At 36.7% G+C, this 66,354-nt stretch overlaps 3 protein-coding genes across 6 annotated transcripts in view; all 3 read right to left on the bottom strand.

Annotated features, from left to right (window-relative positions):
* The window catches only part of fbxo7 (F-box protein 7), a 6,393-nt gene extending 3,453 nt beyond the window's left edge, over positions 1 to 2,940 (bottom strand). Inside the window, exons 1-4 of one of the 2 annotated variants that reach the window (XM_059510554.1) lie at positions 2,922 to 2,940; positions 2,542 to 2,664; positions 1,533 to 1,713; positions 501 to 737 (exon numbers count right to left, since the gene is read on the bottom strand). In XM_059510554.1, the coding sequence (XP_059366537.1) occupies positions 501 to 737; positions 1,533 to 1,713; positions 2,542 to 2,663 (540 nt within the window). In that variant the 5' untranslated portion in view covers position 2,664; positions 2,922 to 2,940. The other variant, XM_059510555.1, reaches the window with a different exon arrangement.
* Positions 2,941 to 6,298: 3,358 nt separating this feature from the next.
* Positions 6,299 to 23,518, bottom strand: LOC132105445 (exportin-T-like). Its single transcript, XM_059510553.1, has 25 exons — positions 23,384 to 23,518; positions 20,445 to 20,595; positions 20,206 to 20,288; positions 20,061 to 20,117; positions 19,457 to 19,526; positions 19,135 to 19,353; positions 18,867 to 19,051; positions 18,573 to 18,741; positions 17,215 to 17,451; positions 17,090 to 17,128; positions 16,942 to 17,004; positions 15,896 to 16,020; positions 15,543 to 15,687; positions 15,348 to 15,467; positions 15,138 to 15,232; positions 14,396 to 14,465; positions 14,071 to 14,309; positions 11,286 to 11,571; positions 9,555 to 9,744; positions 9,358 to 9,474; positions 8,414 to 8,529; positions 8,288 to 8,335; positions 8,120 to 8,188; positions 7,178 to 7,234; positions 6,299 to 7,086 (listed from the first exon to the last, which is right to left on the bottom strand). Exons 2-25 carry the CDS (start codon positions 20,532 to 20,534, stop codon positions 7,060 to 7,062), a joined length of 2,916 nt encoding a protein of 971 aa, XP_059366536.1. The 5' UTR covers positions 20,535 to 20,595; positions 23,384 to 23,518; the 3' UTR covers positions 6,299 to 7,059.
* Positions 23,519 to 29,807: 6,289 nt separating this feature from the next.
* Positions 29,808 to 38,247, bottom strand: pthlha (parathyroid hormone-like hormone a). 3 transcript variants are annotated; one of them, XM_059511847.1, is made up of 4 exons: positions 37,922 to 38,247; positions 36,766 to 36,889; positions 31,387 to 31,849; positions 29,808 to 30,161 (listed from the first exon to the last, which is right to left on the bottom strand). In XM_059511847.1, the coding sequence occupies exons 2-3, from the start codon at positions 36,876 to 36,878 to the stop codon at positions 31,393 to 31,395; spliced, it is 570 nt and encodes a 189-aa protein (XP_059367830.1). In that variant the 5' UTR covers positions 36,879 to 36,889; positions 37,922 to 38,247; the 3' UTR covers positions 29,808 to 30,161; positions 31,387 to 31,392. The 3 variants fall into 3 exon arrangements, with proteins under 3 accessions (XP_059367830.1, XP_059367828.1, XP_059367827.1); XM_059511845.1 differs by having other exon boundaries at positions 31,370 to 31,849; positions 37,926 to 38,245; XM_059511844.1 differs by having other exon boundaries at positions 31,370 to 31,849; positions 37,922 to 38,242.
* Positions 38,248 to 66,354: the final 28,107 nt, after the last annotated feature.

The following is a 66,354-nucleotide window of genomic DNA, read 5'->3' as shown; positions in this document are numbered from 1 at the left end:
TAATGTACAATATTTCTTTCACAGTTTTTTTTTTTCAATTTGGAATATATTTCTGTAAAATAAATAAAAAAATAAGGCCTTATCTGTTAAATTCTTAAAACTTTAACAAATAAATGAATTGTTCAAGTTTTATCAATAGCAGTGGCCAGATTTTTCTTGGAAACAATTAGTTATAGTATATAGTTACAGGAAACAACAAGATATAGTATTTTTTATATAAACTATAACACTGATAAAACCAAACATTGAATGCTTTTCTATTAATTTAACTCAATGTAACTACATTTACAGATGCTTAATAGATTAAACATTTCTGTAAAATTCATATTTACATTGCAGTCAAAAACATTTTTTAATTTTAAATATCTATATGTATTAAGTTGATGATTGATCATTTGGTTAATTTGAATGAAAATCCCTATATAAATGTAATCCCTAGTTGACCCTAACTGAAAGTGCAGGGGTTCAGAGAGCGTGTGAGGGTCAGCAGAGGTCATGACCTGCGGCAGGAAGCCGGTCTCCAGCAGCAGCAGATGCACTGTCAGCATCAGACAGTCGGACGTGTTTCTGCAGCTGGACGAGTCCAGCAGTCGCTCTAGAGCGTGAGGAATCACTCCATCCTCCGTCTCACAGCACAGCAGCGGAGGAGACACACCCTCCTCATCCTCCATCCAGTCCTCCATCCCAGAATCCCTCACACCGCTGCTGTCCGCTCCACCGCCACCGCTGGCTTCAGCCTGAAACAATACACGAACACACACTTACAAAAACGCACACTTACACACACACACACACACACACACGTGCACACAGACGCACACACACAAACACAAAGGCTGCTTTGAGGACACACGCACATCATATGTTGTGTGTCTGTCAGCCAAGAGTATACTGACATATATATATATATATATACACACACACACACACACACTTACAAACACGCGCACACACATGCACACACTTATACACACACACACGCGCACAGATGCACACACAAACAAACCCAAAAACACAAAGGCTACTTTGAGGACTTGCACAGACAAACACACACACACACACACACACCCACAAGCCACAACGGCTGGTTTGAGGACTCTCTTTCTCACACACACACACACAGACAGCAAAGGTTGCTTTGAGGAAACACACACACACACACACAAACATGCTGACTCACAGCATCAGGTTCTTTATCATTTCAGTTTCTTTTCTTGGTTCTTGCTGTTTATAAAATAATGCTTGCAGTACAGTTTTAAGGCCGTATGAAATCGGTTTAGTTTTTTCCCCAAATTCTGTGTTTACCGTTTTAATTTTTTTAATCACATTTAAATTATAAAAAAATCATGCATTCAGTTGAACCCATAAAACTTTAACAATTTATTAATATTATACATTTTAACAATAACAGTGAAATATAAAACGCATTTTTGTATTTTTCGGAATTTCTGTGTCACCTGTTTTAATTTTCCAGGGTTCAGTGTTTAGCAATCTATCATCAAAAAGTATGTCTAATGAATTAAACAGCTCACCTCCTCACTGGACGCGGCTGCGCCTCCTGCCCCGCTCGGGGCTTCTGGGGCAGTTTGTATCTGCTCAGGCAAAATCACAGTGATCATATCACCAGAAACAACCCCGCACGAGGAGAGCGTCTGTCCTGTGTCCAGCAGAACCTCCTTACCGTTCAGAGACAGACTGAACTCCACGTCAGACCTGTCCAGAGAGAGAGAGAGAGAGAGAGAGAGAGCTGCTTCAGACAGACCGAGGGAAAGACTGAACAGATAAAACCAGATATTATGGTAATGCGGGGGAAGTTACTTTCAAAATAATGCATTGCAATATTCTCAACATATACTCCCTAAAAAGGTAAGTTTCTGAGTTACATTTATGGAAAGTAATGCGATACGTCACATTTGAGTTACTTTTAAATATGGGCAAAGCTTGCTTGTTTGTTTTTCATATAAAAAGTTGTTATTTTATTACAAAAGCAAAAGCCCTTTCACACCTCAGGCTGAAGGAAATGTAAATTCAGGCATGAACAATACGACACAGGAGAAATCAAATGTCTGTAGCAAAGACACTGGGTAATAACATAGGATTAAACAAATTATTTTTGTTTTAATTATTGCCGATTTGTATAATATCTGGAGGTCGCATTTGATGGGTTTTTATTAATTTTGAGGAATATGTGGAAGTGAAATCAATGCATGTTGACCAATCTAGAACTACAGTGACATCATGTTCACACACGACGCTCTGCACTTGATCTCTGTCACCATGGCAACACCAGAACTGTCACTCAACACACGGAAACAAAGTAACAGGCGGTACTTATTTGAAAAAGTAACTGCGATAATTCCTTCTAAAGAAAAAAAGTAATGAGTTACTTTACTAGTGACTTGAAAAGAGTAATCTGACTTCCCTTACTTATTAATGCATTACCCCAAACGCTGTTCAAAACACAACAGGGGCTGCAAATCATCAGAACACAACTGATGTTAAACCATACCTGATTAGAAACACCAAACCTGTCAAACTCACCCCAGTCCGCACCGAGGCAGCAGTGCGTCTCTGACCCGGGCTCGGAGCTCGGACAGCGTCGGTTCTGCTCCGTCCAGCTCCAGTCTGCTGCTCTGTTTGTTGATTCTCACCCTGAGTTTCATTCTGCATTGAAGCAAAGCAGACGCGAGCTCACATTCACTTTCATTTCGCCGCCTGAGGATCACGTGACGTCACTGAGACTCCGTAAACATCATCTTTGATAATAATTTACCTTTACTTAACAGCGGGGCTATAAAGCAGTATTTCAGCGCCAGTTAGTGCATTTAGTCCAGTGTTATTAGGCCACTGCAAATTAACCAGGAAAAGCCTGTGCTTGAATGTGTATACATTAAATAGAACAGGAACAAAACTAAACGTACCTTTCACGCACGTCAAAGTAGCGCAGTGAAGCCAGAAATCAAGTAGGGCATCCGCGGTTGATCAAAACAGCTGATCGAGATTTTCAAAATAAAAGCCCCATATTATATTTATTATTATTATTATAACTATTGATGCTTTATTAATCCAGTGCCACAAGAACAAAATGTATTATACATACATATGATCAAATTAAGATTAGCTGGCAGATAAAAAAGAAAGGAAGAAAATCACATCAATTTCAATGCTTTCAGAGCATTATGTGTTTTCATTGTTTTTGTTGTTGTTCCGAAAGATTTACATATAATTTAAAGTAATTTATAAAATATGAAAGATTAAGTCTACATTGAGCCCCTTTCTTCTTATGTTTAAGGTATTTTCCCAATAAAATAAACACAAGTATACGTTTTTCTCTAAAGAGCACATCAAATATAGACATTTCTACCATATACTCCATTTTACTATTAATATAGAACGCCAAATCTCCAGGCATGAAGTTTCGTTTCTTATTATTTGTCAATAAAATAATACATATGCATTGTATTTTAGGATTGCTCATATATAAAGCAACTAGACGACTATCAGAAGAATGTCAGTAAAAAGGCGGCACATTATTTACAGAACATTTGTATACATTAATTTAGTTGATTAATTGAAAGTGTATATATTTTATTTTTGTCAGTTTAAATAATAATAACTATTATTTTATTATTAGACTCATTATTTTATAGGCACCTTCATATTTAAAACTCTTGGATATTTAATTTAACTCTTATTTTACTATACTAATTGTAATAACCTCGTGGAGCGTTAAAATAGTCTTGTTAGCCAGTCCAATAACATTAAAACGCTTGCAATTTTTTACAAATTAAATCATTTTATTACAGTGTGTATAATATATATATATATATATATATATATATATATATATGCAGCCTGTGTTTAGTTATCTTTAGTATACAATGTATAAAATACCACACAACATAACATATTTAAATAAATAAAAGTAGTGCTTTTAGACGATTAATCGCATCCAAAATAAGTTTTGTTTACATAATGTGTGTACTGTGCATATTATTATGCATAAATACACACACATACAGTATATATTTTGGAAATAGTAACATGCATATACACTTAAAATCATATTTTATATATAAATATTTAATATATAAGCAACATTTTTCTTAAATATATACATGCGTGTATTTACATAATATATAATAAATGTACACAGAACACACAAACATTATGCAAAAATGCATAATGGATGCAATAAATCGCAATTAATATTTTGACAACACTGCATAAAATGTCTGTTAATTAAACCAATCAAATAAACTGAATATATAAAAGCTAATTCAGAATATATAATATTAATACACTATAATAATAAATAAATAATATTTGTTGCCTTGGCTATTAACCGAAATAAGTTCAAGGTAAAAGCACTAGAACATAAATAAATATAGTAACAAAAACAATCAATCACATGTTAATTTCACATTAGAACGTGATTCGAATGAAAACTGAAAATGATGAAAAAAAAGCTAGTACAAAACTAATAATACTGAAATTAAGTCAATTTAACTGGAAAATATTAAATTGTAATACTAAACTGTGTACAAAAGGTAGTTTTACATGTGCAGAGTCTGAGAAGGTGATCAGATCTCCTGCAGTGATCTTCCTGATGCTAACCGGTCTGATGGGTGTTTGTGAACGCTGCAGGGTCGAGCTCTATCCAGAGCCAAATCCAGATGCAGATGGACTTCCAGGATGTTCTGGAGAAACTGGTAGACATGATCGTCGCCATCAGAGTGGCGTCACCAAAGCTGGTGATGGAGGAGGTGAGGTCTCTTCACTCCGTCACAACCAGAAGCTCCAGCTCTATGCAAACTCTTAAAGAACTAAATCCAATTTTGTATGCAAAAACACAATATTTTAACTTTTTAAAAAAACATTCTACAATAAAAAAAAATATTTTTATACTTTTAAATTATATTACTACTAAATATTATTTTATTAAATTATATTACTAAATGGTCACATTTTTTATATATTACTACTAAGTGGTCACAAATGAATTAACATTGTAGATTAAGCAATATTTTTATATTATACTTATATAACTGTTTTATAATCAAGTATGTTTTTTTTTTTTTTTGCATTTTAAACCAATTTCAATTTAACAATTTTTATATTTTGACAATTATTTAGTTTTTTAATAATCAGACTTCAGTTAAATGCATTAAAATACTTTATGCTATTATATTTAAGCAGCAAATTATTCTATATTTATACATTTATTTTATTTTAGATGATCATCATTGAATTAAATAATGCCTTGAAATATTTAAATTGCTTCGTGATGTAAACGGTCACAAATTAAATTCTTTAAGCCTCTTTAAACTTGAGCTGAATTCTATATATATATATATATATATATATATATATATATATAAAATCACAAAACACACTGAATAATTTTATGCTATTGCATTTAAGTTGTTTGTGACCGAAATTTTCTAATTAATTTAACAAGCTCAATATTGAAGAACTTATTGAGTAGATCAGCCATTAAAAAAAAAAAAAAGGCTCCTATCAATATGCATGTTTTTAACAGATTATCGTCTTGTCTCTCGCTTGTTCTCCTGAATGTGCACAAGTACAAGAGCACAGCCGCTTCAAATAAACCTCCAGCTGGAAATCAGACGGAGATTAGTAAATACTTTATTGGTCATGACAAAAGACCCACAAGAGGGAGTGAGAGGGCATATCAAAAATAAATCAAGTTTACACAGTCTAGCTTTCATGTCTTTCTCTCCTCATTTTTTTTTGGCATAAACACAATGGGTCTGACGAGCAGGACAAGAGCTTAACAGGTGTGAAGCAAAGTCTCATGGGTAATGACAGAGAAATAATCTTTAACAGTCAGTCTCATGTTAGAAGTTACATGACAGCTTAAGTGCTTCATCCAGTTTGTTTTGGGCTATTTTTCATACCATGATTAAAGCCAATGTGATGTTGAAACCCAAGAAACGTTTAGGCATAAACCTTTGATGGACGCTTCGGTCTGAAGTGGGATCCAGGGCTGAAAGGGTTAATACATGTGCAACCTCTCTAAAAATCCAACACAGATTTTCAACAATGTCAGCCGTAACGAGAAGCCAAAGCAGAGAGATATGAACCGACTGACTCTCTGATGTGAGTTTAAACTTTACACAAAGTAGATTTCCAAACAAAAGAACTTTAACTAAAACATTCCCACTGCAGATCCAAGGATCAAACCACCTCGTAGTATTTTCACAGTTCGTAACATTATATTGCATATTTCAAACAGGCTTCAAAAGGCATTAAACGAATGAATCGGAGACTGTGATGGAGCGGATAAACGTTTAGTGTTGGAAAACCATGCTTGTTACAGTACAGCTTTGATGGGAATGCCACATGATATGGAAAATCAGACGGGACTTCTGATGATTTAGCAGTTCATGAACAATTAAAGTAAAAAAAAAAAAAAAAAAGATATTTCCGATCCAGAAAGCAAACAATTTTGCCAGGTTGAGCCCACATCAAGAGCACTTCAGTTTGTTAACCTCATCACATCAAACTAAAACATATGCTTCATTTATGCAAGTTTTAAAAAAGGAAAAAAGAAAAATTAGCCATTAAATATTCTTAAACCGGCCCTTCTTACGCTGAAATTTGAGAAAAATCCAGATTTCTAGCACACACACAAAAAAAATAAACAATTCATTAAATTTCATTCTAGAATTTTCTGTAACATGTAAGTTATAATTCTAAACAATTGTTGCATTCCAAATGGAAACATTTTCCCTTGAAATTCTGTCCAGGACTGAAGCCCCGCCCACCCACACAAACCCCACCTACAGTATGGCGTCTCGTCCAATCGCAGACGTCGCCTCCAGTCTGGGGAGAGCACAACTCTGATTGGGCAAACCTCGGTGTGGGGGCGGGGTCACGTCATATGACAGCCAATCCCCACGTGACTCCTGCTGGGGGTCAGTGTCCTGCAGACAGGATGGGTGTGGTTACGCTTCTTTAAGTGCAAAAGTAGCTCCTATGCTAAGCTCTGTCGTAATGGTGGTCTGTAAGTGGCTCTGCTTGACAATTCCAGTTTTAAAGTTTGGCCTGCTGGAAGAACACCTGCACACACACAACAGAAGTGTGTTAAAACGGCCACATAAAACCTAACACTCAATGGTATATGTAGACAAAGCAAGGGCTCCTGATATACCTTCATGTAGTTTTTCAGAACCTTAACATCCGGCTGCTGAAGCACTTGACAGAGTTCCTGAGGAGAAAAACAGCTCAATACTGACTCATCATCTACGATACTGCAGTCTAGATCAGTCTGCACTTCCTTTTAGAAGATGCAGTGTGCTCAAATAGATACTGGGCCACAGATCAAGCAAGATGAAAAAAAAATTAATACACTGAAAATAGATACAACTATTGTTTAACATTTAAATCTGAGATGCCATTGTGTTGTAACCTTTTTAAGGATTACAGTAGGTGCAAAAAAGTCCTATATTTAAGGCGTTATGAAATTTCTGTTTTTCCTAAATTTAGCTTTTTCGCCCCGCTCATTTTATTTTTCCAATTTAATGCATAAATTAAACTTTCTTAGCCCAAAAAATTTAAACATTTAAAACTAACATTATTAGGCCTGCATGAAATCACGTTAAACTAATTATTTTTTTCCTTTTCCATTTTCCTTGATTACATTTTATTGGATAAATTAAATGTGTAATCAAAAATATTTTGTTAAAAATAAAGTTCACGATATTTCACGAAATATTATTAACCAAAAAGCATGTATAAGTCTTAAAACTTTAATAATTTATTCATATTTTTACACTAATACCCTATTAAATTTTTTTTAAATACCTTTTTGAACATTTATCAAAAAAGTGGTTATCAAATTAAGACATAATTAAATTCCTTTCATTTTAACCAAATTAAAATTGAATTCCTTTTTTTTAAACCAATTAAATTTTTTTTTTTTTTTAATGAAAAGTCTTCTACTTTACAATACTGATCCTTTTCAATTTCCTGAAGTTAAACTGAATGTCTATTTTGGCATGTTTTAGTGAAGAGCATTGTATGGTGTGTGTATCTGACCACAGTTTGGATGAAATGAAACTGCTCCTGATGGAAGCAGGTGTGTGTCAGTTACCCGTGTGATCTCAGGTGAGACCTGCAGTGACGGCAGATACTCCTGAAGAAACTGAATACACTCCTGCCCCTGTGTGAACAGCAGTAAAACAGCCCAAGTCAGATCCATTAACTCTTAACTCACGTCCCGTTTAACTAAGACGATCGGCTGAGGTGATTTCAGACTCACTCTTTTGAGATGAATCATGTGCAGAGTCAGCGTGCACTCGGACAGCGTCTGAAACAACAGCAAACCATTACAAATCACCCTCAGAGATTTCATGAAAGTGGTTTATGAAAGCCTTGACTGACGTACCAGAACAGTCTGCGCATCTGAAAGGTCAAAGGTCGGTTTCAGAGGGGCCATGAGGCATGCTGGGATGATATGCTTATAGATGAAATCTGGGAATCCCACCAAACCGTCTTTTCCACCTGAGAAACAGAGCAAGTTAAAAGCAGTGTTATTGAAGTATTATTAGATACCATTATTGTTATTAATTTTTTGAATTCAATTTTTTCATTTTAATTTGTATTAAAAATTTTATGTACTTTTATCAGTTCTGTAAGTTTTCTCTTTAAAAGATTTTTTTTAGGTTTAATTATTTTTATTAAAGCCTTACGCCAAATTTTATTTGACTTTACATTTTGCAACAATTATTTTAATAGTTTTATGGTTTTAAAAGTCTTGATGCTACCTGAAGAATAACAAGCTAAAAGCAGTGTAAATTTAGTGTTATATATTATCATTTTTATTAATACTTTCAATTCGCTTAACCATTTACTTTTTTTATGTATATATATAATTTTGTGCTTTTATTTTTGTATTATTATTTATTTACTTTTATTACATTTTGATGTCCAGTTAGTAATTTTACTAAATTTCCTTGCCAGTACATTTAAACTTTTAACCTAATATTTATATTATTTCAGTTAACAAATATTTTAATAGTTTAAATAATAACCACACTTATTAAAAGCCCAGAAGCATATCATGTAAAAAGTTATATTTTAGTATTACTTATGTACTACTTTAGTTTCATTACATTTTGAACCTTTTTTGTTTTTAGTCCATTTTAATGTTAATTTAATTCTTAAGTTTTAATTACCATTTCCAGTTAATAATAAATCATTTCAGGTAGTTGTTTTCTAGTTTGTAGCCTAATATTGTATTTTCTCCAATTAACAAAAATACTTTGAAGTTCTAGTTAATGATAATAACCCGTATTAAAGGTCTAGATGCGTCTGAAAGTGTTTTCGTACCCCACAGCTCCACCAGTCTGGACAGGATAATGAAGCAGGTTTTCTGGGCGACGGGATCTGGGAAATCCACCGCTCCCTGGATGATGGTGAACAGCACACGCTCGATATTCTCCGCTCCTGCCGAACAGCAACATACAGTCAAGTTCATATTTTCAGACAGAAAGGTGTGTTTTGTTCCTGGTCAGGACTGCGCTCACCCTGACTGGCCATGATCTCGTTCATGCCGCTGCTGGCCACGGTCTGAATGAAACTGAAGTAGCTTCTTCTCAACATCTGCTTCTCTAACGCAGCCGTCTGATCGTTCTCCTCCGCTGGACGAGACAACACCTCAAATATGGCCATCACGAGCGGCATGAAGACCTCCTGGAGGAAAGGAGACACCTGGTTCTGGGAGAGACGGAGAGTCCGCAGGAATTAATTACACAAATTTACCCAAACCTCTTAGTGGATTTTCAGACCCTATTTTACATAAATGGTTCATAGAGCATTATTTCAGCTTTATATTTGGTATACAGCACAGTCATCCATAAACATTTTTATTTTCTCAGGGTTTTTTTCATTGATTTTTCTCATAGTGACAACCTGCAAGTCCCTAAAAAAACAGACTTTTACATGCACACAAAAGACTTTTTTTTTTTTGCATGCTCATGCATTACAATTTCTAGTTTTATAGAACTTATTTCCTTTGTGCATCACTATGCCTCAAATGAGAGCATGAATGCAGATTAATTAACAGATCTACTTGCTCAAAATTAGCTTTTTCTTGTCGTATCAAGGCGTAGTCAAATTTAACACACACTTTGTGATGGCACAGAAACCATGCAACAAAATGGGCAGATGACTAAATTTGTTCAGGAGTCTATAAAAAAAAACTGGTACTGTAAAAAGTGTTTAGATTTTGTCTTTCATTAGGGAAGCATGCAATATTTGAAGGCCTTAGGTCTCTAAAAGCATAATTTGTGGAGGCACCACTCCCTGAAATGAGCTCAGTGTGCATTGTCCTATGTTAAGCTTAATGGTTTCTCGCCTGCATGCGTTTTATTTTTGCAAAGGTACTTGAGGCTATGTAATATGGTGCTAAGAATATTGCAATGCTTATAACCTGCATTCTGCATAATCAGAAAGTGCATATTTGACAATCACTAAAGAATCACTAAACAACTGCCATGAAATCTCACTTCTTGTAAAATACATTTTGATTTAATTATTTATTATTTAATTATTTGATTTAATAGTCATATGGATTTATTTCAGAAACCACTGTTAAATGTACAAATTGCAAACCATCTTGTAGCACTAACAGCTAAATGACCGTGAAAGTACGACAGCAAAAAAAAAAAAAAAAAAAAAAAAAAAAAAGTGAGATTTTTCTAATAAAAATTGCGGGGAAAAAATACAGGTTTGCTACGCTTGTTTGTGGAGCTACAAAATTGTGATTATAAATCAATATAGACATAATATAACAATTATTCTTAATAAAAAATATGACAGTTAAAAACTAATGTTATATTTTATATAATTTGGACAAAACAAATACTATTTGAATATTTCACTGTACAATCAATGTTTTATTTATAGTTAAAATTAAGTAATAATTCAATTATAAAATTATGTATTAAAATTAAAATCAGAATCGTTGCTATTTGAATATTTCACTGTAAAATCCAAGTCCACTGTAGAATAAAAAGTTTACTGTAAAAACTGTAAATTACAACACCAACCATAATATTCATGGTTCTCTTTATTTCTTCTTACTCTTGACGGAAAGCCACAGGGAGGCCTTAAACTTCCCTTTTGTTGATACGCACTAAGCATTAAAGCGTTTGCATTTCTAAATGCAGGTTTAGGATCAGATGTACAGACTGGGTTTGTGCGGTGCAGCGTTTACTGTAAACTGGTTTATTCTGATTAATCGGGCAGCCCTGTACCTTGAACTTGGCGGTGATCTGACTGATGAGCGGGATGAACTCCTGCAGGTCTCTGGGCTCGCAGTCCTTCAGCATGTGCTGCGAGGCGGCTGGGATGAAGGGCAGCACCTCCTCCTCCAGACAGATGATCATGCGGTGGAGGAAGGAGCGCACGGCGCTGCGCAGGGGTCCTCGCTGGACGGGACAGCTGAGCGCCGGCAGGAAGGTCTGGAGACAGTCCAGATACACTTCAGAGCAGCCGCACTGCTTCACCGTCTGCTTGTTACTGAACACCTTACTGGTGCGACTGAGGACGAGGAACACATCACCATGCAATAATTAGAAGTACTTCATGTCATGACTCGTGAGTCTGAGAGCAAATAACAGGCAAGACACCATTTTTTTTTTCAGGCCAGTGAAGTAAAACAAACAACATTTTTTTTTTCAGCTGATTTCCAAAGCAAAATTTCTCAGTTTCATTAAGTTTAACTCGATTTTATTAAAATAACTATTACCTAAAACTGGAAAAAAACATTTATATAAAAAAAAAAGACAAAAGCACAACAAGATTAAAACTTTAAACCACAATTAACATGAAAGCAGAAAATACAAAAAAAAAATAGTATCTCAATGAGAGTAAAACACGTGTTGTTTTACTATCATTTAGATACTTTTTTGTCGTTTTTATTTATTTCAAATGTGTGAAATATTGTTAATGGAAACACCTCTACTGTACTCAGCACGCTCAGCAGAGTCCATTCATGTAAGTTTTTTCACATAATACTGTAGAATATGCATAAACATTAATGTCCACGGGAGCACTACGGACGTCCCGCTGAATAAATTGTAAATGGACATTTTTTTATGAGAAAAACTCCCAGTTGCCCTTTATTCAGTGCGCCCTTCCTAGTGGTTCCATGGACAGATACATTTTAGCAATATTGTGGATGAAGTCTCATCAGCTGTACCCAGCACCCTCCGAGGAATCCATTTTTGTAAGTTTTATCCCATAATACTGTAGAAATATGCATAGAAAATTTTTTGGATTTTGGTTAATTTCCCCACATATGGTGCATGTCCGCCTGCAATTTATTTGATGGCATATGTGTCCATTTACAGTTTATTAAAAAGCAATTCTATTTCATTAGATTAAAATGTGTGCAATATTGTTAAAGGAAACATCTATTGTACTCAGCACACTCAGAAGAGTCCATTCATGTAAGTTATCACATAATACTGCAGAATTAGAAATGTTAGAAAAAATGTTGGATTTTGGTTAATGTCACCACACGTGGTGCATGTTCACCAAAATGTCACAAAATTTGCCAAGCTGTAACTCCCCCAAAACGGGGGCAAACTTCACCAAACTCGGGTCAGAGTAAGACCTACAGAAGCCCTACCGATCACCGCTGGCCCTCCATCCATAAAACCCCGGGGGGCCCCCCATATTTTTGCTAGTCAAATTGAAGGAAGAGACCTAGAGACTTGAAACTCGGACACTTGATAGCCCTCGACTGGCCCTCTCTGAAGCCACCTCCCCAAGTCGATAGACCCCCGGGGGCCAAATGCAAAAAGTCCCAAAATTTGACCGGCCATAACTCACTTAAAAAGAGGTGAAAAATCCACCAAAATTAGACCTTGGGGACCTCTATCCGACGCCACATCATTCATTTGATTCAACTTTATTTTCTTTCTGGCTGTTGACAGATTTTGGTGATAAAAAAAAATAAATACAAAACCTCCTCTGCAAGAAAACACTAAATGTTAACTTAATTCAATTTTAAACCTGGATTTATCCAATGTTCCTATTTCTGTATGTATTCTGTATTTTTAACTGTACATTAATTGGGGTCTTATTTGCATACTTAAATATAAAATTTCTAATGCAAACAACTGTCGTAAAGCACTATTATTAATTAACTAGGTTAATTTATTTAGCCTATTAACCTTTGGTGGTTTGTCACTTTAAAAGCAGGCTCTAGAGTGCGAACAAATTTCTCAATGGTGCAACTAAAAAAAAAAAAAAGGAGGTTGCACCGGTGCAAGAAATTACCATAAATGTGTCCGGGGAAAATAGTGAGGAGATATTAGAATTATTTACTAATAAACTAGTGTTTTCCGAGTCAGTGTTACAAGGATGAAGTTGCCTGTCTTGCCATCTCCTAAGTTTTTGTTTTCGATTTGTTTCATTTCGTTAAGTAGTCATTTAAAGCTTTCTATAGATATATTTATCATGTCTGTGAGGCATGCATTCGCTGAGTTTTATATCTATAGATTTTATTTTAGGCAAGTCGTGATGATTTGAGAAGGCTAAATTGATCAAACATAGGCTCACTGTCTGCCGCTGGACGCTTCGTCATTACTTAAAATAAAATAAATCAACTAAAACATATTTAACACATTAAGCCATGAGATGTGCAGTTTGAAGCCCTTAAAACACTAAATCTAGATTTTCCTTTTATTTCATTTATTTGAGATGTTTTAGGTTTTATTTTCAGCTCAGTGAAGCACTTTGAGCACCAACACTTTTTCAGTAAGTTACCTTTCTTGTAGAATTGTGCTTCAAATTAAGAACTTTATGTTGACCGGATTGTTAGTTAGTTAGATTTTGGAAAGATTAGTTAAATGTGATGCGGTTGAAAATTTGGGTGCTCCTAACTTTTGTGCTGGTGCACTTAAGAAAAAAAAGTTAGGCGCACTAGTGCAACCAGTGCAGAAAGTTAGTCTAGAGCCCTGAAAAGATAGATTCAGGTCCGCTCAACACAAGATATACTCAATCTTCACGTTGTCAGTGTTGCGTGTTTACCTGGCGAATCCCACAGCGTGACTCAGACAATCAGCCAGAGCCGCCTGTCTCTCTTCATTGGCCTCCTGCAGCAGTTTTGCGAGCAGCATGCGAAACGCCTCCATCAGCGGCGTCAGGAGACTGTGCATCAGAGCCTGCTTGCGTTCGGCCGGACTCTCTCCGTTCACGATCAGCACACCGACCGTCTCAAACATGAACAGCTGATCATCACTGCTCAGCAGCGCCGGGAAGCCGTTCTCCTGGACACACGAAGAGAGATGAGAGATCACGTGGCTGTTTAGGGCTGATTTACATGCTGCTTTATATGAGTTTTATGAGCTGTTACCGGTGGAGCGAGCTCTAACAGGTCCTGTATTCTGCTGAGTATGTCCTCGATGAATGCATTCATGTGTTTACTGTGGAAATAAGCAACAAAAATGCATTATTATCAGTGCATCAACTGATCAAATGCATACACTGAATGCACTGTAAAAACATCTTTTAAACAATATTTGTAATGCATAATGCCAGGTTTATTAGACAAAAAAAAGTTATAAAAGAGTTTATAGTATGTATATATATATATATATATATATATATATATATATATATACACAATTTTTTTTTAATTTAATAGACCTAAGCAGGCTAGTAATCAGATTATTTGTATTCATTTATTAACAATTGCAGTACATTAAAATCAATTATAAAAAAATTAAGAAAAACAGTAAAATATCTGCTATCTAACTTATAACAGTTTAATATGTAATTTTTTTTATGCAAACTTGATAAAAATTTAAAGGTTTTTAATGTTGTTAATTGTTAATAAATGAATAAAAAAAGTTGATAACGTTAAAAGTGAAGGTTTCAATTGCACTGTAAACCTCTGAGATCTAATACTAATCTAATTTCAATCTCAGTTGTGATTTATTACGAAAAAATGTGACATTTTCTGTAAATGTTTAACTGACTGACAGCTCTGTATAAAAACAATGAACAAGGGGCATATAAAAAAAATAGAGAAATTGCTAAAAGCTAATATAAATGTATGTGTGTGTGTGTGTGTGTACAGCTGTAGAGTAACTCACTGCAGGGTTTTGATGAAGCGTGAGAACAGATAAGCCACTCGACTGCGCACCTTCGGACTGCTGTGCCTCAGACCACGATGGTCTAAAAACGCCATCTAAACCGAACAAATACACAGCTTTTATGGGTCTGACTGCATCATTCTCACATCTCCAAACTACGAGTGACACAAAACCAGACTGCAAGGTAATATACACGCTTCAAACACTCACCAAAACACTGGGAATGTGCTGCGGCTCGACCAGGAAGAACTTATCGTAACGGACGGCGGTCTCGAAGAACTCCAGAGTCACCGAGGAGTGCTGATACTCGCTCACGCCGCTCGAGATCAGCTGCACAAACACATTCACAACATCCTGTTATTCGGTGCACAGGCTGATGTGAAAGCTGATGGATCTCGGTCTCACCGTTCTCATCATGGACTGCAGCGTGCTGGTTTTCGTGACGTCTCCGGAGAAATGCGCTCCGTGCGATGCAGGAAGAGCTTCACCCAGCATATACAGCAGTCTGATGGCCACCTCCACCTCCATGAAGGGCACCGTCTGCCAGTTCCTACGCACACACCGATAAATCATGTTTTTGGATGGGCTTTTAAGTTTATGATTTGTTAAATATGCATCGCACTAGTTCAGGTTTGTGATATCATAACCTTGAAGACATATGAACAACCAGTTTTGCAGGTTTGTGGAGTCTAACCAAAGAGCATCAAACCCTGTTTTCTGTGATATTTCCCAGCATGCTTTGCAGGTTTGTGTCTTACTGCATGGTGGTGTTGAAGACTCTGTGCACGGCGTCCAGCAGGAGCTCAGGAGAGACTTGAGCGAGTCGATCCAGCAACATCTTTAACTGCTTCCTGTATTCCACAAACATGGCCTCGTCCTCGCCCTGAGAGAAACGAACACTGTTTTAGATCAAGTCTGAACAATTTATCATAATAAAACATGAATCACAATATGGGTTAGTGCGACTGTAAATTTAAACAGATGGTTTGTGAGGGTCAGAAGCCACTTTAACATGAATTTGGGAACACAGTCATCTTCTTATACTTTAAAAGAGAAGTTCAAATTAACAAAAAAAAGAGACTTTATAAGGCCTTCATGCAGTTTGTGTCAAGCGATTTATTTCACTAAATAATTAAAAGCATTTTATGATTTTCCATATCAACATTAAAGGCTATATTCATGGCAAATTCAAAAGTAACAATTTAAAATAGTCTAAATAACAATAATAAATAAAAGAATTGCATGTTATAACTATAAAAAAATATAATAATAATAATTATTATTATTAGCAATCTTTCAGTTTGATAAAGATTGTGATATTTTGGCAGGATAACCCATTGAAAAGATAAGTTTATGCAATGCAAGTAATTTCTGAGTAAAAACATGTTTACATCAGGAAACTAATAAAATGCTGTGGTCACATAAACGTTTAGTTCAGTTGTGCTCATTTCTTCCATCAAAATAAAAGATTTTAAGATGGCCATAAATATATAAAAACAATAATTAAACAATATAATATTTTTTATAATTTTTCTTAAATAGTTCCTTTTTTACAGTGAAACGTTACAATTGTAACATTTCTTATTTTGTTATTTAGTAAGAATTTTAATTGTTTATAAATCATTTTAGCTCTAACATAATAATTGCAGTAATAATAACAACAACAACATTTTTGCAAAAAAAAAAATATATATATATTATTTTTTTACACGGTTAAACTTTGTTGGTTCAAACGAACACTGTGCATTCATACAGCCAAAGCACCAAAAAACAAACAAAAAAACACCACGCTTTCCACACTGACCTCGCTTTCAAAGTTATACTCGTCATCGTACTTGAGTTTGTTCATCACAGCCAGCATGATGGCCTGTTAGCAAGACAACAGCAATCATAAACCACAGCATTAATGTACACTCATGCAGCTGAGATATGAGCCTGTGATGCTGCCGTACCTCCACGTTTGTTTTCTGCTGCTCATTGAGAGCTGGAAGCTGAAAAACACAAACACAGCAAGTTGAAGATGAGCATCACGGGTAGATCATCCATCAATCTCAAAAAGAGAGTTTAGCATGTGTACCTGTTTGAGAACATGCAGGTAGTCATAACAGAAGGCAACGATGTTGGCTGAAATATCATCATCTTCATGAATCAGCAACTGCAGCATCAGAGGAACCTTAGCCTCCACGGCACGCAACGCTTCTGCCGAAACCTTCACATCGCCCATCTTACTGAGTTTAGTCCAGCTCAGCACCAGAGACTGACCCATCCCGTTCACCAACCGAGAGAACTTAGCCAGAAAATCCACATCCTCCTCCTGATGGACGCGACGGATGAGAAATAAGACTGATTAACATGCAACTTGATACAGCTAAATTGATCATCACTATGTGGCTTTAGTAAGTGTGATTGTAATTTAAAACGTATGAGCAACTATATTCCCGGCAACCGGTAAAAAATAAAAGCTTGATGGTTTAACATTTGAAAAAAATATAAATGATTTTTTTTAAATGTAAAAAAAAAAATTGGTGTAGTTTTATTTGTATAGTGATTTTATAGCTGTAATACAAAATTATCATCTTATATAATATTTATTATTTATTTTACAGCATAATAATGTAAGTACAATATATTTCTTATTTCGTTTACAATAAACCCATATTATTATTTTAAAAAGAGCAAGAATTAAAAATAAGAAGCTATAGCTCTATAAACCACAAGCCAAAAGTAGTTACTTAATTTAGGCCACAACTAAACGGAAACCAACGCTCAAAGATATTGGTGTTATTTTACTGCTTTGAAGGAACGTGCATTAGTAATATTTTGCTCGATGCGCCCTTTTTAAATATTGATAATATTTAAATCCAAAATTATAACTTTTTTTCTTTTTAAAGCCATGCCAGTTTCTCTGTCTATTTTCATGGCGAGAGTCAGATTTAGTTATTCAAAAACCCTAAGACTGATGTGGGACATCCTAAGACAGGGGAAGTCGTGGCCTAATGGTTAGAGAGTCGGACTCCCAATCGAAAGGTTGTGAGTTTGAGTCCCGGGCCGGCAGGAATTGTGGGTGGGGGGAGTGCATGTACAGTTCTCTCTCCACCCTCAATACCACGACTTAGGTGCCCTTGAGCAAGGCATCGAACCCCCAACTGCTCCCCGGGCGCCGCAGCATAAATGGCTGCCCACTGCTCCGGGTGTGTGTTCACAGTGTGTGTGTGTGTGTGTGTGTTCACAGTGTGTGTGTGTGTGTGTTCACTGCTCTGTGTGTGTGCATTTCGGATGGCTTAAATGCAGAGCACAAATTCTGAGTATGGGTCACCATACTTGGCTGAATGTCACTTCACTTTCACACTAAATTGGATTTACTTGGTTAAAAAAACATTTTAAATGCATCAACAGAATATGAAAGGGGTGATGAACACTTGTGCATTCACACACCTGCTGGATGTTGAAGAACCCTGCGGACTGCAGCACCTGACACAGAGACTCCACCAGCTTGGTTTTATCAACAGGATCCATGCCCTTATTGACGATCTCAAACAGACAATCGCACGCCTCCTCGCGAAGCTCCTCGATGGACATGTGACTGAGCAACAGATTCACAAACCTACACAAACACACACAGTCGTCACATAAACAGACAGTGTATTGCTGGCGCAAGCTACAAATAATCCTGTGCTACTTATGACTGCAGGGACACACATGTATGACCTTCATCAGAGCTGCTCTGACCTGTCGTTGGCGATGAGGTTGAGGTCGATCCAGGACACGTATGCACCCACCACCTCCAGACACTGGCAGGTCAGCTCGCTGTGGGTGTGCTGGAACGTCTGAAGGATTTGAAACCAGGACTCGACCAGCGCCGGGATGCACTGCCCGCGCATGCTGTCCTTAATCAGAGTGTTTCTGCGTATCTCCTGAAGCAGGACAGAGAGAGTCGTTTCAATGGCAAATACGGGAGCAGAAAACAGATTTCTCCTCGAGTTGGGGCCGGTTTTACCTCAGGACTGTGCAGGATGTCCCGATCAACCACATCCGCATCGATAGCCATCAGCATGCGCAGGTAAATGTCCACGCCGTTCGGATTCAATCCCACCAGGTTGAGGATGTCGAAGAAGAACTTGGGCCATAACGTCAGATACTCCGTCACAAACATCAGGGATAAAACCTGCGCCACCTTATTCCTGATGAAGGGCTTTTCTGGATGCGCGTTCATCAACTAAACAAATACATGAAGGAAAAACATACTTCAAATGATTCAGCTGGATTTTTATTTTTTCATCACTCACTTGAATATCAATAAAACGGTACACAACACTAACCTGAGCCTGTAACCATTTCATCAGTGTCTCTCGGATCAGCTGCTGTTGAGCTGCGGTGAGCGACCCGTGTCTGCGCAAAACACAGCATTTATACAATTTTAAAAACGGCATTGAAACTCTATCCACCTCAGTTTTCAAAGCTTCTTTTCCTTGCTTATCAAGCAGCATAACAGACAGTGAATGACAGCAGAAAACAAATTCTCACCTGCTTTCAGGTTAAAAACAAGATCACTATGTTGACATTATAGGGATGCTTTGAAGAAAACAAACCCAGCTATCCATTTAAGAGCTAATGTGGTTAATTCTACAATTAATTCACTAATGTTTAGTATGTGACTGACACAGTCTCCCTTTAAATACACATCCATCTCTTTGTTTTCTAGGTTTAATGTCAGCTTGAAATTAAAATGCACCTTATATGTTTTCTTAATGCATTTTTGTGAACCATTCATCTGTACAGGTTACCTTTTTTGCATCTTGTAAAGTAAAAATATCAGTTTAAACATTTTGGCAGATGCTTTTATCCAAAGTGACTTGCATTGCATTCATTTTACCAGTTGATGCACTTTTCAGAGTTTATATGAATACAACGATTCAGTGATACCTGAATTTAATCTGATGCTCCAAGACTTGAAAGCAGAAGAACTTTACATGATCGTCACTGACAGAGAAAAAACACGAACGCATTGCATTAATAAATGTTATTATGTGAAATACTGTAGCATCCTGCAGTATGCGGTCCATCTCACCTGTAAACCCCTTTAGCCAGGGCTTCAGCGCACACCTCCCATCCATCCTGAGACTCTTTCAGCTGCTCAAAATATACCAGCGCCTGAAAAAAGAAAAACAAAGTGTTTATTTACAATGCACTCAAGAGTATTAGTTGTGCAAAATATGTAAACAAATGCGTCAAGCACTGAATCTGAATCATGAAGACATCTGTGAGTAAATGAATGATTAAAGATCTGATGTGGTGTTTTGCGCTCACCCTTTGCCTGTAGCAGGCATCGGCGTTGGGGTTCAGTCCCATGAGGGCCTGCTCGTCCATGATGGCAGGTAACGCCGACTCGCAGGCCATACGTGGGTTAGCTGCTGTCCTCGATCAGTTTATCCCAAATCTCCAAACAGGACACACACATCTGAGAGAGACACAGGCATCCACATAAACACGATTCAGACTTGAACATCTTACAAACATACAGTATGTATTTTTAAAAATACTACTACTAATAATATTTACATATTAATATACAAACATAACATTGTTCTGAAATATAGACATGCATGTGTGCGTATTTATATATCCATAATAAATATACACAGCATTCATATACAAAATATAAACAAAAATGTATTTTAGATGCGATTAATCATTTGACTACACTAGTAAATAAGTCATTAAGAGCATTAGCATCAAGCAAGTTTGCAAATATTAATACAAGTGAACATTCTGATCAAAAAGGTCTTAAGCTGTCAATATAACATTCGATCATTAATAACAATGCTGCTGTGGTAAAACGGCAGAGATCACACTGGAAAGACATTTTTTTAGGGATGCACCAAAATGAAAATTCTTGGCCGAAACCGAAAAAGAGAAAACCAAGGCCGAAAACCAAAAGAAATTATGCCAATTATTAGTACCATTGCATTTATTGCTATGACCGTGTGCTAACTTTACTAAAATGAAGACATTGCAATTGCATAAATTAATATTAAAGTTTCAAAGATAATTACAATTACATAAATTATAAAAAAAATAAATAAATACATAATTACAAATTATGCAAATATTTATTAAGCACATTGCAACAATGCACAGTATAAATTAAAATTCAAACTAAAAATGTATCCCACTCATGTGAATATTAAATAATAATGTACAGGCCTACTGGCCTGCAGAAAGGTTTTAAAATGAACTGTTCTCTCATAAAAACAAAGTGCATTTAGGTGAAGTGCATTTGAAATGTAGGACTAGGAAGTGCATTACTTCTCCAGTATAAGGCAAGACTGTTATCACTTCTGGGGATGGGGACTTCAGACAGATAACCATCTAGCTGTTGAGCAGTTGAGCTTGTCATCTGCCTGACATTTGAGAAATATCTGAGAGAGTGTATTTAAATAGGGCCAGGGCATAAATAAACATTTTTATCAAATTAAAGCAGAAATCTAGCAGAAATATGGCTACAATCTGATATTATGTATGTATATGTGTGTGTATATATATATATATATATAAATAATGTCACATATGTAGTAGCCTAAGAACAAAATAGCCAACGTATTATTATTATTTGAGGCACTTTCTTGCAGAATTTCACTGAACATATCAGACACCGAGGGTGCATGCCTCTCATCTGGTGCAGAGAGGCGAGTCTTTTTTTCTGTGCTCTGATCTCAGTCTCCTGCGCTTGGCGCTTCTCCGTCTCCACACGGGTTCTCCGCATCCAGCACGGCCTGGATCATTTCTTGTGCACGCTGCCTTATTTCCGCATCCAAGTAATGTTCTTTATAACGCGGATCAAGCACATTCTCGATGAAGTGCAGAGGATCCGAAAAGATCTCAGTGAGACGTGTGCTAACAGACTCTACTTTTCTTTGTTTTCACTTCGTGGTCCGTCTTAATATCTTTGTTAGGAGACGCTTTAGTGCTGCGAATAAAGGAATAAGAAGAGAGAGAATGTTCTCACTGGTGTGAAGTGAATGTCGCGGGGAGCTCGTGGTCTGCGCTATGCAGGTGCACGTGCAGGTCGCGGTTTCTGTTTGCGTCATCACAACATTTCGGCCGTGTTGTTTCGGTGATAAAAGTCTATCGGCCGAAAACCGAAAATGCACTTTCGGGCCATTTTCAGCCGAAAATCTTCGGTGGCCGAATATTCGGTGCATCCCTACATTTTTTAACAACTTAATAGTTTTCAGTCCACTTGAATATGTAAAATGTATTTATTAACTACATTAATCATAAAACAATTTGTTGCATTAACTGAAACTGCATAGGTATGTTTATTAACTTCACTTAACTAATTCCATGTGTGAATTTTACTTGGAATTTGAGTGCAATTAGCATTATTTAATCCAGCTTTAACACCTTTAGATATGAATATTCAGAATGAATTAAAACGAAGGGCTTTGACAAATATGTTGTTTGATTATAATGCAATTCAACACCTATATGCACTGATGACCTCATCAGAACAACTGATTAGTGACCAAACAAATACACACATGCTGAATCAGCACGCTCTTTCTCCTCTTCTTTCATTATGTGTTACACTAATACAAGCGACATAATATCCTGGTATAGCATCATAACGCTGTAAGGACGTGGCACCACAGTAATATCACAGTTTTGACACGCATCACAGCAGTTTTACAGTATTCCTGAAAGTTTACATTCTATTATAATCACCTGACAGCACCTATTTGGAAGTTCCACAGTAGTGTTTCTGATGCAACACTGGGCCAATAGTGAGCTCACTCGACTTTATATGATCCACTAACCCAAAACACTATTGCATTTGTAGCATACAGTTATATTTATCGGAGATATTCGCTCAACTCGCGACTACGATCTAATATTATCAAAATAACCGAGTTGCGCGCTCGCGACAAGCGCGCCACGCGTGTACCGAACCTCAGAGAACGTGGCGTGACAGACTGAGGGGAAAACACGCCGAGATAACGACAAACATCGGTCGTACGGCAACCAAAATACAAAACCGACGAGACTGTATAGTGTTAACTGACACACGTGGGTCGTTTAGTAAGTTATCGGCTTAATTGGCGGAAAAGGTTGTTGTGAATGTAATGATGATGACGCCGCCGCGCGCGCTGTCAGACAAAAGACTCGCGCGGTACTTTCATATAAATTAATAAAACATGCCGCGACCGTGTAAATGTGTGGATAAGGTAAAGTTTACCGATCCTTACCGTGAACTTTACCGCTCCATCATCATCCGCCCAGCTCAAGCGACTCAGTGCGCATGTAACAGATCCAAAAGCGGCGTGTCGGCCGACCGGATGTGCGGGGTCGAGAACAGGAAGAACTTCAGCACGTCACCGAGCACGCACGCACGCTTTACGTATGTAACTGAGGAGGACCTTTTTTTTTTTTTATTAAACTTCAAAAAACACAGTCAAAGTACAGTTACAGCAACAATAATACACATGAAAACATAAAACACAAACAGAATATAAAGAAAGAATGAGCATTCAAAATACACATATAGCCAGGGGGTGGGCTAAACATTACATAAATATATTAAAGGATTTACAAATGGAAACTGTCTTAATTGCTTTCTTATTATTTTAATAAAAAATCGTCTTCACATAAATTCGAGTTTCTTTTTCAAGAACCAAAAATAAAGGATTGGTTTTACTGTACTGTTTACTGAAAATGTTTTGCACAATTAAAGGGTTTTAGAGCTACCCCCCCCCCCCCCCCCCCCCAAACGAGTATGGAAAAATTACACACTTAGGCTACAACTGTATCTACAAAAGAAATTAGAAAATATGTCTATCATGAGAATCGGACGAAAAGGTGTGTCAGTACAGAAATAAAACGAAGAAACACAAATGTTATTTAGCTGTTATAAAGGTACATAAACATTCACTAATACAGTCACGCAATCTGATAAATATTTGTTAATATTTTACAGAAAATCTGAATCGTGCACTACATATTAAACCTGTAGTGCTTATTTCTTTGCACTAGAGGGCTCTGTTCACCAACCAATGAGAGGAGGAATAAACGTTTAAGTGTTTATTTTATTACACTATTTATCTATGTTCAAAGGCTGCGGTTTTTTCTCTCCACTTCAGCAGCACTTTACGTAGGCCTAATATAATTAATCAAGATTATCATAAAAGATAATTTAGTCACTTTTAGGATTCAAAATTACATGTGCATCTACTTTCACACAGCCCCCAGATTGGAGTTGGGTAGTATTTTCCTCATATTAGAACAACAATCAGACTATAACAATCTATAATGCATAAAAACTCAGGGAAATCCAGAGGGGTGCAGCTCGTTTCCTTCTTCTGTTTGAACTGCTTTTAACTGCTATGAAAATGTTTGTAAGAGATTCGAAGCCCAGCTTTAAAACACGGTGCTGTGAGCCAAAGCCCGTTTTCCCCTTTCTCTGTCGGTATAAACCCGTTCTTGTTTATTTAAACGGAAAGCTTTTTCATCGCAATCCACAGAACCGTATTGAAAAGCAATCGGCTCACACTACTTCATTTCTGTGAAGGCGCTACGCTTCCCGCCTCACAGGATCGTGGCGCGCAGGTAGAGGCGGGAAATCCTCTGAACCAATAATCCCGGGTAATTTTCATGGCTCGGCAGCAGCCGCCGACCTAAATTTTACAGATGTTTCCCACGCTTGCGGCCTGATTGATTTCCCTGTTGGTTGAGGTAATTGTTCAATCCATTTCGCTGGGACAACGCATGGTTTCTTCTTCCCGCCCAAAACCGCAGCCAGCGCGGACGTTAAAATCTGCTGAATTTGAAAATCGGCCGTTGGTTTGCGCGGTAATTAGGTCAATTAAATAACAACTTGATAAAAACACGTCCGTTCTTTATACTCTAGTGTTCAAGTGTGTTTGACCATCTATGCAGAACATCAAAGAAACTGCTCAAACTTTCCACCATTATGGCTCCATTCTCTCTCCGTCTCGTTCCCACACGCTGATAGTGTTTTACAGGTGGGCTTTCATTCCCTGCTGATTATTTATCCTACTTTCCTCCACAGAATTCCTGCCAACTCTGAAATAACGTCCGAGGCCTGTCACAACAGCTGATTATTAGTTTGAAATACAGCCGACAGCCTTTGAAATCAGCTCAGCTCCTTCATCGAGTTCTTGGCCTGAGTGTGTTTAGTCATTTACAGGATTTTTGTACTGGAAAATGCTCAGAAGACAGACATGACCAATGGATTTTGAGGACGCCTTGTGATTTTCCATGATGGCTGTGCCGAACTGCTTTTTTGTTTTGGCTTGTGTTGAACCGAAAGGCACCAAAACTCGAAACTACTCAACTTCGGCAGGTGATGTCACACCTACGAGTGTTTTATAAGCTGAAATCTTTGAGAAAACTTTATATGTTCAATGGAAACAAAACACCATGCATCTAAAACAGATACAGAGGAAGTGAGACTTATATGTTTGTCATAAACTTAAAAATAACGATTGGTTTAAAGTGGATTAGTCAACAGGCATACCTCGAATGATCGTTCTCATTCAGCTCTGCTCTCTCACATCTGCAAATACAAGTGCACAAGTGAGTTTTGCAACAGAATACCGCAAAAAGAGTAGCAAAAGTCAGAGCGCTAGGATTTGAACTTGTACTTCCAGATCTGAGAGGTTGTAAGTGCCGACTTGACGTTGTGCAGCGAAACTGAAGTAAACTGCAAAAGTAAATATGTCGTAAACATGTGTGTATGTCATTTTCTTTGTGTGAATGTCATTCTACACATTTGTGACTATTAATCTACAACTTCCAATTCAAAACACGGGTGTTTTGATCATTGTCTGTGTGTGCAAATTGAAAGATTCAGCTTTTCACATCAGAGCTGTGAGTGTAAATTTTAACTTACAAATACAAATATTAATATGACAAGTTCTCACAATCAGATCTTCAACCTCTCGAGTTTTGCTACTGATTTACCTTTATACTTTACTGACTCGATCCTTATGCACTGATGTGTGTACGGAGCCTTTGAGGGGGAAAATCTGCTGGTATGTAATCCTAAAATGATCCCAAAATGAGCAAATAGTTCTTGTAGCCTGTAAAAGTCGTGTGAGATGAGAGCTGCTGGAAAGCATGTAAATCCCAGCAGTGCGAAGCTCTATCCGTATGGCTGATCTCAGCCTTCATTAAGTGCTGTACGATGCTTGTGTGACTCTCATCAAAGGCAAACAAATAAATGTCAGAGAAATTGAATTATTTCCCAGCATGCTGAGTGCCAAAGACCCCCCTCTGCCACGGAAAAGTTGAATGTTGATGCTCTGGGTTTTGGTGTCTTGGAGAGAGAGGGATTTGGGCAATGGTGCTTTGGTTTTTCTACTAGTAAACCAATGAATAAAAACTCAGAGAAAACCAGAAACAAGTGCAGGAATCTTTCTTTTCAAGCTTTCATGTGTTTGAAAAGAAATGTTCAAAATATAAAGTATGTTTAATGCATATAACTTGACAGAAGTTATAGAGACAAATGCATGTTTTTTTTGGGCTTCCGTATGTTTTGAAACAAATGAACTAAAATATAATAATTTTCTTATGAATTTACCTTGAGAAAAGGCAGATACAGGTGCATGGCTATTATGGAATTGTGTATGTTTAGAAATGCATGGCTTTTGTGGGCTTCCATATGCATCAATTCAATATTATAAATAAATGAAACACTGTGATATAAATAAATTAAATATGATATATTTCTAATTCATATACACTTAAGAAATGACATGTTTTTTATGGGCCTTCATGTGTTTGTAAATAAGTATAAAAATAAGTATATTTATTTTATGTAGTTTTGAATAATATTTCTTGTTATTTTATTTGTATTATTTTTTTTTTAATTCCGTTTGGTGACATTCATGTTTTGTGAATTAGGCCTGAAATATAGTCTGCTTAAGTACTAACAAACCACGATTATATAACACAACTTCATGCTCTGAATTTTTAGTAACGATATGGAATGCATTAAAGTGACTTTTACTGTCAGTTTTCTTTCAGATCAGCCACTGTCACATTAGAGTCTGAAGACAATCTTGCCGTGCAAGTAAGTTGAAGTTAATCTGCTGACATGTTTATAGGAGCTACCTGAAAAATATCCCATAAATATTTGCAGGAAACTCTATCGCCCCCTCGAGGACTAGAGTTTGCTGCTGACAGCAGCCCAAGAACACACATAAGTGCGTTTAAGATGACCGCCAAGTGTTCGCGTGCTCGCACAAAGTGCTTTTGGCCTTAATCAGCTATTTGTATTTCAGCACAACTCTAAAAATCAATGGGCGAGCGGATGGACTGCAGTTCAAACACCGTCCATTCATTACAGCCTGATTTCCAGAAGACTTTTCCACACATTTTTGACTCTGCTTCCCTGTGGAATGGTTTTCCTGTCTGCACGGGAGCAACATCAGACGCAAGTGAACGAAAGAGAGCCAAACGCCCGGCTAGAGCTTTCATTGTTCGCTCACACACACACAATCAAATATCCCACACACTGCAGGAAATAGTCAGATGTTTAATTCATTCAGTACAGGGTTTTTTTCTCTCTCTCTCAGTGCAAAACAACAAGAGTTCTTCTATAACATGTGCTGGTCGTGTACAGATGCTTCTGCGGATTTGAAGGGAGGCCCTCGAGGCTGATACGAGGATGATGATGTGGGGCTCGTTCAGGTCAGCAGCAAAGAAACCCAAAATAAACACATATACAAAAGCTTGGTTCCAAAACCTAGTGAGAAGCATCCTCATTTAAACAGAAACTCTGTGAAGTACAGGAGAATCAACTGATGTGCTGAAATCTGTACAACTATTGGGTACTTATTGCATTAAATATATTTATTTCTCTTAATTCTGTGGAAGCTTGTTTCTGCCACGGGATTAAAAAATAAATGAATAAAAAAGGTGACTTTTTAGCTTACAATATGTACTTTTTTGTGAGTCATAAACTTGTAATTTTGAGAGAGAGAAAAGAGAACAGGAAGATATAGAAATCTCAGATTCAGATTTTTTTCTGATTTAGTTTTAATCTGATTCTGAGTTTACATCTTGCAATTTTTTTTTCACCATATAATACAAAATAAAGGTAACTGACTTTTTATCTCACAATTCAGATTTCTTTTCAGGCAATTATTTAAAAAATAACTCATTGCAAGAAAAAATGTTTGAGACTTAAATCATGATATTAAAATCATATTTACCATTTTTTTAAATCCCATGGATGAAACAAGCATTGTATTTATTCCATCATCTTCAATAAAAAATACATATATATATATGTGTGTGTGTGGGTGTGTGTGTGTGTGCGTGTCTGTGTGTGTGTGTCTGTCTGTGTGTATGTGTGTGTGTGTGTGTCTGTGTGTGTGTGTGTGTGTGTGTCTGTGTGTGTGTGTGTGTCTGTGTGTGTGTCTGTCTGTCTGTGTGTGTGTGTCTGTCTGTGTGTATGTGTGTGTGTGTGTGTCTGTGTGTGTGTGTGTGTGTGTGTGTGTGTCTGTGTGTGTGTGTCTGTGTGTGTGTGTGTGTGGGTGTGTGCGTGTGTGCGTGTGTGTGTCTGTGTGTGTGTGCGTGTGTGTGTGTCTGTCTGTGTGTGTGTGTCTGTGTGTGTGTGTGTGTGTGTGGGTGTGTGTGTGTGTGTGCGTGTGTGCGTGTGTGTGTCTGTGTGTGTGTGCGTGTGTGTGTGTCTGTCTGTGTGCGTGTGTGCGTGTGTGTGTCTGTGTGTGTGTGTGTGTGTGGGTGTGTGCGTGTGTGCGTGTGTGTGTCTGTGTGTGTGTGCGTGTGTGTGTGTCTGTCTGTGTGTGTGTGTCTGTGTGTGTGTGTGTGTGTGTGTGTGTGTGTGTGTGTGTCTGTGTGTGTGTATGTGTGTGTGTGTGTGTGTATGTGTGTGTGTGTGTGTGTCTCTGTGTGTGTGTGTGTGTGTGTGTGTGTGTCTCTGTGTGTGTGTGTGTGTGTGTGTGTGTGTGTGTCTCTGTGTGTGTGTGTGTGTTTGTGTCTGTCTGTGTGTGTGTGTGTGTGTGTGTCTCTGTGTATGTGTGTGTGTCTGTGTGTGTGTGGGTGTGTGTGTGTGTGTGTGTCTGTGTGTGCCTAAATGTTAAAAAATTCCAACCATTTAGATTATACAGTTGAAATAACCTAATAAACTAAATGTGACACGTTTGTCAGTCATACATAAATGAAACGGGTCAGATTTCTGTAAAAGTATCAAATAAATACAGAAATGTATAAGAAATGAAGCTATGATTTTCATTTGTGTATGAAGACAGATACGCATCACAAGTTCATGAGTATGTGTAACAATGCATGGAAGTTTTATATGCAGTTCAAATCTTAATTTTAGGCCTTGAAAATGTTTTTAAATGTTGATGATTGTTTTCAGCGAGCCTTTCATAATGCATTCTGTGATTGTATTATTAGTGAATGGCACAAGCAAAGCTGTTCTCGTATTTGGCCAAAATGATAAATTGTGAATGAATCTATGCTCCCTAGTTAGGCAGCTCACTAGGTTTTGGAACAGACTCACAGAAACATGGATACCAAAGCTGTTGAACATACAATGAATCAGAAAGTTGGCAAACACAAGCGTGACTATAGTCTTCTTCATTCAATTCAACCACAAAATACGTCCATTAACAAAATGACTTGTATATATTTCTATATTTATATATCTAAAGTGCATTATAGTACAAAAATATAGAAGGTCAGCAGCACCTTGATACCTTTACAAAATAAATACACCATTCAAACAAAATAAATTACAGGAATTCTGATACCGTAATAGAGGCATAGTCCTAAAAGAAGAATAAAGAGGAAAACGAAAAAGAAACAAAGCAAGGTATTCACAAGGATCCAAATGTGTGTCTCCGTGGAGCTGTAATAATGCTTTAGCAGTATCGTTAGTTGTCTTTGTCATTGTTCGGGTGCATTAAGAATATTTACAGACAATAAATATTTTCCTATCTCTTTTAGATGAACATTTCAAATGTCCTCATGGATCTGAAAGAGAAAAAAGAAAATGGTATTGATTTAAAATTAGTTCACTTCAGCACGTTTCATCTCAATTTAAAGTATGTGTTCTCTCATTTAAGATCTCTGTTATGTATCACAGATATATAATTGTATAGGTTTTGTTCATATTTTGAATTGGATAAAAAAACTATTTCTGTTATCATTTTTAGTATTTTAGTTAAAGTTTTAGTGATTTTGTTGTGTCGTTTCCTCATTTATTTTTAATGTCTACATATTTTTATTAATTAATTATTCAAATAATACTAAATTAGAAATGTTACTCATGTATATTTATTTTATTTTAATTCAGTTCATGTTTATTTGATTCCAAGGAAAAACAATTTTTTTGTTTGTTTTAGTCAGTTATTTTATTTTATTTTTTATTTATTTGATATAGTATTTTAAATGTATATATATATATATATTTTATTCATTAATTTTAGTTTTTTAGTTTTACTTTTTTAGTACTTCAAATAATGCTAAATTAGAAATGTTACTCATGTATATTTATTTTATTTTAGTTCATGTTTATTTTATTCCAAGTAAAAAAATAAATAATCTTATTTTATTTTTAATTTATTTTATATAGTATCATAGGTTTTGTAATTTTTTGAATTAGATTTCTTGTATATTTTCTGTGTTCTAATTTTGCTGTGATGTATTTTTCTTTATGTTAGTTCAAAAAATGATATAGGTTTTAATAATTGTATTTATTAGTTTTAGTTGATTAAGTTTTAGTTATTCAAGGACTTCAAACGAACTAGCTGCAATTCAACAAAAATATCGGAAATTAAATCTTATTTTATTTTAATTTTAAGTATCTTTTTTTTTTTTGTTATGGCTCAGTGAACTATAATAACCCTGCAATAAAGATTAGTCAAAAAACAATTTTTTTATAGTAAGTTACTGCTTTTTATTTTTTATTGTTTAGTTTTATTAAATGTATTTCATGTAAATCTAAATGCTTTAATAATTTTTTTTTTTTTAATATCTCAAAGCATTTATCTCAAATTTAAATCATATTATCTCAAAATGAAAACATGCTATCAAAACAATTTACGAAAAATACAATCAGTAACAAATTCACATAGAATCTACACTAAAAGTAAGTTTCAAGATAAAAGTGAGTTTTAATGTTCTCAATGCTAGCTTAGTTGCGTTAGTATTTTGATGACGAGTAGTTTAAGAGGATTCACCGTTGTCAGAGACTGACAGTGTTTTAGTGCTGGTCCAGGAGGAAAGCACTGATGAGCGATCGAGCCCTCCTCTTCCTCTTCTCTCCCTCCCTCCTCTTCCCCGCACGGCCTTTCTTCTTCCTCTTGCCGATGGCTTTCATCGTGCTCTCCTTGTATGTTTGGGACTTGTTGGTTTCCTGCGGGAGGTTGGTTCCCTCCTCGTCCTCCAGACGGAAGCTGATCGGCAGATTCTTGGTGCCTCCAGCTGGTTTGGGGTGGGCGGTTCCCATTCCTATGGACACACCCACTCCCATTGGAATGGCAACCGTGAGGCCGCCGCCCCCTCCGCTGCTGGCCATGCCTCCTCTGGGCTGCGGGACGTCCCGGATCTCGGCCGTGTGAACTACATGCAGCAGCTCCTGGAGCCAGGAGCGCCTCTTTAAGTCCTGCAGCGTCCGGCCCTTATCATGCATCAGCTGAGCGTGAGTCACTGAACGCCTCCTGAAACACACAAACAGCTGGGGTCAGAATCGCATTTGACAACTCAAACACACAGCTCCATTCAAGAAAAAACATCAGTCTTTGCAATAAACACAAGCTTTGCTTCTTGATTGATTTCACCCTCAGTTTTAAATTGCAATGCCCACTTTTTCACAATCCAATCAACTCCCAATTAAATAAAAACCCAGTTTCTCTTACAGGTAATTATATATGATATAAAATAAAGTAATAAAATATGATAATAAAAATAACAAATATATATACATATGAATAAAAATACATTCCAGTTCACTAAAAAAAATATATATAATAAGTAATAATTATAATAAAATATAATAATAAAAAGTAAATATATATTATATTAAATATTATAAAAATAAAATATATAAAATACATGTTAGTTGATTTAAAAAGTAAATAAATAATAGAATAAAATGTAAAAACGAGAGACACACATATGCATATACGTTTACATAATGCATATAAGTGTATTTTTCTAATTAAAAATGGAAAATTGTGTTTCATTATTCTTTAAGGCATACGATTTAGTGCCTAACAATTTAAAAAAAAATTGACAGTAAAGGAGGAAAATACATTTAAATAGACATATTTCACTGAATCAGTTCTTAATAGCTTGTACAATGTTGTTTATCAAGTACATTTATCGTTGGTTTTACTGTAAACTGATCAGGGTCACAGTAATAAAGTGATTTCACGCAGTCAGTCTCGAACTCACTGAACCTCTGAACTGCATTTGAACCCGTGACCTCAGCATCACTAACTGAGGTTGGTATGATTGTGTGTAAGTCACAGTTGCCTCAGATCAATGAGGGTGTCTCTTCTATCATTTATTCTGTTTGCTGCAATCTTATTGGCTCTGCACACACACACACACACACACACACACACACAGTGCCTTTCAACTTAAATCCAGTCCGTGGCCCCTGTTCAGTGTGTTTTTAGTGAAATCCAGGGGGTTTGAGAAGGTCTGGCCCTCATCCAACACCTCTCTGGTGCCCGTTTCCAGACCCTGCATCAAACCCAAACAAACCAGCAAGAGTGCTGATGTGAAGCTCCTTCTGACGTGCCTCCACTTTTAAACATACTACATCAAACCTGACACGATCCGAAAGCAGCAACAGCCAATAATCACAGGTTGAGCGGATGAAACAGGCAGCTGAAGCACTGGTGTCATTGTGTCTCGGCTTTAAGGTCCGTCCCTTAAGCCGCACGCCTCTTTGCTACCGTGTGCACTTCTGAGTGCTCAGCTCCGTCCAAATGTCTTGAAACAATTACACATATCTCACAGCCAAAGTAAAGCATAATTCACTGCTGGTTGAATATATCCAGCAGTGGCTCGGGTTCAAACGCACGCAGATGCCGGCGTGAACACAAGGGGGCAGCAGAGGGCATCAAACCCTGGTCACATCAGGACACACTTAACACAGCAAACTGTCAACAGCATCATTCATATGTGGACCCTTTGGAATGATGACTATGGCTGCAAGCACTGATAATGAAGATAGTTGGCAATAATAACCAATAATACTATTTCGACCGCATCTCCGGTCTGAAGCTCAGGTGATTGTGACTGTGTTCTCACAGATAGATGATGCTCTGTTCTTCATCTTCTGGAGCATCTGAAGCGCCACACACAAACAGCCCTTGTTTCCAGGCTGGTTAAACCGATCCGTGAGATCATGGCTTGCCAGGCCATGGAACGATGAGTTTTCCTTTCTTTGGAAAGTGGCTTTATTCCTCTCCGGTGGCTCCTAAATAACACTGTGCCTCCTGGCAGCTTGTGTTCTCCTCTCCTCTGTCACCTCGTATTATTTTCTTAATGTACTGGGACAGATTTACGAGCGAGGAACGTCCTGAGAGAGCAAACCTTTCCCATGAAAGCCCAAACGCCAGATTCTGAGCGTCAATGAGGAGAAATCTATCTATCCATAAGATATAAGAATGATGTTTTTCGAACAGGTTTCGTGAATGCACAAAAGCTCTTTTGTTTTCGCTTGTACTCGTTTTAGTTGACTTTAAACACTACACGATGAAGCGGGAGAGAAACTCTTAGCGTGGCATCCTTCCAGCTGTTTCTTTTTAGCATACCTGAAGATAATTGCTGCTTTGTGCTGCTTTAATTAAAAAAACAGGCCGAGAGAGAGAGAGAGCGAGAGCTGCTTTCACCCTCATCTGCGATGCATGCGGTCTGAAAGATCTCCGGCTCCGTGTGTTTCATCTTCGCAGGCTCGGCTGGCTCGGGTTCAAGTCAAACTCCAGTAGGAGGCATTGTCCTGGACTTGTCAGCATTAGCTAGTTATAAAGGGTGAACGCCCTTGTGATGTGCCGTGAGATCACTGCGATCAAAGCACTAAAGAGAGTGCTGCTGAAAGAGGAACTTGTGTTGTTTGGCCACCGGCTGGATTTATACAATACTTTGCCCTTCAAACAAAGTGCAGCTCATCCTAGGAGAGGTTTAATCAGGCCAAAAAATCATCAAATCTCACAGAACTCAAGGCCTAACCCCGTTACGCTCACTAACTCATTGACATTTACTTGCTTGCGGATTAGAAATCATCTTGTGTTTTTAAACCTGGTGGCAAAAAGGTGTATTTTTGATTAATTACAGTAGCAATCACACACTTCATCTCATTTTATACCACAGCGGATGAATGATGTGAATAATAGTTTTAATGTCTAAACCATCATCTATTTAATGGTGTGTGGCTGCTGTCTTCCAGACCTTTAAAATCTCCTTATTACTCCTCCTAACTTACTATATACTAATATAAATAATTATATAATGCAAATCCACAAAAACATGCCATGATGTGCACAAAACATGACAGTTTCTCAAATCAGCCTACAATATCAAAACCAAAGTGCAGGTTGCATTTATATAAAGCAATGAATTTAACTATTTAATTTAATTTAATTTATATTTTAATTTTCATTCATTCATTTTACCTAATGCTTTTAATGCACATTTAAATCAGTGATATTGCATCGCATTATTAAAACATTTTTACATTTATTTTTCTTTTTATGTGTATATAGCAAATGTCTCGGAAGGAAACCCATAAAAGATGCTATAACGTCACAGTCATTGCATTAGTGTCTCAAATGACCCTAGAGGTCTAAAAGTGTTTATTGCATTTATATAAAGCAACTAATTTAACTCCAAATAAAAGCTTTTTGGATTTGCATTTTAATGCATTCATTTTAGCTGATGCAGGGACATTTGCAATTTTATTTGTGAAGATTTTGTATATATATAGCTAACGTTTTTAAAGTAAACCCAGCCAAGCATGCACAAAACGTTACAGTCCTTGCACGTGGATCAAAGCAAAGTGTGTGTGTCTCTGGCACAGTCTGCACAACAACCAGCAGACGACGGGCGAACGATGTCTCACAAACCCACACGCTCACATCATTAAAAGCTGATATGAAGTTAGGGAGGTCCTGGCAGGCGAAGGCGGATCGCAGACAGCGGGGGGAGCGCGGCTTTCCAAAGCTCTGTGGAAGCATGTTTTGCATTCTGGGCCCTGCTGAGGGGTTCACAGGACATAAAAGCGCGTTTGCTCGGCTCTGCATAATATACTCCAGTGGGAGAGGCCCGTTTGACTTGGGCTGCGGCCGAGTTTTGCATCAGCAATCTCGCTCTCGCTCTACGCCTCTCTCGAGCGCCTCGCTATCAGAGGACAGCGTCTGTCACAAAAGCATGTTTGTGTGTGCAGCAGGTGGCTCCCAGGAGCCCCGCGTCCCGCTCGCCCTCAACCCCTGAGCAAACACACAGGTGGGCGCACACTATCAAAACACCTCCCAGCACGATCGACAAACCTGAGCGTTTTCCAGCTAAACGCAAACACACAACAACAATCACTTGATTTATACAGAACATGCACGTGTGTGCAATGCAATGCATCAGGCGGGTGTTTCTTAGTTGGCATGAAAAGAGTCCATCCTGTGAGAATCTGGTCTCTAGATAAGCTTAAATAAGTTATATTTCTACCCGCTTTATCAAGCCTTATGCAAAAATCAGACGTTTTGATGTCTGATGTCTGAAGTGAACTGCATAAACGAAACTGAATTGAATAACTATACTATAATAATTGTACAACACTGACGCAGATTTTTTAACGCTGGACTTCATTGAGCTGAATTATGATTTTGGAGCTGCTTTCGCAGAATTCATTGTTTCATTAGTGATCAATTATGCTACATTGACACTGTTATTGAACTTAATTAAACTAGCATTGAAACTACTGAATAATGAAACTATTGTTTTCTGAAATTGAATTTATTTCATGCAGGACTGACACTTATTGAAACATATTGAATCAACACTTTTATATAAACTGAGAATTAATTGAATTAATGACACTTAAATTGGTTTCATAATTGAAGAACTCGGGAGCAACACTGAATCTGAGTTGAGTAAAATAATGACACTTGTCTTTGAAAACGAATTTGTTTCATAATTGATTAATTCTGCAAGACACTGTGTTTTTGAACAGAATTGAGGAAACCTTGAACTGAATTGGCTTGAACAATGACACTGTTGACTTCAGTAGAGCGATTTTAAAGCGGAATTTAATTTACTAAATTGAATCAACATTGAACTAAAGTTGAGTAAGTGACACTATTGTCTTAGAAACTGAATTAGTTTCATAACTGATTGATTTGGGAACATAACCAGATATTTTCCTGCTTATTCCTGCAAAGCTGCTTTGTATTGCATAAAATGCCATATAAGTAAAAGTGAGTTGACTTCTCGAACAGAACTGCATTCTCAAGTTTAACACTCAGAGTTTGAGGTCTGTTCAAATCACTAACTCTAAGAGCAACAGGAACATTTATGTGTTAGAAAGACATGTTGGTGTTTAAAAGCCCCAAAAATCAGCACAGACACTTACATTCGGCTGCTCAGGGCATCGACGGGCCTGCCGTGGTGAGGAACAGGAGAACACAGTAAGAAGAGAGCAAAGAACCACCGCTGCAGAACCCTTCTAGAGCACAACGTCCTCATCCTCACTGGACCTGAGACACACACACACACACACACATTACACACATCTAAACGTATTCTGATGTGCATGTCATGTGTCATTTAACTCACTCTTGTGATGATATAGGTGAAATTGTTCAATCATACAGTGCAGCCTATAAATGACTAAACACACTTAGAAATAAAGGTTTCTGTTACAGAAGAACCATTTCTGTCTGAACCTTTCAGTGAACACTTCTTAACCGTCTGGTGCTCCTCACATGGCGTTCAAAAATGATAGTTTCTTTATTACTTTTGGAGCAAAGACCTGAAAAGTAAAGTAAACAGTCATAAATCTTGAATGCTTTGGAACACAGACTTACGTTTGGTGTCTTTTTAACGAAGACAGTTTTGCCAAGGTGGAAAAAGTAAAAAAAAAGAGAAAAAAGTTATAGCTGCTCATTATGAAAATTGCATAAAAATACTATTTTCAAAATTAATTTGAACTATGTATTTCCTAAAAATGGTGAGAAAGTCAAAGCCATGAATCTGAACAAGTTGTGTTCCGCATTTAAAATTAATATCTTAAAAAATGAGCTTTCAGTGAGATTTATTTTGGGGCTCAGTACCAAACGATTCCTCTAGATGAAATTTGTTTAATTTCCAGTGTGGTCATTTTTGACTGCAAGGTGGACGATTTAACCTTTTTCGAATCATGTATATGACTTTTGTGTATTTGTTCACATAGCAAGTGCTAAAAACCAATATACCAAACAATTAAAAAAGCATAAAAACATTTGGTCAAAAAATTACCAAAGAGCACCAGAGGGTATTAAAACCATTTTTTTTTAAATATTTTAATATCCTTTTTTCTTCTATGAAGAACAAGCTCCAAATGCTTCATGAATGCTCTCCATGCACCCATCAATGCCAATAAAGAAGCTTTATTTCTAGGAGTGTTTTCTCCCACCCCATGCTGAAGAAGAACTTAAACCAGTTCAACATGTTGGAGAGAAAAGCCGAATTCCAGCAAGTCCTCTGAGCCACAACAAAAGCCCATGATGAGCAACAGGAGAGAAACATACTCACAATGATGCCTGTGTCTCCGTCTCTTCTGTCCCGTCAGACAGAGCGCAAGTCTCCTCAAAGTTTCCAGGCTGCGATCAAACACAAACAAACAAATCAATGAGTCCAGGTGAATGCGTGCTTCAGCATTACGTCCTTCACTTTCTCTGAGATGATCTTGTCTGAAGGAAGCAGACCACAGCAAACGGGAATCCAGCGTGAGGTGGACGAGTGTGTGTTTCCAGGTGGTCTGTCTCACACTGACTGACTCCGCTCTGTTATAGAGGAGTCAGATGAACCCACCAACACTGTGATGGGAAAGTTTCAGAACTGTCTATGAAGGTTGAGAGAGAAAGAGAGAGAGGGAGGAGAGCTAAAACAGCAAGTGGGAGGAGAGGGGAGTCCTGACAAAGACTCAGTCCGTATATAAGGAGTCAACTCTTCTGTTTACACGAGAGAGACAGAAAAGGTTTCTGGAGAAACCAGGCCATTTTCTCAGAACAAAATCCAAATCACATGCACTTACTTCAGCCATAAGTTCTCATCAATAGATAAAGCAACGGGCAATTATTTTTTAAATCAAAGAAGATTTGCAGATGTTATTCTTAAAGTATGTTTTACTTCATAAACGCATAACAGCATAATCTCAAACGACTTTTGGGTTGATGGATGAATTCTCAAGGTTCATGCTGCAGTGAAGACTGGAGTAATGATGCTGAAAACTCAACTTTGATCACAGGAATAAATTACATCTTACAATATTTTCACATAGAAAGCAGCTATTTTAAATTGGAATAATTTTTCACAATTTTACTGTATTTTGATCAACTAAACACACCCTTGTTTTGAAGAAAAAAAGGTACTTGTTTCAAACTTATATCCACTAGAAATCACTAAAACATCAGTCAGTGAGCAATGTATATATATCTATATTTTTTATATATTGTTGCCGTACTAGCAAATTTCTGAGTGAAAATCTTTCAAAGAAATCCTTCACCACAGTTTTTTTCAGTTTAGTTCGAAGCTTTAGTCTACTGATAAACAATTACGCAATGACTTTTGTCCTCTAGGTTTGTGATCTCCTCAGGTTTGAGTCAGCTGACATTTCATGTGAAGTCGTGTGTGCTGTAAATCTCCTCAGGTGATGTAGTTTGACATCTGGTGCAGGTGTGTGTGTGTGTGTGTTTGTGTTGAACACTAACTGAAGGCTATCCTTGGCCTTTCGGTGCCAGATTTCAGAAACATGCGTCTTGTAGGGAAAGACATTTTCGGCACTCCCTGATCTCTTGTTTTGGCCGGCTGTTAGCACCTGTCAATCAGCAGATTTCTGGAGCGGTACATTCTTTCTTGCACATAACTTTCCATTTTTTATACAATGTATATGTGTGACGGTGGATATTTTGGCCCCTGACGGACCAGATCAGAAACACATGAACGTCTCGACTCCTTCAGTGACTTCTTCTCTGAGTTTTCCATTCAGAGTTCTCAAGTTTAACAGGTTAGCTGAGGAAGGCCAAAGTGAGAGCTCAGCCAAAAATGACCCAAAATTCAAACCGGTGTGAGTTTCAATCTTCTGTTTAACACATAAGAAGATATTCTTATGGAAGTCAATGGATCCCATCAACCATTTACTGTTATTCTCTCTTCCTATTTTAATTATTAATGTCTAATATGAGAAGCTCATAAAAGAAGCAGCAATTATCCATGAGTATTGAGTTCTGATGCAGGATTGGGATATTTTCAATACATTTTATAACATAATTGGACTTCCTGACAGTTGTTAACTAAAACCATAAAAAAGCATTAAATGAAATAAAATATATTCATGTGTGATCTTCAAACTTTGCAAATCAAGACACATGACGTCAAGTTTTTTCACGTCTATCACAAATCGTGATGTTTTCTTCATTCATCTCCGGCCAAATGGGTTTAGAATGACACGAGGGTGACACGAGATGAATGCAAATGATTACTTTTGGGAGTATGGTTAAAAGAGGTCTGTATTTATTAATATCACTCTAAATGAATTGGCGTGCTATTTTCGTCTGTGGACACTGGCAGTTTTTAGGTGTTAAATCAAAGGTCCATCCGCCTGTCACATCTGCACTCATCGGGCGTCCTCTTTCCCAGAAGGGTGACTCATTACAGCTTCTCTGCAGATTAATTGATTTTCACAGCTGTCTTTTACATTAGTGTTCATCCCGCCCACAGACTCAGGCAGAGAATTCAAAGAATTCCTCCCGTGATGTGTTCGGTGTGTTACTCATCCAGAACGAGCCTCTTCTCGTCTCTGTCTCTCTCTATCCTTATCTCATTAATTCAATCAACCACAGTTCTCACATCCTCTTGCTAATTTATCATTAATTCATTCACAAGTGTTCAGAACAAATAGAGCAGCAAGCGTGGGCCAGCTCAGAACAACAAAACCCCAGTTGGATTTTTCCATTGGCTTTTTGTATTTTGAAGCCCAAAAACATTCGGAAGAGGTCAAATGGCTAACAGACTCTGATTATTAATGACAAATAGTTAAATAAAGTTAAAAACATTAAAGTTAAAGTTATCCTGTCTTTAAAAATGTTTTCAAAATGTTAGCATTGAAACACTATTATAGTTTAGTTTACATTAGTTTGTGTGACACTTTTTAAATGTAACTTCTTGTTTCGGAATGTTCAGGGAACATTCAAACATTCCAATAATGTTTGAACGGAATGGAATATGTCACCAACAAAAAACCTTTTAAAACTTTTAAACACTGGGCGTTTAAAATGTTCTGAGAACATTCAGGAGAACGTTTTTATAACTATATGGGAACGTTGGTAAAACATTCTTAGAATATGTTTTTGTTTTGTCTATAGTTTCATGAAGCTACCTTTACGAGACAATGGGGCATTACTGATGGATTTTATCTTGAAAATATCTTTATTAATAATATCTTATTTCAGGAATTTAACCAAAATTTTACATTTATGTTGACTTTAAACGACTTCATGCATTTAGAAGACAATAAAAAATATGTTTGTTTGCTTAAAAAAAAAAAGGCAGCCACAGTGCATCATGTGTTTATGAATTTCAGATTTTCTGAAAGAATATCATTCAGCTGAAGGCAGTGAGGAGATTTTCTCTTTGAAGATCTGTGGAATAATTTAAAGCTTGACTTGTTTACAAAAAACACAATTACTGTGTGTTACAGTGAGCATTATTCACTGGCTGGATACCTGATTCTCAGCTCAAGATGAAATCCAAACCAGTTCTATTTACTTAAAAGCCTCATTCTCAGTCATTAGCCCGCAATATATATTAAAAAGTTTGTCTTCATAATCATTATCAAAGATGCTCCGCCTCTGAAAGGACGTTTCTTGTTTGTTGATGTCATCAGTCTCCGCCCCTCCGGCCACACCCACTTTCCATGAGCCAATCAGTTCTATAACAGATGAGGTCAAGTCCTGCCCTACTTTTGAATGTCTCTTCGATGTTTGCTCAGAAATTCATCAGAATACAGGATGCAAACACACTAAAACGTTATGTAGGAAAATGTACTTTTAAATGTCAAAAATTAGCTTCAGATGTGTTTTGCAAAAAAAAAAAAAACTAAACAAAAAGACAGTGCACACAAATGTGTTTGTGTTTACTAATGCTGGCAAACGCTACCGATTTTGACCAAACTTCTTACATCATTTAGCTCAAGGCAGTTCGGTTTTCTCTTTGAAGCAAACAATATAAAAATCAGTTTAATTATGACTTTCTGATGAGGTGCGCGTCTGTCACTGGCTGATTCACACAGGTTAGTGCAGAATAGCATGCAGAGTCTCGTATTTTACAGATATGTCAGAAGTTACTCTTTACATGCAGTCACATGGGTCTTTTCTACCTGTTTCAGCCCCTGTGGTCCACACACACACACACACACACACATTAATATAAGGGTTTCGTGTTAAGTTGGAAAAAAAGACCTCATTCGGGGGCACTCTGTAGAGTATACTTTACCTGCACATAAACAGGTGAAAAAAGTCTTTCCTGGCATGAGGCGTGAAGTGGGGACAGAGCCAGGAAAGCTGTTTTAGATTCATCCAAAATTACTGGCTTTTGGCAGCAAGCGGCATACACAAAACTAGTGTTCACTTTTAATCTTACTGCTTTTTTTCCTCCGTCTCTCTCTCTCTCTCTCTCACATCATCTAATCTCTGTACGAATCCATGGATGTTTTATTGGAACGACTTTATCGGATTCTATATTGTCTGTTGAACACTAGCACGGGAGCGAAACGAGAATACAATGATTATTTACAGACATTTACAGACTCCACAGAATCTGTCCGTGAAAGTGTTTCCAGATGTTCTTTCAAAGTCTTTCAAAGTTCTAAATCTTAATGCATCTTATTATGAACAATTAATTGCTCTGATGTGCATGACATAACACATGTCTTATAGATGCTGGTCTTAAAGAGACAGTTCACCCAAAAATGAAAATTATGTCTATTTTTACTCACTTTTAAATTGTTCCAAACTTTTATGTCTGGGTTTTTTCTGCAGAACACACACACACACACATACACACACACACACACACACACATACACACACACACACACACACACACACAAAGATGTTTTAAAGATTGTTGGCGGACGGTAGCCATTGACTTCCATGGTACTTTTCTTCATAATATAGAAGTCAGTGGGTACCGTTAAAAATATCTTCCTTTGTGTTTAACAGATGAAAGAAATTAATACAGGTTTGGAACAATTTTGGGGCAAGTAAGTGACAGAATTTAAATTTTTGGGTGATCGATTCCTGTAGGTTGATGGCAGCCATTGACTTACATAATGCTTTTATCCAACACTGTGGAAGTCTATGGGTACCATTTGCTCACCAACCTTCTTTAAGATATCTTCTTTTGTGTTTAACAGATGAAAGTAATAAATACATGTTTGGAACAATTTGAGGGAAAGTAAATGACAGAATTTTCATTTTTGGGTGAACTGTCCCTTTAAGTTTCGTTCCGATCAATCGAACTAAGTATTAAAGGCTCAGAGAGCTAGCGTGGGACGGGTTTAAAAAACTATGTTCTTCATCCCAGAATAAAGTCACATTCAGTAACATGAAGCGTCTTGGCTGCTTTTCCGTGGACTTCGCTCAGTTTCTCTCCAGAAGTCATCAAGTATTATATCACACCATTTACTTTACGATTCAGATTCGCGCAGAACAGAACGTCAAAGTGAAAACCCTTTTTGTCACATTAATGCATCTCTTTTTTTTTAAGTAGTAATTCTAAGCAGAGTTTATTTCCTGAGATTATAGAGAACTGAAGCTCTGAGTCAGACAGACGCTGCTCTTATACTTTAATGAAGACACTTGATCTGAATATGATTATGAGTCTTCATGAGACTACAGTCGGAAGTCTTCCCTAATTTGGAAATCTTGACATAATGAAAGTTTTTATGCATTTAATGTGTTGTTAATAACAACAAATGGAATATATGCAATCATGACGTTTCCTTATATTAATAAAGCTCAAAGGTTGCTTATTTATAGCTCAGGGGACTTCTTGTTGTTCTGGGTTATATAGATTTGATGTAGATAGATACATTGATATAGAGGACTTTTTGATGTCAAATCATGGTAAGCCTGAGCAAAGTGAAAGACATTGTAGTAAATGGACTTTAGTAAATGGACAAAAGTAAAAAGGCATGCAAATTGGGTTTGCATTTAATCTCAGGAGAAATATCTGAAATATTAAGGATATCCCATTTGCAATTTTTCTTTTCTATGAAGCTTGATTCATAGCTTGGCTCTTCATATGAAAACTGAATTCTGTTATTGCAAAATAATGTGTTGCATTGACTCTGTTAAACACATCTGCCAGAACATGAAGATCCAGAGACGTACAACAAATGACTTCATCTTCAGCTTCATCAAGATCCAATCTGATCTGATCTGCTCTCAGACAGCGCTGATTTACTGTCATCTCTATCGCAACCCATCTCAAACACACAACAACAACATACTGTCTCTTCAGTACAGAGAGAAGCTTTCCCTGAACTACATTAGGATTCACACATGCTTCATCAGAAATCTGTGAAAGTCTTTGGACAAACTCACTAAAGAGATCTCTGTAATATCTCAGCACATTTGCTTGAGTCTCCTGCTTCTCAGATGTTTCTCCTGAGAAAGTGAGCAATCTCACACAAGAGGAAATCTCAACAACGTCTCAAACTGTGCTCAGATTTGCCAAGACTCGATATAAAACTGCACACAGAGCCATTGATCCACATTTTTATTCTCTTACTATAGCATAACTACTGACTCTATTGTTTTTATTTCTCCTTGTTGAAACTTAAAGGAGCTCAAACTGTGTAAAAAGTGATAATTCGGCTTATATTAAGTAGTTATTGCTACCTGATTTGATCCTAAAATGACTTGTAGCAGCATTTCTTTTTGTTGGTAAATGAACTTTTGACTTGATTTGTCCCTTATATATCTCTCCTAACAAAACTATTTAAATGAGACCAAACTGATTCTTTAACAAGATCAAACTGCAGTCAGAAGAGTAAAAAAAGTTAAGTTAAATTACTAAAGTTAGTGCCTTATGTCATCCTAAGTGACTTGTTGGTGATTTTGATTCAGTAAGTAATTAAGATACTACAAAGTTAAGCAGATAAACTGTGAGAACTATAAATGAGAAATATCACAGCAATAAGACATTCATCCGGAGAAACACATAACTAAAAGAAAACAAAGTGTTAATATTCCACAAACACACTGCATTAAAAGTGAAAGATAAGAAAAAATACTCACTGTAGTGATTCAGATGGCAGTCCACAAAGTCTCCTTAACGATCCATAAGGATATTTCTTCTGCTGCTCGAAAACTTTGGGTTTATCGTCCTGAAATCGGTCTTGAGTTTGTCCCGATGGCAGGTGAGAGAGAGATGCTGAGTCTACAGTTGTCTGGACTCGCTGAGCTCCTCTGCGACTTGTGAAGCACAGGATCATTCAATATATATATATATATACAAGCTTCAGGGCTGCTTCTGACATCACTGAGTAGTCAACATTACCGCCTCTCTCTCACACACACACACACACACACACACACACACACATAAAGTGTGGGTTTTGGGGTTTTATGTTCAACCCAATGCCAAAGTAACTCAAGAAAATCACACGCTATTCACAGTACTTTTTTTTTTTTGTATTTTTTGTGTTTCACACACAGGGGCACATACTTTCCCAGAAAACTTGCCCCGTCGCGTCACTGGTGCACACGGCCATACCCAACACTGTTATTTCACTCGCTTAAACTTTTCTCAGGAGCTTTAATATTATCATTTAAAAGCCAAGTGTGAAAACAGCCAACAGCCTGGAGTGTCTCTGCGATGCGGCCGTGATAATTATTAAGTCGGGCCCTCGTGTGGAGGGATGCGAGCGAGTGTGTGACTCAAGTTTTCAGCCCACTGCTGAGTGTTTAGCGTCACAGCTAATCTGAGAGAGAGCGAGCTCGTCTGAGCTGAGGTTGTGCTATGTTTAGTTGCGGACGCTGCTGGTGGTTTGGATCCTTCTCACAGCCGCTGGCCCGTGCCGTGTGTATATGACCTGCTAGTATTCCCTCGCTGACTGGGAAGGGCACCGCAAACACTAAAAACACCAGACCATTACAGTATTAGGGTCTGGACATAGTCTGTCTGGAGTGAAATGAAGATTAAACGTGGTGTTGTTGTGGGCAGATTGTGTGTGTTTCGCCGCAGGAGTTCACGAGTGATTTGTGGTGTTTATACCAAGTGTTTGTTTACTTGTGGGTTAGGGGTCTTTATAGTTTTGCATAACCGGAATTTGATCTGCATTAAGTCTGGTTCACGTTGCAGTTTGTCCATGAAGCATGCGCTTGGGAAGGGTTTGCATTGACCTCTGATAGGGTCGAAATGAATGCCACATGCGACTTTATAACATTAGTTAATTGCATAACTAATAATGAAAAAGACTTCTAAAGCATCCTGTCAATTTCAACATAAAATCAAAACTCGTATCGGTTTATATCATTTAATGGACCTGAACTAACATGAACTATCATTAAATATTTGAATTGTTATTAAAGGGAAAGTTCACCCAAAAATGAATTTACTCACCTTCACGTTGTTCTAAACCAGTATGAATTTCTTGAATTGTTTTCCGAAGGTGTTTCGAAGAATGTGGGTAATCAAAAAGTTTGACGGTAGCCATTGACTTCTAAAGACTTGAAGTCAATGGCTACCATTAATGGTTTGGTTACCTAGTCTTCAAAAAATGAGTTAATCATGACAGAATATTCATTTTTGGGTGAACTATGCCTTTAACTAACGTTAATAAAGATTAATCATGTATTAATTAACGGGAACTTGTTATAAAGAGTTACCAATGCAACTAATCATATAAGCATCACACGGATGAATCCCAGCAAACGTTGCTTTAACGTTTGCACATGTTCAAGTTTGGTTTGGGGTTTTTTGGTAAACAATTGAGACCATAGACCACTAAACCAGTCATAATGGTCCATTTTTTAAACGGAGAGTTATACAACATCTGAAAGCCGAATAAATCATCTCTCCAGTGATGTGTGGTTTGTTCGGAGGACAATATCTGTCTGAGATACGACTATTTAAAAATCTGGAATCTGAGGGAGCAAAAAAAATCGAAATATTGAGAAAATCATCTTTAAAGTTGTCTTAGCAATGCATTTTACTAATCAAAAATGAAATGTTGATATGTTTATGGTAAGGAATTTACAAAATATCCTAAAGATTTTTGGCATAAAAGAAAAAATTTTGACCCATATGATGTATTGTGCTACTTATAACTGCTTTTGTGCTCCAGGGACACAATTTATAATGTTCTAAGAACATTTTGTGAAGGCTCTGTTGTTTGTAACCATTCACGAACATTGCAAAAAGGCAACCTAAAAGGAACACACACAGAACATTGCCTAAATGTTATTTTCAGGTTTCATTTTTATGACCATAACCTAACCTCCCTAGAATGTGCATGGGAGGTTTTTCATGACATCCTACTGAGAACGTACAAACATGGAATGTTCCCCTAAGGTTTGCACATGGTTCTTGTTTTGTTTTGTTTTTCAAAACTAAATCCTAATGTTCTATGAACATGCACGTAAAGTCCTACACTTTGTGATACTTACACAGAACATGCTCTATTAATCTATAAATAGATCAGACATCCAGAGGACTAGCAGTTCTACATAATTTGGTTGCATGTTCAAACCTGGTAAAACATGATATCAAGAGGTAAATATAGGTTTTCAAAAGTGCAAATGAATTCTTAAAACTTGCAAACAATTATCAATAAATCAAATAAATCATTAATGCTACTGTATGGATTTTGTGCACAAGTCGGATTATTACTCTGCTTTTGTTTTTGACAGGTTGACAGCATTTCTGGCACAGGAATCTGTTATTATGACTCAAAGTTATCGTAACAAGTACATTTGGACTGTTAAAGGAGCAGGCATGGCCCGAATCAGGAGATTTGGTGAGATGCAGTGCTGTGTGGTCCGTCTCGAGTGCCAGCGAAACACTTCTCTAACACTTCACACTTTGATCTGAAACTTTCATACCTGCTTCTTCCTCAGGATGTGACTGGAAATACATCCACCCGGCCGTGACGGTGGGGTTTTGTATGTATGTACATACAGCGCTGTTCCACTTTCTTTCCAGACGAAACACTTAAGAGCGATTCTGACCCGGAGGTCAGCCGAATTCCTCAGCCCTTTTTCCTCTTCGGAGGTAAATGGCTGTGGTTTCTGTGGAAGGCAGGTATTTTATACCCAAAGCAGGCATCCCGCTTTAAACACATTCGTCTCTTTGAAGGTACGAAAAAGAAGATGGATGTTATGGGGTCAGTCCAGGGCCTCCATCACATGTTCCTCTGCTCGCAGTTCGTTTTCCCGCTGGCTGGCATGAGAGAGTCAAGCAGACGCTTTTTCAGACTGACAAAGACGAACAGCAAAGAAAAATCTCAGGACGCCAAGAAATATATTTACAGATTTAAAGTGCTAACAGTTTTGGACCCCACTGACTTTCATTGTATGGCAAAAAATCTTTTTTTAATAATGACAGGAATTTAAAATGTACCTCTAACATCACATGAATTCCCTTGTTCTTTCCAGAAACAGAAAAACAGGTTCATTTTTTCTTTCTTTTTTTAAATAAAATAATATTTTTATTAAGCAGCGATATAAATCTTTCATTTGTTTTAATAAATGCTGTGTATAAACATCGTGCAGCACAACTGTTTTCAACATTGATAATAATCAGAAATGTTTTTTTGAGCAGTAAATCATCATATTATCATGATTTCAGAAGACACTGAAGACTGGAGGAATGATGCTGAAAATACAGCGGAGCATCACAGAAATAAATTAGAGTTTAAAGGTTGCTAAAATAGAGAACTGTTATTTTAAATTGCAATAATATGTCACGATATTACAGCTCTTTCTTGTCTTGATGAGCACGAGAAACCTCTTTTGAAAAATTTAATATCTCACCTATCCCAAAACTTTTGTAAGGCAATGCAAATTGAAGAAATTTGTAAGTGGCTTGTCCAATCGGAAAACTCTTTCTTAAACCGATAACACATGCAAAGCTACACTAAACTGGAAAAATGAATTAGCAAGATTTGATATTGCTCATCAAAGTGTCGTAAATAGCTGAAAGAAGATCCAATATGTTGCACATTTAACAGACTCTCTGCTTTATTACGGCAGCATTGAGCCGAAGCGTACATTTAAAACACTTCCACATGTGAGCATTCACAGTTTGTTGTGGAGACAGAGCTGAAATAGACAGATATGGAACGCATTTAACCAATTACAATAAGAAACCTCTTTAAAGGGCCTTAATTAAGACCAGTCTGTGCTAATTGAATTAGCCCAAGATGCTCCATATTACTTCTCGCCCACTACAAAGAGGAAGTTGTCACTTTAGATGTATTTGAATCGCTGTAATAAAAAACAAATAACGTTCTAGTGGAAAAATAATGGTGTTAAAAGTATATCTGACGAGTTAAGCTGTTTAGTAAACTTGCATTTGATGCATGAGATTTTTAGTGAATAAAGACCTAGATTTTGGTGTATGAAGACATGATGATATAACAGGAGTCAAATGGACTTATTTTATTGCACAGGTTTATTTACAGCAAACTTACTTTGTGTGCAGATGCACTGCGTGTTTTTCATGTTCCACATTAAAAAATTCAAACCGCCCTGCAACGACATGAAGATGAATAACTAATGACAGAAAGTATTACATGCATCCTCCTCTTACATGCATATGCAGATGCCTGTAATTAATTAATGTTCAATGTTCGTTCTTGCTATTAATAGCGGCGAGATGTGTCTGATCTGCTCTGTGTGTGGCCATCCAGGACTGAGCTTCTCATGTAGAGACAGCAATCTCATGGATCATGTAATAGTGCATTTATAGTGCATTGGTTGCCACATGTCAGCATGAATTTCACAAACACTGTAAATATTGTTTGGAGTGTCTCTAAAGAGCTCGTTTTATTAGTACTGTTTGCCAAGTCAAGCATCACTATTACTATTGCTTATATCAGTATGCATTCAAAGTCTGTATGCTATTATCATGAAGAATCGTTATTTTATATATATTATACTTATTTTATACATATTATGTATGCAGATCATTGTATGCAATGTATATGAACATATAACCTTACCAGTATTAACCTCACTGGAATAAATCAGTTTGAATATACTTTTATTTACTTTATATATGTATATACTTGCATAGCGTATGTTAAATCACCCATCAATGTTTGTGTAATGATAAACGTATGTTGGTTTAAAAAAGTTACTCAAGTTGAAAAGCAAAGTGATATCAGGTATTAAGTTGTTTTGTGAGTTTTTGGCAGAACAATATTTATATATTCATGTTATATTTATATTGCCAAACTTGTTTTCCCTTTGCATTAAGTTTATCTTTCTGACCCTAATAGCAGATATTTTAAAAGTGCCTTTATTTTTATGTTTTTTTTTGTTGGAATATTGACAACTGTATTGGACAGCAAAAATAGAAAGTGGCACCCGCGTTATTTTCAGAAAATGAACAAATTGAGAAAATGACTTCAACCGATCTGGCAGAACTGCGGGATTATTAATGCATTTGCTGAAAATGTCACAGGCCTCGTTCTTCACTGTGAGCTTTCCAGAGCTTCGTGGGAGGAAAACAGAACAATGACGCCGTTTAGTTCCAGAACACAGTGATGAGACGCTCTCTGTGTGGCCCACTTTTAAAATGTTTTGCATGAAGCTTCCCACAGGAAAGAAAATTCACAAATGAGGCCTCCTAAACATCTCACTTATTGCCTATAAACAGAAACGAGGATTAAATAGAGAGAAAGTGATGCTGAAAGAGATGTTTCTCCTGAGAAAATGAGCACAGAAGAGATCTCAACAAAGTTTTGTATTGTTCTCAGATTAAAAGGCTGAACTCAATATGGGTTCATCAAATTATCTGAGCTGAATCGTTTTTGACTGAAGCATAACGGTAAATTACTGTTAAAAGATCACAATAAATTCATTCTGGCAATTCTGCTCTGTATGAACGCAGAACAAGATTAACGGTGTGAGAACGTGTTGGTGTAGAACATGTCATTACAAGGCTATAAATATATGAAACATATTCGTAATTTTGACTTTATATCTCAAGTGATGCTCACTATAGTGTTAATGATACTCTGTAATTTGCATTGTTGCACTGTTGTAACATTGTAAATTGAATAAATGTTTTGTTGAGATGTTTTACTGCTTCATTACATTAATGTAGAAAAATCGCAATTCTATGTTTCAAATAATTCGATTCTGGCTTTATATCTCGCAATTCTGAGTTTAAATTTCATGATTTTGACTTTATATCTTGCAATTCTGAGTTTAAATTTCATGATTTTGACTTTATATCTTGCAATTCTGAGTTTAAATTTCATGATTTTGACTTTATATCTTGCAATTCTGAGTTTAAATTTCATGATTTTGACTTTATATCTTGCAATTCTGAGTTTAAATTTCATGATTTTGACTTTATATCTTGCAATTCTGAGTTTAAATTTCATGATTTTGACTTTATATCTTGCAATTCTGAGTTTAAATTTCATGATTTTGACTTTATATCTTGCAATTCTATGTTTCAAATAATGCGATTCTGACTTTTTATCTTGGAATGCTTAGTTTAAGTATGATTTTGACTTTATATCTTGCAATTCTGAGTTTAAATTTCATGATTTTGACTTTATATCTTGCAATTCTGAGTTTAAATTTCATGATTTTGACTTTATATCTTGCAATTCTATGTTTCAAATAATGCGATTCTGACTTTTTATCTTGGAATTCTTAGTTTAAGTATGATTTTGACTTTATATCTTGCAATTCTGAGTTTAAATTTCATGATTTTGACTTTATATCTTGCAATTCTGAGTTTAAATTTCATGATTTTGACTTTATATCTTGCAATTCTGAGTTTAAAGTTCATGATTTTGACTTTATATCTTGCAATTCTGAGTTTAAATTTCATGATTTTGACTTTATATCTTGCAAATCTGAGTTTAAATTTCATGATTTTGACTTTATATCTTGCAATTCTGAGTTTAAATTTCATGATTTTGACTTTATATCTTGCAAATCTGAGTTTAAATTTCATGATTTTGACTTTATATCTTGCAATTCTGAGTTTAAATTTCATGATTTTGACTTTATATCTTGCAAATCTGAGTTTAAATTTCATGATTTTGACTTTATATCTTGCAATTCTGAGTTTAAATTTCATGATTTTGACTTTATATCTTGCAATTCTGAGTTTAAAGTTCATGATTTTGACTTTATATCTTGCAATTCTGAGTTTAAATTTCATGATTTTGACTTTATATCTTGCAAATCTGAGTTTAAATTTCATGATTTTGACTTTATATCTTGCAATTCTGAGTTTAAATTTCATGATTTTGACTTTATATCTTGCAAATCTGAGTTTAAATTTCATGATTTTGACTTTATATCTTGCAATTCTGAGTTTAAATTTCATGATTTTGACTTTATATTTTGCAATTCTATGTTTCAAATAATGCGATTCTGGCTTTATATCTCGCAATTCTGAGTTTAAATTTCATGATTTTGACTTTATATCTTGCAATTCTGAGTTTAAATTTCATGATTTTGACTTTATATCTTGCAATTCTATGTTTCAAATAATGCGATTCTGACTTTTTATCTTGGAATTCTTAGTTTAAGTATGATTTTGACTTTATATCTTGCAATTCTGAGTTTAAAGTTCATGATTTTGACTTTATATCTTGCAATTCTGAGTTTAAATTTCATGATTTTGACTTTATATCTTGCAATTCTGAGTTTAAATTTCATGATTTTGACTTTATATCTTGCAATTCTGAGTTTAAAGTTCATGATTTTGACTTTATATCTTGCAATTCTGAGTTTAAATTTCATGATTTTGACTTTATATCTGGCAATTCTGAGTTTAAATTTCATGATTTTGACTTTATATCTTGCAATTCTATGTTTCAAATAATGCGATTCTGGCTTTTTATCTTGGAATTCTTAGTTTAAGTATGATTTTGACTTTATATCTCGCAATTCTGATTTTAAATACGATTTTGACTTTATATTTTGCAATTATATGATTAAATAATCAGATTCTGGCTTTATATCTCGCAATTCTGAGTTTAAATATAATGATTTTGACTTTATATCTCGCAAATTCTGAGTTTAAATATGATTTCGACTTTAAATCTCGCAATTTTGAGTTTAAATAGCACAATTCTGTCTTCATATCTCGCAATTCTATGTTTAAATATAATGATTTTGACTTTATATCGCGATTTTAAATATTGTGATTCCGACTTTAAATATCAAAATTTTTACTTATCGCAACTCTGACTTTTATCTCAAAATTCCCTCGTGTCTTCCACTGAATAAATAGTTTTTTTTAATTTTGTGACTTTGTGAAAGTCTCGCTATTCATTTTTTTTTCTATCACGGAATAAAAAGGGACTTTTCAACTTTTCATCTGCTGACTTTTTTCAAATAAGTCATTTTCACACATTTCTGAGTTTATATCGCACATTTTTTTTTTGCATTGCCAAAACAGGGAATTGTGAGTTATAATCTATAATATATCAACTATATCTATAATAGTGTTCCTGTAGCTCAAGTGGTAGAGCATTGCGCGTTAAGCGCAAGGTTGGGGGTTTGATTCCCCGGGAACACATGATAGGTAAAAAATGAAAGCCTGAATGCATTGGATAAAAGCGTCTAAATGCATAAATTTAATTTAATTTTAATTTATAATCTCGGTTTTAGGAAAACACTGTGCAATATAACACACACTGAAAGTAAATAAATAAATGTTTCAACTTAAAATAATTTTCTACTAAAAATTTTTTTTATGTTACTTAATCTTGGACACAATTAATTTTTACAGTGCAGATATATAAAAGAATAACATTTTCCTATTTCTTTGAGCCGGAGGCCTAGATGATAGCATGTAGATGCTCTGTAGGTGCACAGGGGATTCCCTGCATGCTGGATAATGCTGTAATGACAGGGAACAGCGCTCTGTGTGTGTGTGTGTGTGTGTGTGTGTGTGTGGCTGCTGTGGTCTCTGTTTCACAGCTCTGAGTTTCTCGCTGGCCAGCGTTTCCACCGCCATCACTGACGCATGCCATCTTTCCCCCCGTCGCTCTGGAGGAGAGGAGTGAGCTGTAAATGTCACTTCTGTCTGAAATAGAGTAAAGCCTCTATCGAGATGAGTCACTCACTCCTCATATGTTACATTTGGGTCCGTGGCATTTGAATTGACTTATTTCTATAGAAGTGATCATGGGTCACAACAAATCCACAGAGACTTTGAACTGGACCTAGCGCTTTACGCAAACACAGACATAAATGCCATAGCATTTCAAGACGGTATTTCAATTCTAGTTTTAGTTTCGGGTTATGTTTCACTAAATGAAAATTTAAAAAATCACTTTCATATAATATTTAATTTTAATTCAAGCAACATTTTTTTTTTTATCACAATTTTGGATTTAAAATATCAGTGTAGTTTGAGTACGTCTTAATAGTCCATAATTAGTTTTTATTTAGTTTAGAAAAATGTGTGTATTTTTTGGAAAAATGGCTAGTTTTAAATCCTGTTGAGTAAAAACTGTCTATAACTATTATGTTATGTTTATAATTAGCGTACGCTGCAGTTTTTTCGTTTTAAACGCTGGAGCTTATTAAAATTCGAATCCGTGGATTCTGATTGGCTCAAAGTTTTTATTATTCATCAACTGGGGAAATAAATAGTTCTGAAAGTGATATCGTTGCTCTGTATCGTTAATATTGTAGCTGTGTAAACTCGTTATGAAACACGAGAGAGGAAGTGTGAAACAGATACTCATACAAAGTACATGAATGTCTGTCTTCTTCTCAAGGCACAAACTTCCATCAATCATTTTATCCTGAGGGAACAGGATCTCTTCCACTAACTGGGCCTCAAAAAGTTAATCTGTCACATCTATTAGAATAAATGAGGTGAAGAATGGCCTCTAACAGCAGCGTGCAGACATGTGTTTGGACATACTCCACACCTGAGACTTATTTCCAGCTTCTATTGGCCGGAGCGTCTCAGTGCATCGGCCTGTATTCACATCAGGAGAAACAGCGACTGGGGTCTGGACCTGAAAGACAATACAATCATTCGTGTGCTGCGATGTGTAATTGTATTCACACCGCTCTGCATCATATGCACCGAATCAAATCCAGTACTAATTCTAGGCCGCTGATTCCAAAAGCAGAGTCTGATTTTGCTGGAGCGCGTAACACTTTCTCACTAAATGAGTGCATTTTGCTTTTGAGAATCATTTGTAAGGTGAATTAATCTTGAATTTCCCCTTAATCAGCAGAAAAACTCCTGCACTGAATCTGAGCCAGATCGTCAATTCTTAGCTCATTTTTACATGCATGGCATTATTTATGCCTAATTCGGATTTCATGATATGAACTGTCCAACTCAAAACCAAAACTTTTTAAGTTTGACTGCTTTTCGTATTTTGATGTCATTTTCTGTCATGTCTAAGTAATATTGCATAATATTGCATAAATATTGCATGTATATATATAATATATATGTATTTATTTACATGTAATTGTTTTATATATATATATATATATATATTATGTTTTATATATATATATAACAATTACATGTAAATAAAATCTTGGTTTACACACAATCAAAATGAATATAATATAATATAATATATATATATATATATATATATATATATATATATATATATATATATATATATATATATATATTGTGATTTATACCATGGTCTGTCTGAATACTTGATTCTGATTGGCTGGCAGCTATGCATTAAAACGGTGTAATGCACAGGTAATGCCAAGTCAGTTCACTCACCCGTTATAATGATTCTATTATTTAATTCATGCACACATGTAAATGGAATATATATAGATCTTTTTACATTCTATTGATATTTTTGATATTATTGTGTAATATGCCTGTGTAATATGTTACGATGCAAACTTTCCACCGTGATGTGAAAGGCTTTTCATGTCAAAACTGAGCTATATGGATTTGAGCATGGACTCATGAGGGTCACACAGTCTTTAGAGTCTCTCTCGCTCTGTCTGTCTGTCTGTCTAACGCTGCAGGCCGTGATTACACTAAACCTCAGCCATCACCACAAACGCCCAGCGCTCTGCCAACACACACAGGCTGCAGCTCTGTCAGTCTGCTCTACTGTAAGTGCACTGACGAGGGCGGGATCCCGCGCTGATGTCATGGGCACGCGCTTGGACCCGAATCAGACCTCTGATGGCCCGGCGCGGGGGAGCCACGGGCTAAAAAAGGGATGCTTAGACATGTTTGGGAGCCGTGCTGAAAGTTGTGCAAACACTGGAAACGCATCATCTGCCGTCTCTTTCAGACGTCTGCCCTCTATATCAGCCAAGAACATCAGGGGGAATCTCATCCAGACATGTCTAGGTCATACCATCCACAAACTAAATATAGAAATAATAGACATATCAATTTGTATAAAAAAGAACAGTGTCTTTTTTATGTTATACACATACAGACTAATCATTAAATCAGAGTTGGGAACAAAGTAGGTTATCAGAAAAAAAGGGAAATGTTTACTTTGATGTGTTATAGCCAGTTGTGTATTCATGTGCTGTAATTAGTGTTATTGGTGTTCAATTAAACTGTAATTAACTGAAAAGGTGTTTTGGAAGACAATTTTTGGAAGAAATTCCATCAATAAAAGTGTGATTGAAAATGTAAATATAATATATTATAATATAATATAATATAATATAATATAATATAATATAATATAATATAATATAATATAATATAATATAATATAATGTATTTTTTTTTATTTTTATAATTTCTACTAAAATTCCACTAACATCATATTTTTTTTGAGTCACAGTTGAATGAGGTTATGAGAAGGAGTTATATAGAAGTACTTCCATTCTTTATTTCCATAATTGGTATTTTAAAATGATTTTTTTGTTCACTTTCATTCTCACAGTTTATGGCTCATGTTTTCAGTAAAGGTGACTGTGTGTGGATGTGTTTATTTGTGTGTGTGTGTGTGTGTGTGTCATGACTGTGGTGATGGTTCATGACACCGCAGAGGAAAAACATATGAATATTTCAGCTTTCTCCCTCTCTCTGAAACTCTCTGAAACAGATGAAATATGGATTCATTCAGTGTCATGTGTGAGTCTAGTGTAGTATATAAAATTATTTAACTATTTTTAATCTCAAATTGTCCAAATGTCACCTTAATTTCCATTACAGTTTATTTATTGAATGAATTACATGACATAATAATTATTCCAAATTAAAGTACAATTAATTGCATATTAATATTTGCTAATATAATATAATATAATATATGCCGTTTGTTGACAATTGAATAGACTTTACAAATAATGGCTTTAGAAGTTAATAGATTGCTCATTTTATTTCCATAATTGAAAAAAAATTCAGAGAAGCTGCTTTCATTTGTTGTGTGTCGTTTGTTATTATAAGTGTCTGCTGCCAAATAAAATCCACCCACTCCACATCACAATGACAGCATAATGCAGCAGAGTGTGTGATGTGATGTAGTGCAGTCTTTGAGGGTCTCTTCAGCACACACACACATGCTCTCTGAACAGATATCAGACACACACAGCTGCATTCAATTGCAACGGCTGGAGGGAGGAAGGGTGGGGGGCTCTGATGGTCTGACGAAGCGTCAGCAAGGCGATCTGTTTTTCCGTGGAGACGCCCAGCGTCAACAGACTGCCTGTCTCTCCCACACACACACACACACACACACACACACACATACACACACAGAGCAGCCACTTCATATTAGTTATTAGTGGAGTTTGCTAAGTCATGCATCACTATTACTATTGCCCATACTTGAATTTAGGGATTTGGAGGGGGGGGGGAGTGGAGACTGGATTTGGGACTAATTTTGTCCAGTACAATTTGTACTTAGGACCTATTGCATTTCTAAGCACTGAAGAAGTGACTCGAAGAAGTGAAAAACTACATTACCCATAATGCTGTACTAAAATCCACCAATCAGAGAGTTGCAATGAAAGCTGAGCTCCACCCACTCGCATGAAGCACCGCAAAATATATAATAAATCAGTCTTGCTACACTCCCAAAACACTTAAATATTAATATATATACATGCATATACACAGCATTTGTGGCTAAAAGGTGGAGAAATAAAATAAAATAAAAAAATACAGACAATGGCCCAATTTTTCACTGTAAAAGACCCTTATTGCTCGGCTGGGATCAAGTAGAGCTCTTTGAAACTGTATTTTTGACATTGAAATCATTGGTTACCACCGAAGTCCTCTATATGGAGAAAAATCCTGGAACGTTATCCTAAAAAAAAAACAACAACGTATTTTCTTTGCAACTAAAGAAAGACGTGAACATCTTGGATGAAATGAGGGAGAGTAAATTATCAAGACATTTTTGTTCTGGAAGGGAACTCATCCTTTAACAAGACGATATATATATATATTAATAAAAATTATAATAGTGACTTGATTCTCTTTTGTCTTCTATTCACACTGAAAAACAAACAGACTATCAAACAGAATTGAGAAACAGATCAGCAGTCTCTTTCTTGTTTTTATGACTATTTCTGATGTGAACTCTCGAAGAGTCCAATGTAAAGCAGTGTGGCGTTTAGGGGTTTTCTAAAGCCGAATAACTCTCTGTCTCTCGGGTGGGGCGCTTATTTCAACTTAATCAAGTTGTTTAAATAGAGTTGTGCACCAGGCGACAGGGCAGCTATTTTGACGCCAGAGATATTTTCAATGGGACGGTGCTGCTCTATAAAGTGCTTCCCCTGCTCGACTTAATGGAGGAAATCAGACTCAGCTTGAACAGAACGCAGCCCAACTTAATTCACCTAATTGTGCTGGGGTTTTTCTCCGTGTTACCCACTCGATGTGCAGTTGCACTCATTATTTCTGCCTCCGTTTGAGTGGCTGTGTGGAGGAAACATGGCCCTGAGAAAACCACATCATAAAACACGCAGAAAAAAAGCGTCATAAAATACAACTTCAGTCAACCTCTCCCTCGCCACTTTGGGGTTTTTACTGCGCTGATGTGTCTGCAAAGCAAACAAATACATTTAAAAACTAATTTCACAAGTTTATTATTTTTTAACATTCTTTAATTACCAGTTCTGCACAAATTAACATGCTGAAAGTGTTACTTGTACCCATAATGAAGGCTTCCATACAGTTTATAAGGCTTTAAGAATCACCTATCAATTTGCTCAAGAGCCTTCAAAACAATGAAGCCATTAGACTACAGTAACTCATACCTCAGCGTAATTTAGCCAGCGTCAGAACTAAAATGATGCTTAAAGGAATAGTTTACCCCAAAAATTTAACATATGATGTTAAAGGGGGGTTGATTTTTTAGTAGTTAATTTGTAAAACTGCTGTTTGAGCATAAAGTTACGACGCTGTAAGTCCAATGCAAACAGAGATCATGGCAGTTTAATGCCTACAAAAATGGCTCATGGGGACTACAACAAGCTACTTCCGGGGTTCGTGATGTCACAAACCCATCACACATGAGGTGAAATGGTTTATGCAGTTCACTAAAACGAATGGGTTTCAAAAGAATGATTCATTTATGAACCAGACACTTTGGACCATTTGCCTGAGGCTCTGTATGTGCTTTTTTTACTTTCAAAGTGCCGGTACCCATTGACTTGCATTGTATGAATCTCCAAGGACCGTGTTTTTTTAGCTTAAAATCTCCTTCACTGTTCTACTCAAGACAAATGTCACATACATCTTTGATGGCCTAAATTAACAGCAAATTGTGTATTTTTGGGTGCAGTATCACTTTAAAGTTTTGAATTTCAGACGTCCGTTTACAGTGAAACAAACCAACGTCAGCAAACCCAAGTCCAATCATAAGCTTTAAACTGGAATTTAACCTTTTTAAATCCATTTATAATCATGCACAAGGCCAGGAACTCGAAAGGCTTTGTAAGCACGTTGTGTTAGAGGTTCACAAGTTTCATTTAACCGCTCGAATTAAACAAGATGTGTAATTCAAGCAGCTCCTATAAACATCAAATTGAACTCACCTGCTCAGCAAGATCTTCAAACTGTTTCTCTGTTTTGACAGAAGGTGCCCTGAAAGAGAAGTCGTAAGCCAAAGTGAGCTAATGCTTCTCTTAAAGCTGAGATTACAACTCGTGCTGCCAGATATATTGAAACAAATGCAAGGCATGAAATCAAAGTTGCATAGCTGGAAGTGTTTGCATGTACACTGTACATGCAAACAGCTTCTATTCATTATTTTAATGAAACGCTTGATGCAAATATTCTTTTATCAGGATATTTTTCTTTCAAAATCATAGCAAGCCTTTGTGCTACCCTGAGAACAGTGCTTCTGTTCGCACTAAACCCTGGAAAAACGCAAGCTGTCCAGCTACTGTGCATCTAGCCAATTCACTTTCCACCAGCAGTTTCAAATCCAAAGACAAGGCAGAAAACAAACGAGCAAGTCACTTGTCAAGATCATTAGCAGAGAGAGAAATGATCCATGCCACTGACTTCTCTCCTGGATATCACTTCCAGTCCCTCCGAGAGCATCCAACTCGCCACTTCTCATCGTGAAGCGGAGCGAAGCCCTTCGTCCGTGGGATTTCCAGGAATATTTAAATGTGACTGAATCTGTATTCATGCACTTGCATGCGTCTAAACTAAACACAAGCGCATTGACACTCACCACTCACAGGCCATGTCTTATTCCTTTAACATGCTAAGTACTTGGTACACTGTCATATTTATAAATTAAACACTTATTCAATTACAAATGTGAATATTTTGGACTACATTCAGTATTTTTCTACACTGACAGTATTTCTTCATGTTTGGTCATTGTATTGCAATCTATACATTTTCTCAGATTTTCCATGCAGTCTCACTATTCATAAAAACACATAATAATTCATCAAAGTACAATTTGAAACAGTTTAAGAGGAAAGCATATCACAGGACATCTCTCTGGATTTCTATAGCATAGGTAGCACATTTTCATTTATATTTATGCATTTGGCAGATCCTCTTGCATTGCATTTGATCATGCATTTTTTGGGAAAACGAACCTATGATCTTGGCATTGCTGCTGCATTACTCAACGCAACAGATATAGACTAAATAAAAGCGAAAAAAGGGGAAAAATATAATTTCTTGTCGTCATTTCTCAAAAACCTTCCTCTAGAAGGGAAACTTCTGCAACAGACCCAGTGCAACATGCACAAAAAAAGCAGACTTATGCCTTTGTCTTTTCTCACTTTGACTTTTGCAATGCACTTTTTATGTAACTGCCCGAAAAAACAGACAGAGTGCAGCTTGTGCGAAACTGCAGCCAGGTTATTAACAAAAGCCAGTCAGAGCAAGCACATTACACTAGCTTTGGCTTCCAGTCTCATAACCAGGATTGGTTTTTACAGTTCTTTATTTGTTTTCAAAGCACTAAATGGCCCAGCGCCTTCATACTTTTCAGAGTATCAGCGTTTCACTACATCAATTGTGATCACTATTGCTTTTTTAGCCACAGATCGACTTTCGTTTTTTTTTCTTCACCTGTCCTCGTATTTCACTTTGCAAGCTCTTGATCTTAGAAGCTTTTTATGTTGAGAATGAACATTTAAGTGGTACATGCCCGTGTAAAACTCACTGTCATGTTATTAGAGTGTCGCACATGTGATGATGAAGATATTGTTCCCTAAACGCTGTAAAACAAGAAGCATCATTCATGAGCGATGCACAAATAACTACTATGAGAAACACCTAGAGGTCGTGCAGTGATATTCACAGCAGACAATCTGTCTACAGTTAAAATGGCTTTATCTTATTCACACAAACCATCCAAACCACTGTCGTTTCCAGCTTTCGACACTTTGGGCTTCTGAACGACGTTGCTTCAGATTCTGTCAGCGTTTCGTTCCCACGTCTTTGCCTGAAAATGACTGTTTTCCCACAGCCATCTACTGTAAACCGGCGAAAGGCTCTGCGTGTAGTTCTCAGACATTATCTTGATCCTATAATTCAGACAATGATGCTGCTTTTCTCTCACCTGGTAAATTTCACCTTTCTCTACACAGAAATTAAAATAATGAACTCATCCAGCTGGTACAGTATATTTATCTCATGCTTGGGTTGTTCTCTGAGTCAACATTATTGAAGCATCAACCATTGTTTAGGTTTCGCTCCCCTCCAGACACCCACGTAAATCAGCAAAAACTGCGATAGAAGTGAGCACTGTCCAAAATCAACCCAGGGATGATGATGTGCTGAAAATCATCTGTAGAGTCAGGCCAAGCACTTCCCAGCATTCATGAAGATCATTGCATTGTATAATTGTTTTAGATTAAACGCCCCAGAGATGGCTCTTAATAGCACAGCAGCCAAGGGGCATTTACTAAAACAAGTCATAGATATAATTTCGCCATGCAAAACTAATAGATTAGCATGTACTTTGTCCCCACATTGGATGTGCATGCATATCCATTAACTGAGGAAATGCTATTGGCATCAAAAGCAAAAAAGCTCTCATTCCAGGCTTTCTTGTAATCAGCTTTCTCTTTTACGCCTGGCAGAGCGAATCCACACTGGAACAGGGAACATTACTTTTGGAGCGCCAAATTAATTTGAATTCTCTGATGTTTTTGGACCGGCTGTGTATTTTTGAGGATAACTTAGAACTTTCTGAAATAAATGTTAGTGTTTTAAAATGTGCTGTTGGTGTATGCGCTCTCTGAAAGATTTATTTTTTCCTGCTGGTGTGTAAACGGAGACTTTGGGAGGAAATGAACGAATCTTTGCCAGTGACAGATAACAGGGAAAAAGCACACGACACTTTTCCCTCGGTGAGAGAAGAGCGATTACACACCTTCACGACCTTTAACCTCAAGTTTTCCAAGTGTCCAAACCGAAAGCCAATAACTGTGAGACTTTGTCTTGAAGTTCTTGGAAACAGTTCACATAAACAGACAAGAACTGAAAAGCATCACAATGGCAACCAACTCCTGTTCAAACCCTATGCATTACCAAACATCTTTCATTTCAACCTAAAGTATATACTTCTATTGTGCCCTACACACTCCTAAAAAAACCTATGTACTTCTGAAGTACCCTATATACTTTAAATGCACCTGGATATCACTGCATATAAATAAATACATAATAATACAAATAAATCTTGTCCAGTACAAATATCTAAACATTCTTTAATCAAGATGCATTTATTGGATACCTAATATTGGCATCGCTGTTATTTGTAAGTTGTGTCCTAAATGGTGGACTATGAACAGTGCATTTATACTATGCACTATGAACTCGACCATCTATTGCATGCATTACATATGGTCATTTTTCAATTAAACATGATAGGAGTCTAGAATATGGCACAGAACAGTGTAAAAGTACACTTATAAGGATGCAACTAGTCCTATCCTCTTACAGTTGTGTTGCATACTCTCGATATCCCTGACATATCACACACACCACAGCACACACTCCACATCCAGCCTGAGATGTTCTCAAACACTGTGTGAAGTCTCTCCTGCTCAGTACAGGCTGATACTGTTTGCCCTGCTGGCAGACGGGCACTGCTTTAATTAGCTAAACGAGTGCTGAGCGAGGGCAACACTGCTCAGTCTCTCCCAGACCAGACAGAGCTGTTTACCCAGAGCCGCCTGCCAGAGAGCTCATCTAGACACCATTACAGGCTCTCCGCTTCCCAAAAAATCTGTTTGTGCTTTAGAGTAACCTACATTTCCTAAAGAAATTAACCTTATGTTGCGTTCTGGTATTTCTGACTTGGAAAGGATTTGATTCTTTCCAAAAATGCCAGTTAGTGTTATCAAAGTGAACTAAAACTTACTGACTCTGCTCACACAGGGTACAACTTCCCACCAAAAAGCTGGATGATTTTTGGACTTTTGGGGTGATTTTGTTTCCTACACCGTGTTACACTTGTGGTGATTCTGATCAAAAATGACCATGCAACCAAAAACTAGAATTCCAAAATTCTCGTTAATCTAGGATTTTTTGTCACCTGTTTTATTTTTATTTTTCTCCAGTTAGCACAGGTTTTGTGTTTCTTTTTTGAACTTACTAATCCTAGACTTCATGCACCTAACTTTTTTTTAAATTATTATTATTACCAAAATCTTCGAAAATAATGCAACAACTTAAGGTGCATGATCTGAGATCAATGGGGGCTAAAATCATCAATTTAAACAAGAATTTAAATCTATGCCAATTAAAAGAAAATCAAATCAATCAAAAGACTAAAACCAAGATTTGTATTCAATTTGCCAGATTTGGTGAGAACATCGCATAATGAGATATTTGCAAGCAATTACAAGCAAAATAAAGGATTTTCAGTCTTTTTAGAGTCAAATTCACCCTCAAGCGTTTGTTTCAGTTGGTTTTCATTAGTAAATCTTTAAGAGCATCTAATCTACTATATCCTAAAGCTAATATTCTGTAATGGTTTTTGCAATTATGACTTTTTTTGAGTTTTGGTGTTTAGTCACTTTGCCGTGATGAATTGTTGTTGCGTGAGCTGAAAAGAGAAGTCCTTTCTGAGGTTAGCACATTTTGGTGAAAGATTACCGTAAGTTTTAATAAAGTAAATAATGGTCCGTTTAGATTTCACAATAGGCAAGACAGAAAATACCCGCTGGTAATAATTGTGGCTTTCCAAACTCCTTCGGTGAGATGAGTTGACAATCTGGACAAGGTCTGGCTGTTTTCGCAGGAGGACTGGACATAATTTTGTGATAACTAGAAAGGCTTTGTAAGCAGCAACTCAAGCTTTAAGCCAAGGTCTTCTTTTGTTTCTGGAAAACCGCCCAGATCTGATCTCGGGCATAAACCCATTTCTGACACAGATCTACCGAACTAGACGTGGACAACCTTGAAGAACTCTCTGAGAGCGTGGCTTTATTTCATATTAAAGCATACATGGGGGCCGCTTTTCAAAAAGCTTCAAGAAGGTCCAGGTGAGACGGAGGCCCGTGGTTTTGGTGAAGGGATCCGTTCATGGGGTTGCTTCTGTGGCCTGGTCTCGCTGTTTATTGACCGAGGGGTTTCTTGTGATCTTCTCAACCATTTTTCTGCTTGCAGTGAGAGCGTGCGGCTCCTCTTCCTCGTGCGCACATGGAAACCACAAAGCTGGTTTATTTTCTCCGGCTTAGACCAGGGCTGAGAGCCGCACCTGAGCTGTCTCTGTAACTACATAATTGGATTGGCCAGAGTGTTTGATTGGATACAGTTAAAGTATTTCCCCTCCATCGTGCAACCGACAACTCAAAAAATGTAGTTCATCTACTGAATAAAAGTCAGTCTACTGAGTGTTAAAAAATATATATATATATGTCAGAGCAACCAAAGAGTTTTAGGCATTTAGCAATGCAAATCTATTTAAGAATCCTATTTCTTTTAGATTACTCTTTTTTCCAAAGCCTTCTACATAATATGGAAAGTATTTGCCTCTTAAAACTAAAGGCAAAGATTTATGCTGATGGACAAATGAATTATACTAGTTGAAATGTGATACACATATACTTCAGTACACGATTCTCAAGCAAGGTGAGGAACAACACATTTTAAATCAGTAGAAATATGAACTCTAATCCACATGACAGCAAACTAACAACAGCAGCATCAGCGTAAATTAAGCCAGTAAAATGACATAAAATACATAAAATGTTTTCAAGTTGCAATGCATGCTGGGAACGTGTGCAATGTTGTTCAATGTAAAAATTGTTTGTCTCAATTTGAAAAGTTGGGAGGACATTTGGATATGCTTTGAACAAATACTTGAGCATCTAAGTTATGGTTTTAAACACATTTAGAGTATTTTTGTTCAGTTCACCTTTAACTGACCTATCCCTTCAGGCTACTTTGTTACATTGGTTAGTGGAACTTTTCAAAAGTTAAAAGTGCACTAGCAAAAAGTAATCTGATTACAGCACATAACTCCCATTACTTGTGATGAAGGAACTATTTGGGGAAATGCAGGAGTTTGGTGGGTTTTCACACTGAAGGAATTCAGTCTTATTTTGACCCTGTGCTCATCCGCACTGACGGTTTAATCACAGTCTGTTCAGATTCTGACCACACACACACAACACAGATGCATTGCCCACTCAGCAGCTGGCAGCAGGTGAGTGTGTATCTGTTAATGGATTACACTGCGTTCAACACGCAAACCACACACAGAGCATTTGTGCCTATGTTTGTATGTGTGTGAGGTCTGAGTGGTAGACCAGCAATTACAGCTGAAAGATGTTTACACTCTTCACCGTGTTTACCTTGTTATGCCCTGCGCCACTGAAAGAACCTCTGAGGCGTCTCTCTCTCTCTGTGAATGTGCATGACTGATGAATGCGGTGAAATGAGCCGTATCTCAGCACATGCCACACCTGCTCTGACATCATTATACACACCTGAGCACGAGCACACAAGCGCACACACACACCCTAATGCTGGAAACGTTCCCCTTACGTCATGCACACACTCACATTTACTGTGGCCAGCTGTGAAGTTTATGTCTTAGCGGTTGTTCTTTCATGGCGTCAAATATCAAGTTTGTCTCAGATGTGTCTCCTAAAATTCTGTGGAAGAAATAAATAAAAACAATCGAATCGGGTCAGTTTAAAATCTGATACTGAAGTATATGACTTTGATGTCTTTGTAGAAACTGGGAACTATAAAGGAGACGTGTGAGATTGCTAATCACATAAAAGTCATCTAAATGATAATTTTGTGTAAGGAACAGATTGAGTTGATC

This window comes from Carassius carassius, chromosome 26 (assembly GCF_963082965.1).
Source record: "Carassius carassius chromosome 26, fCarCar2.1, whole genome shotgun sequence".
Taxonomy (NCBI): Eukaryota; Metazoa; Chordata; class Actinopteri; order Cypriniformes; family Cyprinidae; genus Carassius; species Carassius carassius.
The sequence above is the reverse complement of the archived record's forward strand: the minus strand, read 5'-3'. Positions and strand labels throughout refer to the sequence as shown.

Coding starts and splice junctions, on each gene's coding strand:
- pthlha (XM_059511847.1), bottom strand. CDS start 36,878: ATGAGGACGTTGTGCTCTAGAAGGGTTCTGCAGCGGTGGTTCTTTGCT. Junction 31,850..36,765: donor GATGCCCTGAGCAGCCGAAT/GTAAGTGTCTGT, acceptor TGTGTGTTTCAG/GAGGCGTTCAGTGACTCACG.
- LOC132105445 (XM_059510553.1), bottom strand. CDS start 20,534: ATGGCCTGCGAGTCGGCGTTACCTGCCATCATGGACGAGCAGGCCCTC. Junction 14,466..15,137: donor CGCTTCATCAAAACCCTGCA/GTGAGTTACTCT, acceptor TTATTTCCACAG/TAAACACATGAATGCATTCA. Junction 8,530..9,357: donor CAGACTGGTGGAGCTGTGGG/GTACGAAAACAC, acceptor TCTGTTTCTCAG/GTGGAAAAGACGGTTTGGTG.